General features: G+C 44.0%; 2 protein-coding genes across 2 annotated transcripts in view; both read right to left on the minus strand.

The window, feature by feature from the left end:
• LOC120909339 (pulmonary surfactant-associated protein D-like) overlaps nucleotides 1-10802 on the minus strand; it is an 11244-nt gene extending 442 nt beyond the window's left edge. Inside the window, exons 1-4 of the mRNA XM_040321095.1 lie at nucleotides 10768-10802; nucleotides 9002-9131; nucleotides 5470-5553; nucleotides 1-132 (exon numbers count right to left, since the gene is read on the minus strand). The exon at nucleotides 1-132 is cut by the window's left edge and continues 442 nt beyond it. Of these exons, the coding sequence (XP_040177029.1) occupies nucleotides 1-132; nucleotides 5470-5553; nucleotides 9002-9113 (328 nt within the window). The 5' untranslated portion in view covers nucleotides 9114-9131; nucleotides 10768-10802. The remainder of the gene's footprint in view (nucleotides 133-5469; nucleotides 5554-9001; nucleotides 9132-10767) is intronic.
• Nucleotides 10803-32444: 21642 nt separating this feature from the next.
• Nucleotides 32445-52639, minus strand: LOC120909340 (pulmonary surfactant-associated protein D-like). The gene is made up of 4 exons (XM_040321096.1): nucleotides 52533-52639; nucleotides 46310-46436; nucleotides 37805-37888; nucleotides 32445-32993 (listed from the first exon to the last, which is right to left on the minus strand). The coding sequence occupies exons 2-4, from the start codon at nucleotides 46416-46418 to the stop codon at nucleotides 32596-32598; spliced, it is 591 nt and encodes a 196-aa protein (XP_040177030.1). The 5' UTR covers nucleotides 46419-46436; nucleotides 52533-52639; the 3' UTR covers nucleotides 32445-32595.
• Between the last annotated feature and the right edge of the window lie 9502 nt (nucleotides 52640-62141).

Genomic DNA, 62141 nt, shown 5'->3' on the forward strand with positions numbered 1-62141 from the left:
CATTCGTTGGAGAGGCCATTTGACCTCCCGCCTTTGTGCACCTTTCTCTAGCATTCTCGAAATTTCCTTGTTCACCATCTGAGAGGTAGATTTTGTCACCACTTTTAGCTCTTCCTTTGAAAAATAAAAATGCTGCAATAGAAAGAGAAGATAAAAAATATATATTTAATCACAAGATAATATATTCTCACTATGATGTATAATTATCTTCACCGGAAGCAAAATTAAACATGGTGGTGGGCTGACACTTAACCACTTAAGACCAGGACCAAAATGCAGCTAAAGGACCAGGCCCCTTTTTGAAATTCGGCACTGCGTCGCTTTAATTGACAATTGCGCGGTCGTGTGACGTGGCTCCCAAACAAAATTGGTGTCCTTTTTTTCCCACAAATAGAGCTTTCTTTTGGTGGTATTTGATCATCTCTGCAGTTTTTATTTTTTGTGCTATAAACAAAAATAGAGCGAAAATTTTGAAAACAATTTAATAGTTTTTACTTGTTGCTATAATAAATATCCCCCAAAAATATATTAAAAAACTATTTTTTTCCTCAGTTTAGGCCGATACGTATTCTTCTACCTATTTTTGGTTAAAAAAATCGCAATAAGCGTTTATCGATTGGTTTGCGCAAAATGTATAGCGTTTACAATATAGGGCAGGGATATGCAATTAGCGGACCTCCAGCTGTTGCAAAACTACAAGTCCCATCATGCTTCTGCCTCTGAGTGTTATGCTTGTGGCTGTCCGAGTCTTGCTATGCCTCATGGGATTTGTAGTTCTGCAGCATCTGGAGGTCCGCTAATTGCATATCCCCGATATTGGGGATAGTTTTATTGCATTTTTATAAAAAAAATAAAAATTTACTACTAATGGCAGCGGTCAGCGATTTTTTTCGTGACTGCGATATTATGGCGGACACATCGGACAATTTTGACACATTTTTGGGACCATTGTCATTTTCACAGCAAAAAATGCATTAAAAATGCATTGTTTACTGTGAAAATGACAATTGCAGTTTGGGAGTTAACCACAAGGGGGCGCTGAAGGGGTTAAGTGTGACCTCATCTGTGTTTCTAACTGTAGGGGGGTGTGGCTGTAGGTGTGACATCATCGATTGTGATTCCCTATATAATGGAGCATACGATCGATGACGGCGCCACAGTGAAGAACGGGGAAGCTGTGTTTACACACAGCTCTCCCCGTTCTTCAGCTCCAGGGACCGATCGCGGGACTCCAGCGGCGATCGGGTCCGGGAGTCACGCGGCTGCTGTCACGGAGCTTCAGACCGGGGTCGCGGGCGCGCACCATAGGCGCGCGCCCACGACCCACGGCTGGGCATTATACAATCACATACAGGTACGTTATTGTGCCCAGCCGTGCCATTCTGCCGATGTATATCGGCATTAGGCGTTCCTTAAGTGGTTAAAGTGGAACTTTACCCATAACAACTTGATAAAAAATAAGGTTCTTTAGTAGGGAACATACATTCCACATTAATATTTATGCTACCAAAATTAGTGCGTGCTATAAATTGCCTCCAGCATTGTTCCTGTTTCTTCTTGCTGGAGCCTTCCATTTTGTTGAAACCCAGAACCCCTGAACCACAGTAAATCTTTAGGCTGTCAGCAAATAGGCCTCTACAAATTCAGCACAGTGTAAAAAATAGAGAACAACAGAGCGGGCCAGATTCACGTAGCTCAGCGGATCTATAGATCCGCTCGATCTACGTGAATTAAGATCCGCTCCCGCAAGTTTAGGAGGCAAGTGGCTAATTCACAAACCACTTACCTCCAAACTTGCGACGGCGGATCCTAAATCCCCCGGCGGAATTCAAATTCCGCGGCTAGGGGAGTGTCATATTTAAATCAGGCGCGTTCCCGCGCCGATTTAAATGCGCATGCGTCGTCTGTAGAATTTCCCGGCGTGCATTGCTCCCACTGACGTCACTAGGACGTCAGTGGTTGCGACGTGAGCGGGACTTGCGACGCGCGTGTTCGTGAATCGGCGTACGCAAACGACGTAGGAAAATTCAAATTCGACGCGGGAACGCCGGCTATACTTAACATTGGCTGCGCCTGATAAAAGAAGGGGTAAGTATACGACGGAAAACCGCTACGGAAATGACGTAAGAACACTGCGACGGGTCCGCGTACGTTCGTGAATTTGCGTATCTCGCTGATTTACATATTATTTATCGTAAATCAGCGGGAACGCCCCCGGCGCCATTTTTAAATTTAAAAAAAGATCCGACAGTGTAACACAGTGTAACACTGTCAGATCTTAGTCCTATCTATGCGTAACTGATTCTATGAATCAGGCGCATAGATAGGACCAGTTTACGTCTGAGATACGATGGTGTATCTGTAGATAATACACCGTCGTATCTCTTTGTGAATCTGGCCCACCATGTGCAAAGTAGGGTGCATGACTGGATTTTAAACACTTATTTTTAATGTTTTATATTACATAGCTATACCTGCAAAAGGGGCCAGCCTGAAGTCATCTAGCTGGACTTAATTTTCTGACTAAAGTTCCACTTTACATCAACCTGTTGCTATACCTTGCTTGTAGCCAAACTATGGCACAAACATAGTCAATTCTATAACCTGATGTATCCAGTGCTGCCTGTACCTATCCACATATAAGCTTATGGATTCCCCTGAAATTCCCATGAGATGTATAATGGTTATATACCACAAAATTAAAGTGGTTCTAAAAGGCAGAAAGTGTTTAACCTTAATGCATTCTATGCATTACGATAAAAAAAATTGTGTGTAGCAACCGCCCTAATACTTACCTGAGCGCTATCTCAATCCAGCGATGTTGCACGAGAGCCTCGGCTGTTTGGGGACTCCCACCTCATTGGCTGAGACAGCGGTGGACACGTCAGTGTCACAAGTCAGTGAGCCAATGGGGAGAAAAAGGGGGCAGCTCCTCTGAATAGACACACAGAGCAGTGGCTCGGCTCGGGTGTTCCCATAGCAAGTTGCTTGCTGTGGGAGCACTCGACAGGGGGGAGGGGCCAAGAGGCCTGTCGGGGGACCAGAGAAGAGGAGGATCTGGGCTGCTCTGTGCCAAACCACTACACAGAGCAGAAGAACAGAACATGTTTGTTATTTTTGAACAAAGAAAACAAGACCTTAATATCACTTTAAAGTAATCGAAACATAAAAAACCCAACATATTAACATATTCTTACTAAGAACTAAGGATGGGCTATCTGTTTGACTCGAACATTGACTATTCGCCTGTTCGCCGAACAGCGAACAATTTGGGGTGTTCGCGGCAAATTCGAAAAGCCATGGAACACCCTTTAAAAGTTTATGAGAGAAATATAAAGTGCTAATTTTCAAGGTTAATATGCAAGTTATTGTCATAAAAAGTGTTTGGGGACCCGGGTCCTGCCCCAGGGGACATGTATCAATGCAAAAAAAGTTTTAAAAATTACAGTTTTTCGGAAGCAGTGATTTTAATAATGCTTAAAGTGAAACAATAAAAGTGAAATATTCCTATATTTCGTACCTGGTGGTGTCTATAGTATGCCTGTGAAGTAGCACATGTTTCCCATGTTTATAAGAGTCTCTGCACAAAATGACATTTCTAAAGGAAAACTAGTCATTTAAAACTACGTGCGGCTGTAATGAATTGTCGGGTCCCGGCAATACAGATAAAAGTAATTGAAAAAAAAATGCATGGGGGTCCCCCAAAATTCCATTACCAGGCCCTTCAGGTCTGGTATGGATATTAAGGGGAACCCTGTTTCAAATAAAAAAATGGCGTGGGGTTCCCCCCAAAAATACATACCAAACCCTTATCCGAGCATGCAACCTGGCAGGCCACAGAAAAAGAGGAGGGCACGAGAGAGCACCCCCCCTCTTAACCACTTAACGACCGCCGCATGTACATATATACGTCCACAGAATGGCACGTACAGGCAGATGGGCGTACATGTACGTCCCTGTCTTTCCGCGGGTCGGGGGTCCGATCGGGACCCCCCCCTGGTACATGCGGCGGTCAGAAATCGTCTGTAAGCCATCCGGGATGAGGGGGCGGCTATTCGTTTCTAGCCACCTCCTCGCGATCGCTCCCCGGATCTGAAGAACAGGGAGAGCCGTATGTAAACATGGCTTCCCCGTGCTTCACTGTGGCGGCTGCATCGATCGTGTCATCCCTTTTATAGGGAGACACAATCGATGATGTCAGACCTACAGCCACACCCCCCTACAGTTGTAAACACACACTAGGTGAAACATAACTCCTTCAGCGCCCCCTGTGGTTAACTCCCAAACTGCAACTGTCATTTTCACAATAAACAATGCAATTTAAATGCATTTTTTGCTGTGAAAATGACAATGGTCCCAAAAATGTGTCAAAATTGTCCGAATTGTCCGCCATAATGTCGCAGTCACGAAAAAAAATCGCTGATCGCTGCCATTAGTAGTCAAAAAAAAAATGCAATAAAACTATCCCCTATTTTGTAAACGCTATAAATTTTGCGCAAACCAACCGATAAACGCTTATTGCGATTTTCTTTACCAAAAATAGGTAGAAGAATACGTATCGGCCTAAACTGAGGAAAAAAAATGTTTTTATATATTTTTGGGGGATATTTATTATGGAAAAAAGTAAAAAATATTGCATTTTTTTCAAAACTGTCGCTCTATTTTTGTTTATAGTGCAAAAAATAAAAACCGCAGAGGTGATCAAATACCACCAAAAGAAAGTTCTATTTGTGGGGAAAAAAAGAACGTCAATTTTGTTTGGGAGCCACGTCGCACGACCGCGCAATTGTCTGTTAAAGCGACGCAGTGCCGAATCGCAAAACCTGGCCTGGGCCTTTAGCTGCATTTTGGTCCGGGGCTTAAGTGGTTAAACCGTACCAGGCCACATGCCCTCAACATGGGGAGGATCTCCCCATGTTGATGGGGACAAGGGCCTCATCCCCTACAACCATATCCGGTGGTTGTGGGGGTCTTCGAGTGGGGGGCTTATCGGAATCTGGAAGTTCCCCATTAACAAAGGGGACCCCCAGATCCTGACCCCCCCATGTGAATTAGTAAGGTACCCCTACCATCTCACAAAAAAAATGTGTCAAAATGTTAAAAACCACAGGAGACGGCTTGGGACAAGTCCTTTAGTAAAAAAAAAAAAGAGATTCAAGCGATGTAATCCAATAAATCCATCCTGGATCTCCAGCGATGTAATCCAATTCTCGTTTTCCAGCGATGGATGATCTGCAGCGACTCCAGCGAGGAACACGCACATGATCCTGCCTCCACCTTACGTAGCTGAGGCCACCCGTCACGTGATCCCTTCCCCCTCTGACGCAAGGGGAAATGCCGGGTTTCCTAGTGACGTGTACGGGTGACCCCGCCCCCCTTTAATGCAACGTTCTTAGTAGAACACTTTGGTACATCAGGCATTAAAGCGCCCATCTAATTTTTTTCCAACAAATATTTGTCTCTTCTTACCTGTTTTCAGTTCTTTTTGTTGTTCATCCAAGGCTTTGACTTTCTCTCGAAGATCTTCACACCCTGTGCAAAGAGGACTTGATACTGTTGGAAGGATTGATAATAAGGTCAATGAGGTCTATTCTGCACCTACTGAAAAAATATATTCATTGTTTTTAATTTAGCTTAAGAATTTGTCATTTGTTTTTGAAAATTCTGAATACCCACTTTGGATGTTAAACCAATCACCTCATTCACTGGAGCTCCCATGCACTATGGCACAGCATTGTGGCTCTATGTCACCGTATAGAGCAGTGGTCTCCAAACTTCTGCCCGAGAGCCAGGTGTGGCCCTTTGCTTGCTTTTATCTGACCCTTGGGGCACCTTTTCATTCACTGACACCAACGATGCGGCACAATTCCTCCCAGTGCACACCAACGATGGGGCACCCTTGAAAGAGACTTTGTGTTGGCGCAGACATTTCTTCTGGATAACTCTCCAAGGAGAACCCCTGAGGCCTCGTACACACGACAGAGTTTCTCGGCAGAATTCAGCGAGAAACTCGGTCAGAGCCGGATTCTGCCGAGAAACTCTGTCGTGTGTACACTTTCGGCCCGATGGAGCCGCCGAGGAACTCGTCGAGAAAATAGAGAACATGTTCTCTATTTTCTCGTTGTTCTATGGGAGAACTCGGCCCGCCGAGCTCCTCGGCGGCTTCAGGGCTGAACTCGCCGAGGAACTCGACGTGTTTGGCACGTCGAGTTCCTCGGCCGTGTGTACGAGGCCTCAGACGGGCGCAAGGAACAGTAAGGTAACAAAAGACCCAAATCTAAACCAGCAGCTCTTTCTGGGGTAGTGCTACACTTTAAATGTGCATCTTCATACAAAAATTTGCGATATTGCGCAGTTTCAAGGATATCCTTGCTCATCATCAGGCTCAAGATTGATTGAGTATATATATATATATATATATATATATATATATATATATATATACTCAATCGTATTTATCGGCGTATAACACGCACCCTAACTTTAAAAGGGAAGTTTCAGGAAAAAACTTTCCAGAGTTTACCCTCTATTTGCAGGGTAAAAAAGTGAGTGTTATACGCCAATAAATACAGTGGGCCAGATTCAGGTAGATCAGCGGATCTTTAGATCCGCGTGATCTATCTGATTTAAGATACGCTGCCGCAAGTTTGAGAGGCAAGTGGGTAATTCAAAAACCACTTACCTCCAAACTTGCGGCGGCGTCTCGCAAATCCCCCGGCGGAATTCAAATTCCGCGGCTAGGGGGAGTGTACTATTTAAATCAGGCGCGTTTCCGCGCCGATTTAAATGAGCATGCGCCGTCCGCGAAATTTCCCGGCGTGCATTGCTCCCACTGACGTCACTAGGACGTCAGTGGTTTCGACGTGAGCGTAACTTGCGACGCGCGGGTTTTTGAATCGGCGTACGCAAACGACGTAAAAAAATTCAAAATCGACGCGGGAACGACGGCTATACTTAACATTGGCTGCGCCTCATAGAAGCAGGGGTAAGTATACGCCGGGAAAACCGCTACGGAAACGTCGTAACAAACTGCGTCGGGTCCGCGTACGTTTGTGAATTCGCGCATCTCGCTGATTTACATATTATTCAGCGTAAATCAGCGGGAACGCCCCCCGCGCCATTTTCAAATAGAAAATAAGATCCGACGGTGTAACACAGTTACATAGCCATATCTATGCGTAACTGATTCTATGAATCAGGCGCATAGATACGACCAGTGTAAGTCAGAGATACGATGGTGTATCAGGAGATATACCATCGTATCTCTTTGTGAATCTGGCCCCTTATATATAAATAAATATATGGCATTTTTTCTCAGAGAAAAGGTGAAGGAACTCCACCTTTCCAAGTCACCCCTTTTCCTCACCCTTATCCGCCTCTCTGCACCGGTCCTTGGTTCCACCCCCTACCGACCTCCCATTACTGCCTTTTTTAGAGAATACAGAAACAAGTATCATTTTTTGGTGATAAGTAATTTGTATAGAATGATAACAGGAAAAGCAGTAAAATAGGTCCCTTGCAGCCATTAACAATAGAGCCCCTATCCAGAAACAATAGATCCCCTCAACAACAATGTACCACCCAAAACAAAAATCCCCCTGCAGCACCAACAGATCTCCCACAGCCAGCATTAATAGACTCTCTAGCAACATCAGGCCTTTCCGCAAAAGTAGATCTCTCCCAGCATTAACTGACCCCCGAGCAATAAAGACCCACCCCACACAACAATAGACCACTCTGCAAAAAGAGATCCCCTCCAGCTGGAATAGATCCTCCTGCAGCCAGCATCAATAGACCCTGCAGCACACCCTAGCGCCCCTTGCCATTACATATAGGGGGTTATTTACGAAAAGGCAAATCCATTTTGCACTACAAGTGCCAACTACAAGTGCAAAGTGCACTTGGAATTGCACTTAAAGTGCACTTGGAAGTGAAGTCGCTATAGATCCGAGGGGGACATGCATTTTAGCTTGCACATGATTGGATGATAAAATCAGCGGAGCTTCCCCTCATTTCAGATCTACCCCTCAGATTTACAGCAACTGCACTTCCAAGTGCACTTTCAGTGCAATTTCAAGTGCACTTTGGACTTATAGGCCCAGATTCTCATACAATTACATTGCTCCTGGGCAGCGTAACGTATGTGATTTACGTTACACCGCCGCAGGTTTACAGCGTTAGTGCCGGATTCTCAGAACACTTACCTGTAAACTTGCGGCGGTGTATCGTAAAAGCGCTCGGCGCAAGCCCGCCCAATTCAAATGGGGCGGGCACCATTTAAATTAGGCGCGTTCCCGCGCCGAGCGTACTGCGCATGCTCCGTCGGGTAAATTACCCGACGTGCATTACGCTAAATGATGTCGCACCGACGTCATTTGCTTAGACGTTAACGTAAATGGCGTCCAGCGCCATTCACGGACGTCTTACGCAAACGACGTAGATTTTTAAAATTTCGACGCGGGAACGACGGCCATACTTAACATTGGCTGCGCCTCATAGACCCAGGGTCAACTTTACGCGTCGGAAAGGCTACGGAAACGACGTAAATTCTCTGCGTCGAGCGCGCGTACGTTCGGGAATCATCGTAATTTGCTAATTTACATAAGCGACGGGGAAAACGACGTCGGCGACACCTAGCGGCGGGAAAAAAAAATGCATTTAAGATCTGACAGCGTAAGAGCCTTACGCCTGTTAGATCTAATGGGTATCTATGTCGCATAGATACCCGGGGCCAGATTAGGACTTACGATGGCGCAAATGGTGTTGCGCCGTCGTAACGCCTTTGAGAATCTGGGCCATAGTTTACACTTGTAGTGCAAAGTGGATTTGCCTTTAGTAAATAACCCCCATAGTCAGTGTTGTTGGTATATATTTATAAACACATTAAACATATTATTAATTTTACAAAAAATATAAGAACAAAAAAAATAAACCTTATTAACGTAGAAAAAAAATGACCCCAAACTATTCCAGAGTCCTTTTATGATATGTTCATTTATACCTGCTCTTGGTTTCACTCCATCTTCTCCAAATTTAGTGAGTTGTACCACTGAGTGTGACGTCACGAAAGTCACATAGAGGAAAATTACACAGAAAACCTGCTGAGCTTTCATTATCTGAACACAGCTGATCTACAGAGAAGGAAACAAAATGACTATTGTATTAATGTTATGCTGGTTCCCCCCCCCCCCCCAAATACCATTATTAAACCCTTCCCGCCAAGCCTATTGTCAAATGACAGCTGAGTGGGACATTCCTGAACGTGCCGCACCTGTCACCAGCTGTGTCACACCCAACTACTGATTAGTGTACCAGCCCACTGGTTGTACCATGTGATTACTGTGACCAATCACAGCAGATCACATGACAATTGTAAACAGTGGATGGCTTCCTTGCATGCCATCCATTGTGTACAAAGAATATAACAGAATATGTAAAAGGGAAATCAAGGATGCAAAAATTCAAAATGAACGACAGATTGTAGGACAAACCCCAAAAAAATCTTCAAATATATTAATAGTAAAAAGGTCAGGTCTGAGCATGTAGGCCCCTTACAAATTAATCTAGAGTGGGTGACTGGGGACAAAGAGAAGGCTAATTTATTAAATTCTTTCTTCAGCTCTGTGTATACAATGGAGCATGGGGGAGTTCATGTCCATAATGGAGGTGGTAGTGACACAGCCCCAAATGATCCACAATGGCTCAAAAGTGATATGGTCCAGAAATATTTAGACAGAATAAAGGTGGATAAAGCACCTGGACCTGATGGCATCCACCCACGGATCCTAAAAGAATTTATCTCTGTAATTTCAAAGCCACTGTATCTAATTTTTAGGGACTCATTAATGACGGGAATAGTACCACTGGATTGGTGCAGGGCCAACGTGGTACCTATATTTAAAAAGGGAACAAAGGGCCAGATTCACATAGAACTGCGGCGGCGTAACGTATCGTAGATACGTTACACCGCCGCAAGTTTTCATCGCAAGTGCCTGATTCACAAAGCACTTGAGATGAAAACTACGCTGGCAGCCTCCGGCGCAAGGCGGGCCAATTCAAATGGGCGTGTGCCATTTAAATTAGGCGCGCTCCCGCGCCGGACCTACTGCGCATGCTCAGTTTCGCAATTCGCGTTGTGCTTTGCGCGCCGTGACGGAAATTTTTTCGAACGGCGACGCGCGTAGCGTACTTCCGTATTCCCGGACGTGTTACGCAAACGACGTTAAATTTTAAATTTCGACGCGGGAACGACAGCCATACTTTAAACAGCAATACGATTGCTGAGTAAAGTTAGGGCAGGTCAAACGACGACTAACTATGCAACGGGGAAACTAGACTAGCAGCGACGTAGCGAACGCGAAAATCCGTCGGGAATCGCCGTAACTCCTAATTTGCATACCCGACGCTGGTTTACGACGCGAACTCCCCCCAGCGGCGGCCGCGGTATTGCATCCTAAGATCCGACAGTGTAAAACAATTACACCTGTCGGATCTTATGGATATCTATGCGTAACTGGTTCTATGAATCAGTCGCATAGATAGAAACAGAGATACGACGGCGTATCAGGAGATACGCCGTCGTATCTCTTTGGTGAATCTGGCCCAAAGTCTGTACCAAGTAACTATAGATTTGTTTGTTTAACTTCTATAGTTGGGAAGATACTGGAGAGATTAATAAAAGACCACATAGACGAGTTCTTGCTGGAAAAAAACTATTTAAGCAACAGACAACATGGATTCATGAAAGACAGAAGTTGTCAGACAAACCTGATTTCCTTTTATGAAGAGGTAAGTAAAACCCTGGACAGAGGGGTGGCTGTGGACGTGATATACTTGGATTTTGCAAAAGCGTTCAATACAGTTCCGCACACACGGCTCATGTGTAAGGTAAAGTAAGGAAATATCAGTTTGTAAATGGATAGAAAACTGGCTAAAAGACAGAGGGCCAGATTCAGGTACATTTACGTTGCTCCGCAGCAGTGTAACGTATCTGATTTACGTTACACCGCCGCAGGTTTACAGCGTAAGTGCCTGATTCACAAAGCTCTTACCTGTAAACTTGCGGCGGTGTAACGTAAATCCGCTCGGCGCAAGCCCGCCTAATTCAAATGGGACGGGCACCATTTAAATTAGGCGCGTTCCCGCGCCGAACGTACTACGCATGCTCCGTCGGGAAAATTACCCGACGTGCATTGAGCTAAATGACGTCGCACGGACGTCATTGGTTTGACGTTAATGTAAATGCCGTCCAGCGCCATTCACGGACGACTTACGCAAAAGACGTGATTTTTTAAATTTTGACGCGGGAACGACGGCCATACTTAACATTGCTTAGACCACCTAGGAGGCAGCCCTAACTTTACGACGCGTATCGCTACGGAAACAACGTAAATTTAGATCAACTGGCATCGCGGATGTTCGTGAATCGCCGTAACTAGTCATTTGCATATTCTACGCTGACCGCAATGGCGTCGCCACCTAGCGGCCGGCCTAGAATTGCATCCTAAGATCCGACGGTGTAAGTCAATTACACCTGTCGGATCTTAGGGCTATCTATGCGTAACTGATTCTATGAATCAGCCGCATAGTTAGGACGGGCGGATCACAGAGATACGACGGCGTATCAGGAGATACGCCGTCGTATCTCTTTTGTGAATCTGGCCCAGAATTCAGAGAGTAGTGGTTAATGATTTTTACTCTGAATTGTCTAAGGTTAACATAAATTAAGCAAGTTATTTATTTTACAATTTTATAAAAAGAATTACACTGTTTTAAAAAAGAAAAAAATTGATCACTTTTATTCCTATTACAAGGAATGTAAACAACCCCAGTAATAGAAAACAAGCATGACAGAACCTCTTAAATATGATGCTGCGTACACACGATCATTTTTCAGCATGAAAAAAATGTTGTTTTTCAAAAACGTCATTTAAAATGATCATGTGTGGGCTACACATCATTTTTCAGGTTCTGAAAAACGACAAAAAAAATATTTTTTAACATCGTTTTAAACAATGACATTTTTCGGGTTGTAAAAAATGATCGTGTGTGGGCTAAAACGACGTAAAAAACCTGTGCATGCTCAGAAGCAAGTTATGAGACGGCAGCGCATTCATCACGCTGTAACAGACAGAAAAGCGTGAATCGTCTTTTACTAACACGGAATCAGCTAAAGCAGCCCAAAGGCGAATGGAACTTCCCCTTTATAGTGCCGTTGTATGTGTTGTACGTCACCGCGTTTTGCTAGATTTTTTTTTTTTTAAACGATGGTGTGTAGGCAACGTTGTTTTAATGATGAAGTTGGGAAAACATTGGGGTAGATTCACGAACGATTTACGCCGGCGTATCAATAGATACGCCGCGTAAATTCAAAGCTACGCCGGCGTATCTATTTTCTGTATTCAGAAAGCTAGATACGCCGACATTAGCCTAAGATACGACTGGCATAAGTCTCTTACACCGTCCTATCTTAGGGTGCATTCTCACGCTGGCAGCTAGGTGGCGCTTCCGTAGTTGTCAGCGTAGAGTATGCAAATTACATACTTACGCAGGTAGTTTTTTACGTCGTTTGCGTAAGTCGTTTTCGTCGTAACGTTGCTCCTGCTATTAGGAGGCGCAGCCAATGTTAAGTATGGACGCGTTCCCGCGTCGCGATTTGAAAATTTTACGTCGTTTACGTCCGTGAATGGCGCTGGACGCCATTTACGTTCACGTCGAAACCAATGATGTCCTTGCGATGTCATTTACCGCAATGCACGTCGGGAAATTTTAGGGACGGCGCATGCGCAGTAAGTTCGGCGCGGGAACGCGCCTAATTTAAATGATCCACGCCCCCTACCGGATCATTTGAATTACGCGTGCTTACGCCGGTCCCTTTTATGCTACGCCCCTGCGAATTACGGAGCAAGTGCTTTCTGAATACAGCACTTGCTCCTGTAAGTTGCGGAGGCGTAGCGTAAATACACTACGCTGCGCCGCCGTAACTTTAGGCAGAGATACCTGAATCTACCCCATTGTTTTTTGGACATGCTGAAAAACAACGTTTTTTTCATGCTGAAAAATGATCGTGTGTACGCGGCATGAGATCTGGGGTCAAAAAGACCTCAGATCTCATATTTACACAAAAATGCAATTATAAAAAAAAATTTAAATGACTTTTTTTAAAGAAAAATTGTTTGTTTGCAAAATTTTATAATGGAAAAAAGAAAATTGCATTTTTTTTTTTTCAAGATTTCCATTCATTTAGCAAAAAAAAAAAAAACGCAGTAGTGATTAAATTACACCAAAAGAAAGCTCTATTTGTTTGAAAAAAATAAAAAAAATTCATATGGGTACAATGTTATAACTGTCATTTGTGACAGGGCTGAAAGCTGACCTGGGCAGGAAGGGGGTGAAAGTGCCTGGTATTGAAGTGATTAAATGAAATTGCCTTTGCTGGTCTCAAAAAATACTACTTGTCAGCGTCATGAGATTTTTTTATAGCCAGTTGGGGAGTTTTCTACTTCCCGTCCTGGAGACACACCAGAAAATCTTCCCAATGTGATTGAAAATCCCCTCTCCATTCACACTAATGCTTTTTTTTTATGCATTTTGCAGAAATGCAGGGAAATTTTTTTAACATGGTTTCCTATGGAACATGTTCACATCAATGCTTTTTTGTGCCTCTGCGTTTTTGGAAAGGGTCAGGGACTTGTTTTCATGCAAAAAGCAGCGTTTTGCATGCAATAGAATTCAATGGACCTGCATCCAAAACGCAAGTGCCGCGATTTGCGTTTTGCGTTTTTTTTTTTACCTGTTTATAGCTGGTTGTTTAAGGAAATGTAAAAAAAAAAAAAAAAAATTACTGGTTTAACCTCCCTGGCGGTATGATTCTGTCTGGAATTACGTACCAAAAGCGGTACAATTATTTTGCAGGGAAATTGGGCGTTTTATACTGTAGGCATCCCGGGTATGATTTTTGTAGGCATCCCGGGTATGATTTTTTTTTTAAAACAAAATTATAAATTATAATATAATAAATAATTATAACAAATAATAATATAATTATAATAAAAATTATTCAATAATGTAATCAACTCAAAATCACTGAATTTTGCTCAGTTGCAGAATTGTCGCTGTCATTATTTTTTTTTTTATGACGAATTTCCCCACAAATCGCTATCGCACATTTCTGCAAGTGATTGTAATTTATTATCGCTGTTTTCTAGCTGCTCTAAAACCATTTTTGACATAAAGGGACACTTTTGGACAATCTACAGTTTTTAGGCAGAAAGAACATTTTTTATTATATAAAAGTACATGTAGGGCACTGGGCAGACCACTAGGGACAAGGGGGGGTGTATTTTTTACATACAGTACTGTAATCTATAAGATTACAGTATACTGTATGTAAAGTGTTTGTTTACTTTTTTGAATTTGGCGCCGTTCTCCGCTTCCGTGTGTCGTAACGTCGCAGGGAACGGAGATCGGCGGCACACGGGGAGACTGTGAATCGAGCGAGGTCCCGCTCGCTCACACAGCGGGGTGGCATCACTGGATCCAGGGACAAGGTAAGTAACTTGCCTGTGGATCCAGCGAAAGGTAAGCCGCGCCGCTGCACACTCTGCACGTCCAGCCCGAGCGTGACTCGGGGTTACCGATCCTAGCATAAAAAATCAACCCGAGTCACGCTCGGGTTTACCGCCAAGGGGGTTAAAAAAAAAAACTCAAAACGCAAATCGTGGTAAAATCGCGGTCCAAACGCACGTCAAAAAGCGCAGCAAGCACTGCAAAAAGCATTGCAAAAACGCTCAAAAGCAACATGCATAGGTGTGAATCGAGCCTTAGCTGTTAGCAATACAGGTGTCTCCTTCCCCCTTTGGATCTCATACCCAGTGGGGATACAGCAAAACAGCGACCCTTCCTGACTCTATCCAAAGTGAAAAATAACAAATTATTTGCTATAGAAATTTGAAAAATCTTCCCACCATCCAAAAACTAGTAAATTAAATAAAAACAAGACCTGACGTAATTTTGGCAGCTGGACCTACTATCACATAGAAATACATTTATTGATAAATATAAGAAAGGTGCTCATTCAAATAGTACTCACCGGGATAAACACGAGACCTAACCGAGGTAGACACAAGAGACCTGACCAAGTGGTGGTGAACTTCTGTATATATATACTGATTTGTTATCTGACTATGTACACATTTTTACCTGCAAGCTTAGTAAATCAAGAACAACAAACACAGACGTTGACCCTAAGGCCCCGTACACACGGTCGCTTTGGTCCGATGAGAATGAACCGAAGTTCATTTTTATCGGACCAAACCGACCGTGTGTATAGGCTATCGGTCTGTTTTCCTTCTGTCCAAAATTTTAAAACATGCTTCAAAACCGAACCGATGGACTGCTGCCCCATCGGACCAAACCGATGGTTAGTACACAAAAGCATCGTTTCAAAACCCACGCATGCTCAGAATCAAGTCGACGCATGCTTGGAAGCATTGAACTTCGTTTTTTTTCAGCATGTCGTGTGTTTTACGTCACCGCGTTCTGACCCCATCGTTTTTTGAACTGATGGTGTGTACACACATCAGACCATCAGGCCACTTCAGCGGTGGACCGATGAAAACGGTCCGTCGGACCATTCTCATCGGATGAACCGGTCGTGTGTACAGGGCCTTAGAGTCTGGTAAGTAAAAGTTTTATGTTTCCAGAGACATGATTTGGTTTACCACAAAACGGTATTGATTAAACTTCTGTGTACCCAAGAAATGGACTTCTGGACGTTTGGCACTGTCAAAATTTACTTAACAGTATTGCACAAATAATCACATTTTTTTTTAAAGCGGACCTTGTACTTCAGACGAGGTCTGCTTACTCAATGAGCACCCCTCCCCCTCTTCATTACCTCTCATTAGTGTCCACCAGTTCATAGGAGAAATCCCTTCAGTTCTCCCACATAGAAGAGTTTGGCTCCCATGGTTGACACGCAGGCAGGGCCACAGACGCCTGGGTGCAGAAATATTTCTGGCGCCCCCACACGGCATTGGTCATCTTACTAACTTCTCCCCTTTACAAATGTTTCTATGGGTACGACTCAAACACAGAGATGCTCCCCTAAGAAGTCTTCATTAGTGTGTCCCCCAGCAGGTGTCCCCCATCAGGGCCCCCAGAGCAGGTGTTCCCCATCAGAGCCCCCCCACATCAGGTGTCACCATAGATCAGTACTTGTCCAATAGATCCATGTAGCTCGGGGGCGCCGGGAGCAGAAGCACATTACAGGGGGCGGGGCATACGTGGCATCTTAGGTTACTTGGAGGGTGGCGCTCGGAGAGCATTTCTGGGAGTGCACGGGATGATTGGCAGCAGCTCCAGCCAACCCAGAAGCCTCTCATCACAGCGCCTATGGGAAAAGAGCCAACACACGCAGAGGGGGCGGGGCAGACAGGAGACTGCTCCATGCACACCGGACAGAATTAATTAGTGAAGCCTAGTACTGGAACGTGTTCCAGTTCTAGGCTCCACTGCGGTACCCAGCCCGGATTCCGGGGACAGCGGGAGGTATACACTCTTGTCAGTTGCCAGCGGAGAGAGCAAGCTCTGCCTCTGGACACAGACAAGGAGAAGGGAGCACTTTGGAGCTTCAGCGCCCCCACCTCTGCAGCGCCTGGGTGCAGAGCACCCTGTGCACCCTGTCCAGGATCGGCCCTGGACGCAGGTTCTTTCGTTCTATTACTAGGGTAGGACCGACGAAATTCGGGGTAATTTGTCGCAGTTTGTGGGCTTAGAACTATATGACCATATAGTGTGACCAAACCCTGTATATATTTCTATGTATATGTTCAGGTGTTTTTAGCTAGCCTTGCAGGATAAATGTCATTCTTGAATGTGTGCGCTATAATCTGTTTTGTGCTTACTCAATGAGGCTTCCCCCACTTCCCCATCCTTAAATTCTACATAAAATAAAAATAATCCGTATATTATCCATCTCCCCGACAGGTTTTCTTTTTGCACTTTCTTCCAGTGTTTTAGGAAGGGGAGGGGGGGGCACCTTGAATAAGTGGGCCTTGTCACTGAGTTACAAGGACCCCTTGACTACGCAGTCTTATGGTTAACTAAAAAGGATCAAAAAATTGGTCAAAGAGACACCAACACAGAATGGGCAGTCCTACAAATATGTTGGATCAAATGTTGGAAGTGAAAAGAATGGACTTTATAGGCACCAATTATATGAAAATAGAAAATATTTTTATTAACAAATTAATATATAGTTTAAAAAAAAGAAATCAAATAAGCTAAAAAAACTGCAGTATGACTACAGTGGCAACAAGATTTTCCAATAAAGGTCAGAAGATGTCAGCACGTGTCACAGAGGGCGTGTATAACCGTATTAAGTGGTAAGAGGATTGTTTAGATCGACATGTTTCGCGAAGACCGTTTTTTCAGGAGCTAGTAAAATCTTGTGTCCAAATGCACGGTGTCCTTAGAAATTTATTTAAAGATGGTTTGTAGTACGTGGCTGTGGCTTCCAAAAAGAGCCTTGTCTAGTGCTATAACAGGATATAATGCCACAAATCAACTGTAACTAGGAACGTCTGGGTACGGAGATCCGCAGATGGAAATGCTGCCATCCTAAGCACGTGAATTTAGACACAAGTTTTTACTAGCTCCTGAAGAAGCGGTCTTCGCGAAACATGTCGAGCTAAACAATCCTCTTACCACTTAATATGGTCATACACGCCCACTGTGACGTGTGCCGACATTTTCTGACCTTTATTGGAAAATCTTGTTGCCACTGTAGTCATATTGCAGTTTTTAGGCTTATTTGATTTTATTTTTCAAACTATGTATTAATTTGTTAATAAAAATATTTAATTTTTTAAAATAATTGGTGCCTATAAAGTCCATTCTTTTCACTTCCAACATTATGGTTAACTAAATATAAATAGCTAGAGTGTGAGAGCCAGTTCACACTGGGGCGACCTGGGATCCGACTTGAAGTCTCCCCAAGTCGTCCCAAGTCGCGCGGTTGAGAAAATGAATGGAAGTGAATGAGAGCCGTCATAATTTACACTACTAAAGTCGCTCCGACTTCAAAAAAGGTTCCTGTACTACTTCAATCCGACTTGTAGGCAACTTGTACCCATTGATTTCAATGTAAGTTGCCTCAGAAGTCTGATCACTGTCTTAACTGAAGCAACTTTCCAGGAAAATAACATTTCTCAGGCAAACCCCTCCCTCCCACAGAGCTGATTGTTGTTTGATTGGCCACTGGAAAGTCTCCTGTCCTGAAGGCGACTTGAAGTTGCCTTGTACTGTCCAGGAGGCAACTTTAGTTTGCCTTGTAAGTTGCCTGATGATTCATACTCAAGTCGTGTCCAAGTTGCCTCCCAAAGTCGTGCTGGAAGTCGTGTTGCCCCTGTGTGAACCGACTCTGAAGAGGTTAAACCCCTGTAAAGTTTTATATTGCTCCCTTTGAGGAGATTTCCCCTCTGGAATTGGAATTGAGAAGAAATGTCTCCAAAGGAAATGAAAAAAAACATCTTAGATGCAGTGGCGGCCCGTGGTAAGTTTTTATGGGGGCGGCAAACAGTACCAAGCCCCCCAGCCTCCCCCATTGGTCAGTCGGGCAGGTTTGCTGCACTTACCCCATCTATGCAGAGCTTCACCGGTGGCTTCCCATGCTTGGCGGCGACAGCTTACCCTTCCACTGCTCTCCATGGGCATGGCTTCCGTTACCTTCCTCCTCCTCGGGAGCCTATGGCTCCAATAAGGTGCTTAAAAAAAACACCCCCATTGTGGTGATTCAGGCACCCGGCATCCTGAAAGGGTCCGGACGCATGAGTAGGGGGTGCATAAATAAATGATTTTAGTGCATTTTTAGAAAAAATATTGTTGTGATAAACATTTGCGCAAATATCGTGATGCCTAAAAATCAGTAGCACCTTCATTCTATTCTACTGGCCATGTGCTTTCAGAAAATGTAAGTGAAAAATGGAAACCTCCAGATTTTTGGAGAAATTTTGGGTACGTTCAATTTTCACCATTTTGCAAAAAGGCGCAATTTAAAATTTACAAATATTTGTTATTTATTAACTCCATGCAGGTTAAACTTTTATATTTAGTAGGGATTTAGCAGGAATTTTGTAAAATTAGCTTTGTTTTTATCTGCTAATAATGGTTTTAGTGTATTTTTTGCGAATATATTTGTTTGATGAACATTTGCACAAATACCGTGGGGTCCGCTATGGTGTGGTAGCGACAAAGGCAGTGGTTGAGGCAGAGGACAGGAGGGGCAAAAAAAAGTAAAGGGGAGAAGTTAGTAAGATGACCATGCCCGTGTGGGGGCGCCAGAAATAGTTCATAGGAGAAATCCCTTCAGTTCTCCCACATAGAGGAGTTTGGCTCCCATGGTTGACACGCAGGCAGGGCCACAGATGCCTGGGTGCAGAAATATTTCTGGCGCCTCCACACAGGTATGGTCATCTTACTAACTTCTCCCATTTACTTTTTTTTTGCCCCTCCGGTCCTGGCGAACCTGGACTCTTAAACTAGAGCACTGGACAAGGTCAACCAGTGCCCAGGGCGAAGATGTCAAATTGCACCCCCTTCTCCTAGACACAAGAATAACCCCCAGCACATGTGTCAGTTGATGTAATAACTTACAGCATTAATATCAGTGGACACAATAACAACCCCCAGCACAGGAGTCGGTGCACACAATAACGCCCAGCATTGGTGTCAGTGCACACAATAATAAACCCTAGCATTTACGGTGGCATTACAATTTTTACCCCACACACACACACACACACACACACACATGACTACCATTGTGGGAGGAGGGGATTCGCTTTAACTGACATTACCACAAATGCAGAAGGGGGAGGGAGGTTAGAATTTCACTGCCATGAGGATCAATGCAAAGTGGGGAGGATGAGGGGTTAACATTCACTGTCACTAGCATTACGGAGATTTGTCTAATTTTATTATGATCTGGGCAAAATCAGAGATCCTGAACATAAACGTAAGCAAAAGGGAAGAACAGGAATTAAAAAAAGAGTTTACATTTACATGAGACATCAGATTCGAAATATCTAGGAATAAAACTGACTAAAACTTTGGAAAAACTGTATCAAATAAACTACATACCATTATGGAATGAGATCAAATCCGGCGAGTAATCTTGATAAAAAATGATATTACCCAAAATATTATATAAATTCCAAATATTACCAGTTTCACTCCTGTTGACATATTTTAGGGCATTAAAATAACAATAACAAAATATATCTGGCAGAATAGGAAACAGAGGATACAATTCTCGGTTTTAAATTAAAACAAACTACAAGGGGGATTAGCGGTTCCGGACTATGGGCCAGATTCACGTAGAAGTGCGGCGGCGTAACGTATCGTAGATACGTTACACCGCCGCAAGTTTTCATCGCAAGTGCATGATTCACAAAGCACTTGCAATGAAAACCTACGCTGGAGGCCTCCGGCGTAAGCCCGCGTAATTCAAATGGGCGTGTGCCATTTAAATTAGGCACGCTCCCGCGCCAGACCTACTGCGCATGCTCCGTTTCGAAATTCCCGCCGTGCTTTGCGCGAAGTGATGTCATTTTTTCGAACGGCGACGTGCGTAGCGTACTTTCGTATTCCCGGACGTCTTACGCAAGAAGGAAAAAATTTCAAATTTCGACGTGGGAACGACGGCCATACTTTATACAGCACATACGTGTGCTGTGTAAAGTTAGGGCACCAAAAATGACGACTAACTTTGCGACGGGAAACTAGACTAGCAGCGACGTAGCGAACGCGAAAAACCGTTGTGGATCGCCGTAACTCCTAATTTGCATACCCGACGCTGGTTTACGACGCAAACTCTCCCCAGCGGCGGCCGCGGTATTGCATCCTAAGATCCGACAGTGTAAAACAATTACACCTGTCGGATCTTAGGGCTATCTATGCGTAACTGATTCTATGAATCAGTCGCATAGATACTCTGAGAGATACGATGGCGTATCTGAGATACTCCGTCGTATCTCCTTTGTGAATCTGGCCCTATATTACAATGCAATATTAATATCACGAGTGATTGAGTGGACAAAAGAAACAAATGAAAAAAAGATGGGTGAAAATAGAAGAAACACTGAGTGATACTGCACTGGGTAAAATAGTATGGATTCCTCCCCAATATAGAGAATTAGATACACAAACACAGGTTTTGACTAGGGTTGAGCTGAACACCCCCCGGTTTGATCCGCACCAGAACTTGCAAACAGGCAAACAAATTTAACACTGTTAAAGTCTATGGGACACAAACATGAAAAATCAAAAGTGCTTTTTTTAAAGGCTTATATGCAAGTTATTGCCATAAAAAGTGTACGAGGGCCCAGGTCCTGCACCAGGGGACATGTATCAATGCAAAAGTTTTAATAATGCTTAAAGTTAAAATATTGTTAAAAATTAAAATATAAATAAAGTTAAAATATAAAAATGAAATATTCCTTTAAATATTGTGCCTGGGGGGGTGCCCTTAGTATGTCTGTAAAGTAGCGCATATTTCCCATGTTTAGAACAACACCACAGCAAAATGAAATTTCTAAAGGAAAACATGTCATTTAAAATCGATTGCAGCTGTATCGAATTGTCGGATCCCAAAGGGCCCAGTCCATTATTAGGCCCTTTGGACCTGGTATGACTATTAAGGGAAAAATAAAAAAAAATTGCGTGGGGGTCCACCCAAAATCCATACAAGGCCCTTCAGGTCTGAGATATTAACCACTGACAGACCGCCTGCTGCAGAAAAGCGTCGCCATTTTGAAGATGAATACCGTTGTTAGGGTAGCAGCTAGCTGCCATTACTCTGGTACCCTCTTCAAGACTGGGCGGTCCGCTTTCAGATAAATGTGGTCTCTGCGGCGGATTCACAATGAGATCACTTTTATCGGTGGCAAGAAAGGAGCCCGATCCTGTCCCTGCCTGTGTATGGAGACGAGTGAGGGGAAGATCAAAACGTCACTCCATCCAGGATCTAAGATGTCTGAATCGGTTTCTGAACATCCACCATTTCTGAATGGAAACTATTCGATCCGTGGTCACCACCCTACAAGGCGGAGAATTCTTGGCATCTACAGACATCAAAGACGCATTTTTACATGTGCCTATAAAACCTGCTCACCAAAAGTTCCTAAGGTTTGCGGTAGAACTTCGCCACTTCCAGTTTGTGGCTCTGCCCTTTGGTTTGGCAACCGCGCCCTGAATATTTACAAAGGTTCTGGACCCTCTGTTGGCAAAGCTGATGGAACGGGGCATATCGGTGACGGCCTACCTGGACGATCTACTTGTGATAGATCAGTCAGTGTCGGGATTAGATCACTCAGTGCTCAATACTGTAAAACACTTAGGCCCTGTACACACGATCAGTCTAAACCGATGAGAACGGACTGAAGTTCAGTTTTATTGGTCCAAACCGACCGTGTGTGGGCCCCATCAGTCAGTTATCCTTCGGTCCAGAAATTTGGAACTTTCTTTAAAATTGAACCTATTGGACTGGTAACCGATAGGTCAAAACCGACGGTTTGTATGCAAAAGCATCGGTTCAAAACCCCCGCATGCTCAGAATCAAGTCGACGCATGCTTGGAAGCATTGAACTTCGATTTTTTCAGCACGTCGTTGTGTTTTACGTCACCGCATTGGACTCGATCGTTTTTTAACTGATGGTGTGTAGGCACATCAGACCATCAGTCGGTTAACCGATGAAACTGAACTTCAGTCCGTTCTCATCGGTTTAGACTGATCGTGTGTACAGGGCCTTAGAGCATTTAGGATGGATCATAAACCGACAGAAATCCTCCCTCCAAACCCAAAGAAGATTAGAGTAGGCATGATCATAGACACAGCCCATATCAGGGTTTTCCTGCCAGAGCTAAAGATCAAGGGCCGGATTCAGATAGATTTGTGTATCTATCTGCCGGCGTAACGTATCTCTGATACGTTACGTCGCTGTAACTTTGGGCGCAAGTTCTGTATTTAGAAAGAATTTGCGCCCTTAGTTACGGCGGCATAACGTATGTGTGGCGGCGTTAGCCCGCCTAATTCAAATGGGGATGTTGGGGGCGTGTTTTATTAAAATTTTACTTGACCCCGCGTTTTTGACGTTTTTTTGGAACGGCGCATGCGCCGTCCGTAAAATATCCCAGTGTGCATTGCTCTAAAGTACGCCACAAGGACATATTGGATTCGACGTGTACGTAAATGACGTACAGCCCTATTCGCGAACGACTTACGCAAACGATGTAAAATTTCAAAACTCGGCGCGGGAACGACAGCTATACTTAACATTAGCTATGCCTCATATAGCAGGGATAACTATACGCCGAAAAAAGCCTAACGTAAACAACGTAAAAAAATTGTCCCGGCCAAACGTACGTTTCTGAATCGCTGTATCTACCTAATTAGCATATTCCTTGCGTAAACATACGGAAGCGCCACCTAGCGGCCAGCCTGAAAATGCAGCCTAAGATACGATGGTGTAAGACACTTACTAACCTGTCGGATCTTAGGGAAATCTATGTGTAACTGATTCTCTGAATCTGGCGCATAGATACGACCTCCCGCACTCAGAGATACGACGGCGTATCAGGAGATACGCCGTTGTATCTTGTATCTGAATCTGGCCCCAAGTCTTTAAGAGAATTGATCCACAATGTCAGGGCGGAAAAGGGACCATCAATTTGCCTCTGTATGAGGCTATTAGGGAAGATGGTGGCCTCCTTCAAGGCTGTTCCCTACGCCCAGTTTCATTCAAGACTACTACAAAGCAATATTCTAGCGGCTTGGAACAGGAAAAGTCAAGCTCTGGATTTACCCATGCGCCTATCTCCACAGGTACGCCAAAGCTTCAGTGGGTGGTTAAAGAGCAAGAACTTGCGGAAAGGAAGGTCCTTTCTCCCAGTCACCTGGAAGGTAGTGTCTACGGATGCCAGCCTGTTAGTACATGGGCCAAATCTGAAGAGAGCCTGCCCATCAACATACTGGAAATTCGGGCAGTATACTTAGCCCTCAGAGCCTGGACATACAGGTTACAGGGTCACCCTGTTCAGATTCAATCCGACAATGCTACTGCAGTAGCTTATATCAATCACCAAGGAGGCACCTGGAGTCAGGATGCCCAGAAGTAGGTGAATCGGATTTTGACATGAGCAGAAAAACATGTTCCTTGTCTTTTTGCAATCTTCATTCCAGGGGTAGAGAACTGGCCTATCTAAGTCACCAGCAACTGTCTCCAGGAGAGTGGTTTCTCCACCCGATGTCTTTCAAGCAATATGCCAGAGATGGGGGACCCCCTGCATGTAGACCTGCTAGCTTTCAGGCTCAACAGGAAGTTGAACAATCTGTTGGCCTACAGAACGGATGCTCTGATAATTCCTTGGGATCAGTTTTCACTGGTCTATGCATTCGCTCCGATCCTTCTCTTACAAAGATTGCTGTGCAAGATCAAGAAGGAGGGAATACCAGTACTCCTGAATTGGCCCAGGAGACCCTGGTACGCCCAGATCATAAAGATAATTTTTATTTCTTGGGAGGCTGCATCAGCACAGGGCCAATCAGCACTGTACAGACATGTCCAGACATGTCCATGTCCTGTGTACTGTAAGAGTCGGTTCACACTAGGGCGACACGACTTCAAGCGCGACTTTCAGAGGCGACTCCGACACGACTTGAGCATGAACCACAGGGCGATCTGGGGCGATTTACAACACGACTTGAAGTCGTCTCCAGGACAGGAGACTTTCCAGTGGCCAATCAAACAACAATCAGCTCTAGGGGAGGGAGGGAGAGGTTTGCCTGAGAAATGTATGTTATCTTCCTGGAAAGTCGCTTCAGTTAAGACAGTGATCAGACTTGGAGGCGACTTCCATTGAAATCAATGGGAACAAATCGCCTACAAGTCGGATTGAAGTAGTACAGGAACTTCTTCTGAAGTCAGAGCGACTTGAGTAGTGTGTATTAACACCGCTCCCATTCACTTACATTGTTTTTCTCTACAGCGCGACTTGGGACGAGTCGCTCCAGTGTGAACCGGCTCTGAGAGACCAGATATAGTGAATGCAGGTTTAGCAACACTTTAAATATTGCCACCATACCACGGCCAGATGCAATTTTAAAGCGTGACATGTTAGGTATCTATTTACTCTGCGTAACATCATCTTTTACATTATACAAACAAATTGGGCTAACGTTAGTGTTTTCTGGAAGTGCCATTTGAAATAAGGGGTCTCCCAGGTATCCCCATCCCCACATGAATGAGTAAGGTGTATATAACATTCCTACTCATACACAAAAAAAAGTCAGTTGTAAATAAACACATACAAGTTTTAACAAATCACTTATTAAAAAAAAAATTAAAACTTAATTATAGCTATGAAATATGGACTATGAACTGTGGACTATGAGCTATGGGTTGCGAGCTATGGGCTCTAGGTTATGAGTGAGTGAGTGAGTGAGTGAGTGAGTGAGTGAGTGAGTGAGTGACTTGTATAGCGCTACAAATGCGAACTAAATTGCCTCAAGGCGCTGTATCCATTGTCGTCGTCCAGAAACGCTTCAGAATAGATGGGTCTTAAGTTTTTTTCTGAAGGCCCGATGGTTTTCTTGCATGCGGATGTCTGTAGGTAGAGCGTTCCATAGCCCTGGTCCTTGGACTGCGAATCTTCGTTCTCCTTTAGATTTGTAGCGGAACTTGGGGATGCGGAGGAGATTCTGCTTAGTTGATCGTATGGCCCGATTTGGGGTGTAGTGTTTTATTTTCTCGCATAAGTATTGAGGCACTTTTCCTTGCCTGCATTTGTGGGTGAGGCAGAGGGTCTTGAATGTCACTCGATCCTTTACGGCTAGCCAGTGGGTGATTGGTTCCCACGTTTTTTTCCCGTTACCAGTCTGACTGCAGTGCAGTGCAGTCAGTGCATTGGCTGAGCTATGGACTATGAGCTATGGGCCATAGGCTATGGGATTTGTAGAGTGCATAGAGCAGTGCAGAAACAGTAGTGAGGAGGAAAAAGGAGAGGTTCTGGAACTCATGTAAGATGTTACATGAAAAATAAGCTACAGAGCCATTAAGCAGTGGATGATTATGGGTTAGTTTTTAAAAATACGGATATTGTTTAGCATCATGTTTAACAACCATTGACAGTGGTAGGCTAACATTTAACATAAACTGTTCTAGTGGGTTCCAGTGGGTTGCTCTCCTCCATCCCTCTACCATTTAGGAACCACCTTCTATTTTTGTCAATGAATATTAAGCAGGTTATTACTGTTAAGCCCCATACACACTATCAGTTTTCCTGCAGGTTTTCTCTTCAGGTTTACCAAAACCATCTAATATGAGGTCAAACCTCAAGAGTTTCAATTTGTATGCAATCAGGCAGGCCCTTTCACTACATGGTTTTGGTAAACCTGAAGAGAAAACCTTCAGGAAAACTGATAGTGTGTATGGGGCTTTAGAGGAGAGCCATGGTGGTGATGTCACATTCTCCATCTCAGCCAATCAGATCCTGCTAGTAATTCATGGACAAAAGGCAGTTCCTGAGTGGAGGAGGGTCAGGAGAGATTGACACTCTTTATATCCGGAAAATGATCCTACCCATGTGGAAGCCGACCCCTTTAAATATATGTAGTGAATACTACTTCAGTGGACTTCAGCATCCCCAGTGGCCATATACTTAGGGCTTATAGAGAAACCACTTTATCCAAGCTGACCCACAGAAAGCTATTAAAGAAAAATAATTTCTGGAGTTCTCTTTTAAGCTTTGTATCTAGAAGCACTGCAGAATCAAGATAAATATAAATGAGGCAACAATGTCCTCAAACTTCCCTGAAACCCAAATCAAAGTTCAATCTAAGTAATAAAAGCAGTGAGAGTACATTGTATGATGTAATTTCGGAAAACAGAACATAAATGTGAATAATCCAAATCATTTTGAAATGTCAATAAAAATGAGAAATGAGCCATCAATTCTTTATGTAAGGATCAACCATTGATAATGCGCCTGTGATACCAGTAACCGAATTGTATTACTGGATGCTACATAAAGTTACGTACCAAGGACTGAATTCAGATCAGACCCATAGTTATAAGAAAGCAATAAAAACGTATGTAAATAAGCAATAAAGATAACAGTCTTTTGACCAAACAAGAATTCATCTTTATTACACTGAATATCCAAGGACACCAATGTTTTATTACTCACCTAAGATACATAAAATGCAAAAGCAGCCTCTAGGACATTTGTTCTCAATCTCCATCTTCAAATACCCCCAACTTGTAGGTATGTTGTCATATTTTGGGAATTTACCTTTATGACAGCTAGATAAAATAGCTATCATAAATACCAAGCCATTGTCATTGGTTGAAAGCACCTGTGCAAGGTGAAGGAAACCCTAAAAACATAAGCTCTTGGGGGTACTTGAAGACTGAGGTTGGGAACCACTCAAGAATTTGACCTTATATACACTGAATACCTGAGGATACGAATGTTTTATTATTTACCCTCTATTTCATAAAATTGTACATAAAAATGACAACAACAATCCTGAACCCAATACTATCAATCAGAAAAAAAAAACACATCACTGAAGACATACCTAAAGGACAAACCAATATATTCCAGCAATCCTATATTGGATAGGTGATATCTAGCTAACAAATATATCATATTTTATCAATCTCAGGGGATTGAATAATGTTTGGTCACTCCGTTGGGTTACCCCATGTGCCTACCTCTAATGCCCCATACACACGATCGGAATTTCCGATTGAAAAAGTCAGACGGAGTTTTTCCATCGGAAATTCCGACCGTGTGTATGCCCCATTGGAGTAATTCCATCGGAAATTCTGATGAATTCTGTGTGGGCCCCATCAGTCTGTTATCCTTCGGTCCAGAAATTTAGAACTTGCTTTAAAATTGAACTGATGGACTGGTAACCGATGGTTAGTACGCAAAAGCATCGGTACCAAACCCGGGCATGCTCAGAATCAAGTCGACGCATGCTTGGAAGCATTGAACTTCATTTTTGTCAGCACGTCGTTGTGTTTTACGTCACTTACGTCGGTTTTTGAACTGATGGTGTGTAAACAGTGTTAACTTTGTTTTTTATCTTATCTGTGTACGATGCTTGGGGTAAAGGGTTGGTATTAGCTATCGATCTGCTGGAAGGGTTTGGAGGGCAAGAGGCTCCGTTTAGCAGAGGCACCCAGGTTGGGTGCCAGGCGGTTCTTCACAAGGATGATAAGCTTGTGAGCAGTTCTCATTCTATGGTGAAGGTATATAGATGATATTTTATTCCTTTGGAAGGATTCTCAAACATTGATTGAGATGCATTTTAACGTAGAATTAACTTTATAATTTTAATAATTTTCTTTGTTTTTACTCCTACATAGAGTTATGAAGAAATAAAAGTTTTGGGCCTTTATAAAGGATTGCCAAATTATGATAGAAAACCAGTGAATGATAATAGTTCTACTTTAGTGCAATGCATCACAACCAAATTCAACGCTTGTGCTAAATGGCCACAAATTCTCACAGACCACATTCCCACAAAAAGCCTTTCCGGAAGATTTGGGTCTTTTCACAAAGGAGGGGGACAACACCATATTAGTGGGATTTCCAACAAGCTGATTTAGGGGGTGATGGTCAGGTGTACACTAATCTTTGGCCATATAGTGTACCACTGGCTGAGAATCTATGGTTCAAACCAGCTATAGTGCGCCTTTTCTAGGTACAGGGGAGGAACAGGACAGTTGATCTGGAAAAGTTGTGATGACGATGGGTGACTAGGTTGACGATGGGTGACTAGGTTTGTGTGTTGATAAAATATTATGGAAATTTTGGGAAGGGGGTAGGGAGATTGTCTCCCTTGGCATGTGGCCACCAGAAGAAGAAGTGAGGGAAAATTCCAATGTGGACAAGGATTAAGAATGTACATTTTCAACCTTTCCCTACTCTACTCAAAGTTTTGAATAAAATTGTTGAAAATGTGCATTATGTATACTATCAAACTATGTGTGTCTGTGTGTAAACAATTGTATATCTACATAACAACTGTAAAATATATTGGTGTCCGTTTATGAAGCAGTGAACAGTGGTGATCCCAAGGATCACCACTGGTCACAGCCCATAAACAGTTTATGAAACAGAGATAATCGGGGGAGAAGATGTTTGAACTTGTTCTCCCACCGATTATCTCCACACACAGAGAATCCTCATAGACTGATACAGTAACGGCCAGTTTATGAAGCTGCAATCTCAGCACTTCACTGGCTATCTGAGTCAGAATTCACGTGCCCCGATTCACCATCTCAGAGGTGGTGAATCAGGGAGTGAAGAGGGAATCCCGGGGGATCTGAGGAGGAAGGAGGAAGATTTTTTACTTCTTTCTACCTCGTTCAGACCCCCCAACACTGTGATCATGTGTATAATGTGTGTGTGTATATACATGTATATATAATGTGCGTGTGTATATATACATGTATATATAATGGGCCAGATCCACAAAGAAGTTACGTCGGCGTATCTATTGATACGCCGCGTAACTTCTAGGATGCTCCGGCGTATCTTTGTTTTGTGTCCACAAAACAAGATACGCCTGAATGGGGGCTAGATCCGACTGACGTACGTCTTAGTACGCCGTCGGATCTAAGGTGCATATTTACGCTGGCCGCTAGGTGGCGCTTCCGTTGATTTCCGCGTAGAGTATGCAAATTAGCTAGAAACGCCAATCCTCAAACGTACGTCCGCCCGGCGCATTTTTTTACGTCGTTTCCAGTAAGGCTTTTTTCGGCGTAACGTTACCCCTGGGTCTATGAGGCGTACGCAATGTTAAGTATGGACGTCGGGCCAGCGTAGAATTTTCCGTCGTTTACGCCGGTTGCGTAAAACGTTCACGACTAGGGTTTTGCGTAAATTACGTTCACGCCGAAAGCATTGACCATTTGCGACGTGATTTCGAGCATGCGCACTGGGATACCCCCACGGACGGCGCATGCGCCGTTAAAAAAATTACGTCATTTACGTGGGGTCAAGTAGAATTAACATAAAACACGCCCACATCTTATCCATTTGAATTGCGCGCCCTTACGCCGACACATTTACGCTACGCCACCGTAACTTTAGACGCAAGTGCTTTGAGAATATAGCACTTGTCTCTGAAAGTAGCAGCGGGGTAGTGTAACTACGATACGCTACGCCTGCCTAAAATTACGCCGATCTACGTGGATCTGGCCCAATGTGTGTGTTTATACATATATATATTATGTAGGGGGACTCGTTATTTTAATAACATTAACCACGCCGTCTGTCAGTGTACTGAGCGGTCATAATTTATCACTGCTCAATGAACTGACATCTTGGTGCTTCTGTGAATTTCTGGTACTGTAATCTCGTAAAGTCTCAAGAGATTCCAGTATCAGGGGCCGTTCTCCACTGTTTGAAGCGTTGGTAGATCACTCCACTCCTCCAAGGGTGAAGCGATCTACTCTGCTTTATAAACTGGCACCCAAGGAGAAAACTCTCCTCTGTGAATGCCGGAGAACAAAGCAGTGAATAGATTTTACTGCTTCATAAAAAGACACCATTATTTGTACCACTTTTTTGTTCCTCTTGAAATAAAATAAAAAAGTTGTTGCTGAAGTTACGTTTTAATGTGCAATAAAACAAAATAAAGAATTCATGTTCTTTTAATCTGAACTCCCCTTAGAATAGTGAACTATACTACCACTTATCACTTGTCAATATTTCCCTTTGTGCTTTCTTATAATATGCAGGGCTGTCTTAATGCATGGGCACCCCTGGGCACGGCATGGGGGCCCCATGAAAATCTGGCATTACATCATACTTGCAAACTGTCCCGGATCTGATGGGACAGTCACACTTTTTATTAAACTGTCCCGGGATGGCCCGTGTTCTGTGCAGCTTCCTGGAACCTGTACTGTGCCCTTCTAATCCCAGTACTGTGCCCTTCTGATCCTAGTATTGTGCCCTTCTGCCTCCCCCCCCCTGTACTGTGCTCTTCTGATCCCAGTATTGTGCCCTTCTGCCTCCCCCTGTACTGTGCTCTTCTGATCCCAGTATTATGCCCTTCTGCCTCCCCCCTGTACTGTGCTCTTCTGATCCCAGTATTGTGCCCTTCTGCCTCCCCCCTGTACTGTGCTCTTTTGATCCCAGTATTGTGCCCTTCTGCCTTCCCCCCTGTACTGTGCCCTCCTGATCCCAGTATTGTGCCCTTCTGCCTCCCCCTGTACTGTGCTCTTCTTCTGAGCTCAGTATTGTGCACTTCTGCCTTCCCCCCTGTACTGTGCCCTTCTGATCCCAGTATTGTGCCCTTCTGCCTCCCCCCCCTGTACTGTGCTCTTCTGATCCCAGTATTGTGCCCTTCTGCCTCCCCCCCCTGTACTGTGCCCCCCTGATCCCAGTATTGTACCCTTTTGCCTTCCCCCTGTACTGTGCCCTTCTGATCACAGTATTGTGCACTTCTGCCTTCCCCCTGTACTGTGCCCTTCTGATCCCAGTATTATGCACTTCTGCCTTCCCCCTGTACTGTGCCCTTCTGATCCCAGTATTGTGCACTTCTGCCTTCCCCCTGTACTGTGCCCTTCTGATTCCAGTATTATGCACTTCTGACTTCCCCCTGTACTGTGCCCCTTGTGTTGATTAGTCTGTCACTTATGGCATGTTTAATTGTCTAAAATCTATTTTATTGAATGTACTAATAAATATATGTTTAATTCTATCAACTATTTATACTTTTTCTTAGCAGTAGGTGCGTAAATTGGGGCAGGCTGGTAAGGGCCCCACTGCATTACTTTGCCCAGGGGCCCATGATGCTATTAAAGCGGAGGTTCACCCGCACATGACACTATTTCCCCCTAGATGGATGCTCGTTTTGTCTAGGGGAATCGGCTAGTTGTTTTAAAATATGATCCGTACTTACCGTTTACGAGATGCATCTTCTCCGCCGCTTCCGGGTATGGGCTGCGGGACTGGGCGTTCCTATTTTGATTGACAGTCTTCCGAGAGGCTTCCGACGGTCGCATCCATCGCGTCACGATTTTCCGAAAGAAGCCGAACGACGTTCGGCTTCTTTCGGCTACTAGTGACGCGATGGATGCGACCGTCGGAAGACTGTCAATCAAGAAGGAACGCCCTCTCCCGAAGACCCATACCCGGAAGCGACGGAGAAGATGCATCTCGAAAACGGTAAGTACGGATCATATTTTAAAACAACTAGCCGATTCCCCTAGACAAAACGAGCATCCATCTAAGGGGAAAAGATAAAAAAAATATATAATTGGGTGAACTCCCGCTTTAAGACGGCCCTGATAATATGGAAATACATAATGATATATATACGGTATGTGCATTTTTTTTTTTATGTGACAGATTTCTTTTTATACTACAAAATCAGAAGGCAGGTTTTATTGATGCCTAATAAACTGCTGAAATGTGATGGTTGCATTTGTTTTCTTTGTCTTCTTTAGGACCTCAAAAGTAAAAAAAAAAAAAACTCCCTTACAAACGATAGTGACGAAGGAAGTAATTATTTTAAAATCTAGTGATGGAAAACTCGCAGATGATAAGACGTGTAGCTGCACAAACAATATCATTCCATTCTCCTGTATTTTGCATCGATACACAATTCTCCGGTCTGCCTTCAAAATTATTGGGTTCATTTTTTTTCCAGTTGGTGAAGGAGATCACCTCACCGCCTGGATATCTGTAAGTCCCAAGTCCCTCAAGTTCATTTATTCCCAGATAAGAATCGACACCGTACTGATTGGTGATGAACAGTATGGCTTCGTTTTCTTCAGCATTCGTTGGAGAGGCCATTTGACCTCCCGCCTTTGTGCACCTTTCTCTAGCATTCTCGAAATTTCCTTGGTCACCATCTGAGAGGTAGATTCTGTCACCACTTGTAGCTCTTCCTTTGAAAAATAAAAATGCTGAAATAGAAAGAGAAGATGAAAAATTATATTTCATTACAAGATAATATATTGTACTATAACTATGATGTACAAGTATCTTCACCGCAAGCAAGATATAACATGGTGGTTGTGGTGGGCTAGCATTTAAAGTGGAACTTTACCCATAACAACTGCCTCCAGCATTGTTCCTGTTTATTTTTGTTAAAGTCTTCTCTTTTGCTGAATCCTAGAGCCCCTGAATAGCAGTAAATCTTTAAGCTGTCAGCAGATCAGCCTCTAAAAATTTAGCATAGTGCCTAAAAATAGAGAGCAACTGAGCATGTGCAAAGCAGGGTGAAGCAGTGCAATACTGGGTTTTTAACAGTATAGTCACTTATACATAGCTATACCTGCCAGCCTGAAGTCATCTAGCTGGACTTAATTTTCTGACTAAAGTGCCACTTTAGGTCAACCTGTTGCTTTACCTTGCTTGTAGTCAAACCATGACCCAACACCAGGGCTCAAGTCCTGCGGGAACGCGTGGGAACGGAGTTCCTGCACTTTTTTCACAGCAGGAACTCAGTTCCCTTTGCAGGACTAGAGCAGCCGAGAGAAGCCGAGCCGCCCGAGCCAATCCTTCACTAAGCGGCGATGCCCAGCTCGAGTCAATGTCAGGGGCAGGCGAACCTTAGTAATCCTTTATGTTACTGGCCGCTTCCTGTATATGGAATCATCGGGTAGTGTGCGGGTATTCCGTCACTTCCTCGATGCCGCAATGTCTCCTGGGAGCTTTTGTCATTGTTCCCAGGAGACATTGCGGAGGTCTGCCGCGAGTTATCGCAGGATTTAGAAAGAACTTGCTTCTCTATTAATCCATTAACGTAAAGGATTACTAAGGTACAGTGGATCGGAAAAAAACATGCGGTTTAGTAATTATGCATATGAGCGTATAATTTTTTTTTTTTGGTGGGGGAGTGGATCTTGGGTGGGAGTTCCCACACTTTTTTCCCCAGGACTTGACCCCTGCCCAACACTTTACTAATAAATTCTATAATCTGATGTATCCAATGTTGCCTGTACCTATACACATATAAGCTTATGGATTCCCCTGAAATTCCCATGAGATGTATAATAGTTAAAAACAGCAAAATTAAAGTGGTTCTAAAGGCAGAAGGTGTTTTATCTATAAAAAGCCTTATGTGTTCAGCAGCCCCCTAATACTTACCTGAGCCCTATCTTGATCCAGTGTTGTTGCATGAGAGCCTCGGCTGTCTAGGGACTCTACCTCATTGGCTGAGACAGCAGCGGGTGCCATTGGCTCAGGCTGCTGTCAATCAAAGTCAATGAGCCAATGAGGAGAGAAAGGGGCAGGGCCGAGCCACAGCTCCATATCTGAATAGACACACAGAGCAGTGGCTTGGCTCGGGTGTTCCCATAGCAAACTGCTTGCTGTAGGAGCACTCGGCAGAAGGGAGGGGCCGGAAGGGCTGGTGGGGGGACCAGAGAAGAGGGGGATCTGGGCTGCTCTGTGCAAAACCACTACACAGAGCAGGTAAGTATAACATGTTTGTTATTTTTAAACAAAAAAAAAGACTTTAATATCGCTTTAACCACTTGCCGACCAGCTAACACCGTCATATGTTGGCAAAGTGGCATATTCCTGTGAATCGCCATATGGGTACATCATCTCCTTTAAGAGCCGCCAAAGGTGCGCACCCGGCACGGGGGGGACCCGATGCGCGTGGCTGGTGGGCGCGATGGCCGCCGGCCACCGACGATTGCAGGAACGAGAGCTAGAATGGGAATTTGTATGTAAACACACAAATCCCTGTTCTCTCAGGGGAGAAGAGACATATTGTTTGTTCTTACTAAGTAGAAACAGCGATATGTCTCCTCCCCCAGTCAGTCCTATCCCCATACAGTAAGAAACACTCACTAGGAACACAGTTTATCCCTTGATCTCCATTTTTATAGCACTGATCGCTGTATAAATGTCAATGGTCCCAAAAATGTGTCAAAAGTGTGTGATGTTTGCGGCGCGGGGATATGTCCGCCGACGAGGGGCCCTCTGTGCATTAGCACAGACGATCGTTGAGGAGGGGATATGTTCGCTCCGCAAGAACATTAGTGGTTATAGGCGGATGTGCGCTCTTGTCTCTGCTGTTTCTGATCAGCATGGTCAGGATTCGTAGCACACGCCTGCAGATAGCCTCCATTCCACCTACAATAATAGTATAATCTGAATATGCGTTATTCTATGGAATAGCACAAAATAAGGATTCCTATTGGTGGTAATATGAGAGCTTGTGAGCGTTTTCAGAGTCAGGGAAGGCGTCCATATTTTAAAAGCAATACGGCTTTGTTTGCTAGGAGCATACATGCTTTCCCTGCCCGGACACGCCCATGAGGCCGCGTACACACCATCGGTCCAAACCGATGAAAACGGACCGAAGTTTAGTTTCATCGGTCCAAACCGTCCGTGTGTACACCCCATCGGTCTTTTGTCCTTCGGACAAAAATTAGAGAACTTGCTTTAAAATCGAACCGATGGACCGCTGACCGATAGGTCCAAACTAGGGTTGTCCCGATACCACTTTTTTAGGACCGAGTACAAGTACCGATACTTTTTTTCAAGTAGTCGCCGATACCGAATACCGATACTTTTTTTAATGTCATGTGACCGTTTTCAAACCACAATACAGACCAAAGATATTTTCTTTAGAATTATGAAGAACTGGTACATCATGGTGTGGGGCTGTTTTTTAGCATACGGTACTGGAAAACTACATATCATTGAAGGAGTGATAACTGTCAGTGCAGCTCATCGGTGCCAGTGCCCAAAAGTGCAGCTAGCCAGTGCCACCTATCAGTGCAGATCAGTGCCCATTAGTGCATCAGTGCAGGGAGGCAGCTTATTAGTGCATCTCATCAGTGCCACCCAATCAATGCCAGTGCCACCTATCAGTGCCATCCATTTATGAGTGCCATTCAATCAATGCCAGTGCCACCTATCAGTGCCATCCAATGGTGCCATCCAATTTGTGTTTGATGTCACAAAAAAAAAAAAAAAAGTATTCTATTTTGGTATCGGGAGTATTTGCGCGAGTACGAGTACTAGCGCAAATACTCGGTATCGGTCCCGATACCGATACTGGTATCGGTATCTGGACAACCCTAGTCCAAACCGATGGTTAGTACACAAAAGCATCGGTTCAAAACCCGCGCATGCTCAGAATCAAGTCGACACATGCTTGGAAGCATTGAACTTCGTTTTTTTCAGCACGTCGTGTGTTTTATGTCACCACGTTCTGACCCGATCGGACTTTGAACTGATGGTGTGTACGCACATCAGACCATCAGGCCGCTTCAGCGGTGAACCGATGAAAACAGTCCGTGGGACCATTCTCATCGGATGGATCGACCGTGTGTACGCGGCCTAAGACTTTAGCCATCATTGTATTGTGTTATATTCATGTATTGTATTGGACATCCTGTTAGAGGGATGCCCTTATATGGACATTTCCTGTGTGAAGGGGACATCCTGTGATGACCACTCCCATGGGGGAAGTGATTAGTTGCTGCAGCCATCACTTCCTGTTTGTGAGATCTTTTGTGACAATAAAAGGAGCCATGAGGCTCTGGGCAATTAGGGCCAGATCCTCAAAAGGGATACGCCGGCGTATCTACCGATACACCATCGTATCCCTGTTTCTATCTTTGGAACTGATCCACAGAATCAGTTTCCAAGAGATAGACAGAAGATCCGACATGTGTAAGGGACTTACACTGCCGGATCTTAGGATGCAGTACCGCATCCGCCGCTGGGGGCATTTCGCGTCGAAATGCCGCTTCGGGTATGCAAATTAGCACTTACGGAGATCCACGAAGCTTTTACGCTTCGTTTTTTCTCCGTAAGTATTAAGTTGCATGTGTAAAATTAGGGCTGCTTTTACAAAGTGTAAACTGTTTACACCTTGTAAAAGCAGACCCTTCTGTCCAGCGACGCTGGTTTTTTTTTTGTTTTAAATTTATTTTTTTCGCCTTATCTTTTTTTTTTCCCGACGCAACTTTATTGACCCGTCGCGATCCACAAAGCTCGGTGTAACGTAATTTCGTGCTATGCACGTCGGGAAAATGACGTCACGAGCATGCGCAGTACGGCCGGCGCGGGAGCGCGCCTAATTTAAATGGGAATCGCCCCCATTTGAAGAGGAATGCCTTGCGCCGGCGGAATTTAAGTTACACACCCGAAAATTTCTAGGTAAGTGCTTTGTGTTTTGGGCACTTAGGTAGAAATTTTATGGCAGTGTAACTTAAATGGGAAATTTTACGTTACGCCGGCTCTTTGTGGATCTGGCCCTGAGGCCCCGTACACACGACCAGTTTCCTCGGCAGAATTCAGCTTCCGACCGAGTTTCTGGCTGAATTCTGCCGAGAAACCCGGCCGTGTGTACACTTTCGGCCGAGGAAGCCGACGAGGACCTCGGCGAGGAAATAGAGAACATGTTCTCTATTTCCTCGTTGTTCTATGGGAGAACTCGGCCCGCCGAGGTCCTCGGCGGCTCCAGGACTGAACTGGCCGAGGAACTCGATGTGTTTGGCACGTCGAGTTCCTCGGCCGTGTGTACGGGGCCTTAGTGTTTTGCTGGGATGCTGAGATGAGAACATGACAGTCTGGTGATGTTTGGTTACTGAATGAATGGGAATTGAATGCAAGGTGAGTGAATTTTAGCTTAAGATGCATTATATCATTGAGACGAAATCTGTGATTATTAGCACAGGCAACATGGCTGTGTGCTCTGCATACAACCTATTTTTCCACGTCACAACAAATCTTTGTCTCTTCTTACCTGTTTGCAGTTCTTTTTGTTGTTCATCCAAGGCTTGGACTTTCTCTCGGAGATCTTCACACACGGAGCAAAGAGTACTTGATACTGTTGAAAGATTCATAATACGGTCAATGAAGTCTAGTACGATTTTCTTATAGCGCAGCGCTGCTCCATAATAGTAATTCTACTCAAATTATCATATGTGCAAATTCCTAAATTCTTGTAACCCGTCGAATATAAATATGTGATCAAACAATTTACTAATATAGTTCATATTGCGCAAAAATCTTGATTGTTATAAAATCCAGTCCTTATGTACAGTGACAACACCGTTGTGCTTTTTCGTTCTCCAACTGACCTTTAATTGTGCACACCCTCACCAGCTGCAATACCTGCTCACCTTAAAATTTAGTATAATGAACTTAGAAATGGTCTTTTACACCGCTACGGTTTCTCTCCTCCACGCCAGGACAGCTGCTCTCTTAACTCGGCAACATCACGGTGATTTCAGATGGGTAAAGATAATAATCTCTCCTACACGATCCTTTCTTCACTTGAGGAACTCCGCTCAGCTATTCATCTCTGTAACGGTCAGGGGTTAACACCGTTTACGATATTCCATTCCACCAACCCAAGACAGCTTATCCGACACTCTACAATCCAGCAGATACGATCCATATGGATTTTCCCAGAATAACGAGACACAAGCTCTGTTCTCTGGTTCCAAACGAATGAATACTTTAATGGTAAACTCAGCTCTTCTTATACAGTTAGCAACCAAATATGGACAATGACTCAACTCCACCCACAACATGACACAAAGAACTTCAATACACATTTAGATGTAACTGACTTTAGATGTAAGTCAGACTTTCTGGCACTGAATCTACATGAGTCAATTACTATAGCTGACATGGCAGACATCATGACTTTTAGAGTGTGTTAACTCACAACACATATTAGCATCAATAGAACTTTCACACAATACAGGGTTAGTTAGCATAGCACCATGAAATATCTTAGGAGCCAGGCTTAATTAACACAATAGACAATAGAATGCAATCACAGCAAGCTTTCATCACTACAGCCAGGTAGCTGGAGGTGATTAACATCAATTAACATCTCAACAGTCTATGATCCACATTGAAGGAGACACTCTATTGACCTGTTGTGTTCAGAAGGAACAACTTGTAATATTTCAAGATATCCTGCAATACATGAATTATCATTACTGTCCCATCTCATGTAATCCATGATATTAGTTCCCAGTCATCCTATGCCCCTAGTGGACATAGGATGACCCTAGACCCAAGAGTCATTGATGAAGCTGACACAGAAGTACCCCACATCCTTCAAGAGCCTCTGGTTCCCACGGGCCATACCATTACAATCTCTATGCACGGCTTTCTTTGTAACATGCACTCATAAACAAGACTACATAGTGCTTTCTGTATGTATATTTATTAAAATAACCCCAATATGGGAAAACTTACAAGATATCCTTTAAAAAATTTGCATATACGCAGGATTCTTACGTCCGCTCGCTCATCACTACCCATCTCTCTCTAGGTGGCTGCGTGATGTCACGGGCTCAGCTCCTCCCCTCTATTTTATCATATTATTAATTAGAACATAGCACTTTATTTAGGAGGTAGGTGGCGCTGATTGTTACACATATCAAAGTCTATTCTATACCTACTGAAAAAATGAATTCATTGATTTTAATTTAACTTAAGTGTAATTTGTTTTTGAAAATTCTGGGTACCCACTTTGAATGTTCAACCAGTTACCTCATTCACTGGAGCTCCCATGCACTATGGCACAGCATTGTGGCTCTATGTCACAGTATAGAGCAGTGGCCTCTAAACCTTGGCCCAGGAGCCAGATGTGGCCCTTTGCTTTCTTTTATCTGGCCCTTGGGGCACCTTTTCATTCACTGACACTAACAATGGAGCACAATTCCTCCCATTGACACCAACGATGGGGCACAATTCCTCCCAGTGACGCCAATGATGGGGAACAATTCCTCCCAGTGACGCGAATGATGGGGCACAATTCCTCCAGGTGACGCCAGTGATGGGGTACAATTCCTACCAAAGACACAACAAAGGGGCACAACTCTTTCCAATGACAGAAACGATGGGGCACAATTCCTACCAATGATATCACAATTGGGCCCAACGACACCAATGATGGATCCATTGTTTATTCCAACTGATGACGGGACATTTTCTACTCCTGATGGCCACAGTCTGACCCCCCTTAAGTCTGAAGGACAGTACACTGGCCCTTTGTTTAGAAACGAAAAAAGGAAGGGGGTGGCCTGTTAGAGGACAGGCCAAAATTAACGATCAGGCTGGAATTATTCGAAATGCAATGAATTTATTCCTATATCAAAGTTAAATATGTATCAAAAATGTATTATTTAAAAAAAAGTAATCACTGCAACGATTCTGTGACCACAGGAACCCGGAAAGTGACTAGCTTACTGGATATCAGCAGTCGCTATTGGAGCACTATATTGAAGGCTGGATTGTTTTCTTTCCCCTCTGTGGCAACTACGCAGTGAGGATGTGTGAGGCCGCATACACACGGTCGGTCCAAACCGATGAAAACGGCCTGAAGTCCAGTTTCATCGGTCCAAACCGACCGTGTGTACGGCCCATCGGTCCGTTGTCCTTCGGTCAAAAATGTTAGAACTTGCTTTAAAATCGAACCGATGGACCGCTGCCCGATAGGTCCAAACCGATGGTTAGTACACAAGAGCATCGGTTAAAAACCTGCGCATGCTCAGAATCAAGTCGACGCATGCTTGGAAGCATTGAACTTCGTTTTTTTCAGCACGTCGTGTGTTTTACGTCACCGCGTTCTGACCCGATCGGTTTTTGAACTGATGGTGTGTACGCACATCAGACCATCAGGCCACTTCAGCGGTGAACCAATGAAAACGGTCCGTCGGACCATTCTCATCGGTTTGGACCCACCGTGTGTACGCGGCCTGAATGGCCATAGTAAGCAGCAACGTGCACATGAATACCACCTATCACTGACACCGATACTGAAGAGATCGTGGTAATGTATGATCAGACATACCTACCTACTTGTCTAAATTTACTGTTCATCAATTGAATTGCCACAAGTCATACCCTTGCGGTATACATTGTCATTAGCTGTGTGCTGGCTGTAATACCACATCATCTGCTTGCCGTAATTTATGAAGCGTTTCATCGGTCCAAACCGATCGTGTGTAGGCCCTATCGGTCAGTTATCCTTCGGTCAAAAAAATGAACTTGCTTTAAAATTGAACCGATGGACGCCTAACCGATAGGTCAAAACCGATAGTTAGTATGCAAAAGCATCGGTCAAAAAGCCGCGCATGCTCAGAATCAAGTTGACGCATGCTTGGAAGCATTGAACTTCGTTTTTTTTTCAGCACGTCGTGTGTTTTACGTCACCGCGTTCTGACACGATCGTTTTTTTAACCGATGGTGTGTAGGCACATCAGACCATCAGTCAGCTTCATCGGTTAACCGATGAAAACGGTCATTCGGACCGCTCTCATTGGATGGGCTGATCGTGTGTACGCGGCCTCAGAAGTTTGAGTTAATAAATACTCAACAAATACTGTGCCTCAAGTGCTGTTGGCAGCCCTCTTAGATGGTATAATCAGTGTCCTCTCTTTGCACATTAGGATCAAAGACATTAGGCATCACTACAAGCAACATTGTCTACTGAGTGATTACATGATTGACATGATCTATCCTCCTGAAAGTGCAATTCATTGGTTCCCCTCCTTCCCCCTTCTCCTCCCCCCTCCCACGCTTGGATTTGCCCATTGGGAACATTTCTTTCCCCATTAACCAAACTCTATATTCCAATTGGAATTGTGTGCTTGCATGGGCTAATTCAGCACGTCCGGACGAGTACAGTGTTTTATGTTCTGTTATTTGTGGGTCCTGTTTGTCCAATACCCATGGCAATTAAATTCTTCTCTTTTTGCCCGGTGCCATTTTTTGGTTGTTATTACTTCACTTTTTCGAAATAATAAATTTTTGATACATATTTAACTTTGATATAGGAATAAATTCATTGCATTTCGAATAATTCCAGACTGATCGTTAATTTTGTTGCCAATAGTGACCCCCTTTGGCCTGTCCCCTTCCCCTTTTCCTGATTATATGCTGCATGGTCACGGCAACAACACCTCATGAGCTGAACGATCTGTCACAGATTAATCTATATAATTGACCGTGCAATTATGTGTGGCTTATCAGTGGCTACATGCTTGCTCCCCCCCCCCCCCTTCCTCCTATCAATTATTTAGTCTTTGCATAGAAAGTTTGAAGACCCCTTGTATAGAGCAACAAATGAAGTGCTACAATTCCATAATCTCATAAGAATGGACAGGATGAGATCAAGACATCTGTGCTCTGGACTCACGTAGTACTGAAATTCAGCACCAGGATATCTTGGGATTAAAAATTGATACTTTTATTTAATCCATAAAACCATAAAAAGGAATGAATTCCTTAAAATGTACGTGTTTCAGTCTCCTACACAGGCCTTAGCCCCCATTCACACCTAGGCGTTTTGTCGCCTGTAGTGTGGCGCCGCAGCAACCCCGAGACGCTGGAGGGATGAAAACATATTGCTCCCTATGGAGATGGTTCACATCTCCACGCCGAACGCCGTACGCCTGCCGCCTGAAAAAAAGTCCCGGACCTTTTTTTCAGGTGGCTTTCGGGGTTCGGCATAGGAGATGTGAACCATCTCCATAGAGGGGGTGAGGCTGCATTCACAATCGCGGCGTTTTGACGCCGCAAATCGCGGTACAAAACGCTGCAATTTGTCGCCGCAATTCGCGGGACAAAACGCCGCGATTTTGTACGCCTAGGTGTGAATGCAGCCTTAGTCATTACGACCGAACTTTACAGTTCGGGTTCGCTCAACCCTATTAGTGAGGTGTATCCTTATTTATGGCTGGTGTGAGGGGCCAGTAGGGTGCTTCCTGAGAACATCACAGCACCCAGCCTCAATACTCCTTAAAATATCTCTCAGCCTTTTGCATCTAGCATGATTTAGGACTTCTGGAACAGTGCCAGGAATAGGACGTTTGCTTATGGTCAGGTATTCTAATGTCAGTGGCCAAAAGTTGAAGGGATTTCTTTGCTAGTGGCAGAAACGTCAAATTCACAGTTGGGGGAAATCAGATTACACAGATTGCAAATTGAGTCACGCAGAGGGACCCCCCCCACACTTTACAATGTACTCACTTCTCCCGACTTTGTAGTTTCTTTTTAAAACAAACCATCTGGCTTTTGCGGCTGTACACAAGCTACTTCTACGCACACAGCCAGTGCTGGGATTTTCTTTTACAGAACTCTTCGCAAAGTATCATGCATGCTAATCCCTTTATCCAATATAAATGTTTTTCAGAGGATTTTTTTTAAAAGGTTTTATTCTAAAATTTCATAGAAATAATTTTGCAAAATAATATTACACATCATTAAACTAAATAAAATAAAAAGAACTCAACAGTACCCAGATTCACAAATTCCATTCAGGGACAACCAGGGACTACCCTGTTTCCCCAAAAATAAAACCTACCCTGAAAATAAGACCTAGCATTATTTTCCAGGAGGGCTGCAATATAAGCCCTACCCTGAAAATAAGCCCTAGTTAAAAATGCTTGTAAAATCCTATAATCCACTCTATTATAGTAGTATATAATGTACAAGGTGTGTGTTTCTGTAATATAATTGCGAGGGAAGAGAGCTTCGGTGGGTAACAGAAGCACAGAGCGGCTCTATAACAAAGGTATTTGGCACAATTATATTACAGAAACACACACATTGTACAATATATAATACTGTAATAGAGTGTATTATAGGATTTTATAAGCATTTTAACTCAGTTTACACTGGGGATTCCTGACAGGCAGGGAGAGAGAGGGGGAGAAAAGACATCACATTACATAGTAAGACCTACCCCGAAAATAAGCCCTACTGTGTCTTTTGTTGGCATAATTAATATAAGACCCGGGCTTATTTTCGGAGAAACACGGTAGAGAGCCTGGCACGCTTCTCCACATCTGGTGGTCATGCCCACTGACCCAATCCTATTGGTCGGAGGTTCTGCGTATTATCTCCCAGGTAACCATCTACACACTAGATTACATCCCAATGCAATTTCTCTATGCCGTGTACACACAACCATTTTTCATGATGAGAAAAATGCCACTTTTTAAATTGGTCGTGAAAAACGGTCGTGTGTAGGCTCCAGAGCATTTTTCTCGACGAGAAAAATGTGTGTTAAAAATTTAGAACCTGCTCTATTTTTTCTCGTCATTTTTCATTTTGTTAGAAAAAAGGGTCGTGTGTACGCTTTAACGAGGGGGAAAAAACGTGCATGCTCATAAGCAAGTTATGAGACGGGGAAATTAGCATAAGTAGCCCAAAGGGTGGCGCCATTCGAAAGGAACTTCCCCTTTATAGTGCCGTCGTACGTGGTGTACGTCACCGCGCTTTGCTCGAGCATTTTTTGTTCACGATTATGTGTATGCAAGGCAGGCTTGAGAGAAATCATGGCAATAAAAACGTTGTTTTTTTCCATGACATGAATAACGGTCATGTGTACGCGGCATTAGACCATTCCACTCTACCCACTAAGCTGTATCGAACTTCACTAGCAGTGCATATTGTTAACGCTGATAAGCTTTGCATACCAGTGCACTGGGGCACGTCTCAAACTCCATCCGTGTCTGGCTGGCTCACCCGTCTGCGTAAAATTGAGGAAAAGGAAGAGTTAATTCATATTGCACGTGATAACCCTTATAAATTCTTGACTACATGGGCCTGTTGGCTTTATTTCCAAAACAACTGACCATCACTACCATCTGATCCCTTGAACATGCATACCTCCATGACCTCTTTCCTTATCCCTGAGTTCTTTCTCCCTGTGAGACCTTATACCTGCTTTGCTCCCTCTTTTCTGGGTGAGGTTAGATATGGCAGGAACCACACACCAAAGAGATTCATTAGCCACTTGCTGACCGTCCCATAGCACATTTACTGCTAAAGGGGGTCTTCGCTTCTCAGAATCACATGTATATATATATATATATATATATATATATATATACGTGATCCTGCACTTCTGGGGTTTTGGGCAAGAGTGTGCGTCGCCGGTGGCACGCTCTCTCTCTGATTTTACACAGCGGGAGCTGATCAGCCGGTCCTGTGGACCCAATGTCCGCTGGCACCCGCTGATCATTCAGAACACAGGCAGAAAAATGGTCTGTGTAAACAAGGCAGATTGTTTGTAGACACTAAGGGCCAGATTCATGTACAATGGTGCAGATTTGCACCGGCGTGGTGCATTATTTTTAGACTACACCGGTCCAGCGCGGAGAGGCAGTTAGGTGATTCAAGAAACTTTTTTTGTCTACGATGCCCCAGCGGGGCGGATTTTAGACGGCGTAAGGCAGGGTAAGGCCAACTGGGAGTCATCCTATGCTAATGAAGTGCCGACCGTGGCGCAGGGGTCACGCCGGGGTGCATCTTAGACCGCACATGCTCAGTGACATCCAGGGGTAAATGCCCCAATCTGCACATGCTCAGAACTGCGCCCCGGCTTGATCCCTGAGCTACGCCGACCCACTACCAAAGCCCAGTCCATGAATCAGCCCAGACTTCCGCCCTGCAGGTGCAAATGTACTGAAGCTTTTTTTTTTCTAAGCTAGGTCGTTTGCATTGTGGTGGGGCAGTTATGGCTGATGAGGAATCCTCAGGTGGGCGGATGACCAATTTCAGCCCAGAGGAGAGGGCTGTAATTATTGAGGGCCTCTCCCAACATGGGGACCGCCTCTATGTGTTGTCCAGCAAGTGTTGTTGCTCAGTTCGTTTGTAACGCTGCTGCTTTAGCTGCTCTCCAGCTGACCTCTGCAAGTTTGGTGCAAAGTTACCCCTGCTTTTATGAGGTGTAACTTTGCACCGGAAATTTCAGCTCCGCTCACCGGGAGTAGCCTGCGCCGGTCAAGCTTAAGTTGATGAATCGGCCCAAAAACCTCATTTGCATATTTAAAACACAAAAACCATGGCCGCGCCAGATCCGACCAGCGTAAATCTGCGCCAACGCCGCGCCGGCGTGGAAAGGTTACACCGAGGCGATGAAGTCTATTTGGAGGCGTAATCTGGTTCTCTGGGTAAGGCGCAGCGATCCGCCGGCGCAAATCTGCACTTACGCCGTGCATCTACCAAAAAAACGGTGTAAGTGCTTCATGAATCTGGCCCTATAACATTTGCACATACCAATCAATATACGCTTATTTCGATTTTTTTTTTTTTACCAAAAACATGTAGCAGAATACATATATGCCTAAAAAATTTATAAAACACATAAACATATTAAACATATTATTATTATTTTTACAAAAAATATAAGAACAATTATAAATAAATCTTATTGATATATAAAAAAATTAGCCCAAACTATTCCAGAGTCCTTTTATGATATGTTCATTTATACCTGCTTCTGGTTTCACTCCATCTTTTCCAGCATCAGGGAGTATTTTTGAGTTGGACGTCACTAAAGCCACATAGAGGAAAAGTACACAGAAAACCTGCAGAGCTTTCATATCCCAAACACAGCTGATCTACAGAGGAGGAAACAAAATTACTATTGTATTATTAGCGCAACTTATCCCTTCTTATTTCTGTATTTTTGTGTGTATATCACAAATTTGTTGCAGCTCACCTTTTTATTTAGATGTATTAATTTATTCTTTTCAGCGCGGTAATCATTTCTTTATTCACTATTGTATTACTGTTATGCTGATGCCCCCATTCCATTATTATTCTGTTCCCGCCCAGCCTATTGTCAAGTGACACCGGATGGTTTCCTTTCATGTCATCCATTGTGTAAAATTGTGTTGTTGGCTGTGATTGGTCACAGTGATCACATGGTACAGACAGGGCCAATCGCAGCCCATCTGTACCATGTGATTATCTGCGGCCAATCACAGCTAAACGCAACAATACATACTAAATTAATCCGTTTTATTCAGTAAAAATGGTTACTTATACCAGTAAAATTCACTGGTATAAGCAATCATAATGCGTAACATAAAATACTGATCACTTCCCCAGAGTAGTACAGTGTTACTATGGTAACACTGCATTTCTCTGATCACAGTTAAAAAAAATCGTAAAAATAATAAAAATAAATTTATAAAAAAGAAGAAAAAATAGAAATAAATATATATTTTTTCTAGATCAACTTTACCTATAATAGTCAGTATACCCAGTTATATTATGTACAGTGCCTTGAAAAGGTATTCATACCCCTTGAAATTTTCCACATTTTTGTCATGGTACAACCAAAAACATAAATGTATTTTATTGATATTTTATGTGATAGACCAACACAAAGTGGCACATAATTGTGAAGTGGAAGCAAAATGATAAATGGTTTTCTGAAAAGTGTGGCGTGCATTTGTATTCAGTTAATACTTTTTTAGAACCTCCTTTCGCTGCAATTACAGCTGCAAGCCTTTTTGGAGATGTCTCTACCAGGTTTGCACATCTAGAGAGGAACATTTTTGCCCATTCTTCTGTGCAAAATAGCTCAAGCTCTGTCAGATTGGATGGAAAGCGTCTGTGAACAGCAATTTCCAAGTCTTGCCGCATATAGCTGGATTCAGAAAGCCCGCCTAAACTTTGCGGCGGTATAGTGTATCGTGTTTACACTACGCCGCCGTAAGTTAGCGAGGCAAGTACATGATTCACAAAGTACTTGCCTGCTAAGTTACGGCGGTGTAGCGTAAATGCGGCGGGCGTAAGCGCGCCTAATTCAAAATAGGCTGAGGGGGCGTGTTTTATGTTAATTTGGGTTGACCTGACGTGATTGACGTTTTTTTGGAACGGCGCATGCGCCGTCTGTGTACATATCCCAGTGTGCATTGCGGCTAAGTACGCCGCGCGGTCCTATTGGTTTTGACGTGGACGTAAATGACAAAAATCCCTATTCACGGACGACTTACGCAAAAAAAAAAAAAATTTCGACGCGGGAACGACGGCCATAATTAACATTACTATTCCAGCTATTTGATGAAATAACTTTAGGCCTGATAATGCGTTACGTAAACGGCGTATCTGTACTGCGTCGGCCGGGCGTACGTTTGTGAATAGGCGTATCTAGTGATTTACATATTCTACACCGACCACAATGGAAGCGCCACCTAGCGGTCAGCCTAAAAATTACACTTTAGGATACGACGGTGTAAGACACTTACGCCGCTCGTATCTGAGCCTAATTTAAGCGTATCTGGTTTCCAGAATACGCTTAAATTAGCGCCGGCGCACATTCAGACTTAGGCTGGCGTAAAAGTCTTTCTGAATCCAGCTAATAGTGTTTTGCTTTTAGGCCAAAAAGTGCATGTTTGTTGTGTCCCTCACATGGCTTTTTGAAAACTGCAAAGAGGACTTTTTATGGCTTTCTTTCAACAATTTCTTTCTTCTTGCCACTCATCCATAAATGTCACAACCAATAGTTGTCCTGTGGACAGATTCTCCCACTTGGGCTGTGGATCTCTGAAGCTCCTCCAAAGTTACCATGGGCCTTTTGGCTGCTTCTCTGATTAATGCTCTCCTTGCCCGGCCTGTCAGTTTAGGTGGACGGCCATGTCTTGGTAGGTTTGCCGTTGTGCCATACTCTTTCCATTTTCGGAGGATAGATTGAACAGTGCTCGTTGAAATGCTCAAAGCTTGGGATATTTTCTTTATATCTTAACCCTGCTTTATACTTCAGAACTTTATCCCTGACCTGTCTGGTGTGTTCCTTGGCCTTCATGATGTTGTTTGTTCACTAAGGTTCTCTAACAAACCTCTGAGGGCTTCACAGAACAGTTGTATTTATACTGAGGTGGACTTTATTTACTAGTTCAGTGACTTCTGAAGGCAATTGGTTCCACTAGATTTTAGTTAGGGGTATGAGAGTAAGTGGGGCTGAATACAAATGCCATACCTCCCAACTTTTTGAGATGGGAATGAAGGACACCTATCATTTAAAGTATGCAGGCATAGGACACACCCCTTGGTACGCCCCTTAAAGGAGAATTGTGCAAAAAAACAAGATTGGTTAAACCCACAAGTGCTTTTTTTTTTACCACTACTATTCCTTTATATTGGCTTTTGGTATTTAGAAATGCAGCAATTTAGAAATCAGATGAAAGGTTTAGCACTGGAAAACACTTTTTGATAGATAGAAAGTGCATTTTATATACAACTATGTGGATCAGACCAAAATGAGGGACAATTGAGGAGAATGAGGGACAGAGGGACATTGCTCCAAATCAGGGACAGTCCCTCAAAATCAGGGACAGTTGGGAGCTATGCAAATGCACGTAGAAAAAAAATGTAGAAAGCCATTTATAATTTTCCTTCCTCTTCACATTTATGTGCCACTTTGTGTTGGTCTATCATATAAAATCTCAATAAAATACATTTACATTTTTGGTTGCATCAAAACAAAATGTGGGAAATTTCCAAAGGTATGAATACTTTTTCAAGGCACTGTACATTAAGGAAAGAATCCTGGCCTTTATTTAAACAATCTACTGAGCTGGCCAGAACCACCTCTTGAGGGAGTCTATTCTATATTTTCACAGCTCTTAGGCCCCGTACACACGATAGAATCCATCCGCTGAAAAATCCCAGCAAATGGGTTTCAGCGGATAGATCCTATGGTGTGTACACTCCAGCGGATCTGTTTCCGCGGATATTTCTCCCCTGGGATGGATACCAGCAGATCGAATATTTGCTGACATGCCAAACAAATCCATCTGCTGGAATCCATCCCAACGGATGGATCCGCTGGTCTGTATAGACTCACCGGATCCATCCGTCCGAAGGGATCCCCCGCATGCGTCGTAATGATTCGACGCATGCGTGGAATTCCTTATATGACAGCGTCGCGCACGTCGCCGCGTCATAATCGCGGCGACGGCGCGACACGTCATCGCCAGAGGATTTCGGCGCGGATTTCAATGCGATGGTGAGTACACTCCATCGCATTAAAATCTGCTGAAATCCTCGAGAGGATTTATCCGCGGAAACGGTCCGCTGGACCGTATCCGCGGATAAATCCTCCCGTGTGTATGGGGCCTTACTGTGAAGAAACCTTTCTGTATTTGGAGATTAAATATCTTTTCCTCCAGACATAAAGTGTGTCTCCTTGTCCTTTGTGATGACCTTAAAGTGATTGTAAAGGCTTGTTTAAAAACAAAATAGCAAACATGTTATACTTACCTCCTCTGTGCAGTTGGTTTTGCACAGAACAGCCTGGATCCTCCTCTTTTCTGGTCACCCTTTGCTGCTCTTGGCCCCTCCCTCCTATAAAGTGCCCAATAGCCAGCAGCTTCCTATAGGGGCACTGGAGTTGAGTCACATCTAGACACTGCGCCCGACCAGGTCCCGCCCCCTCTCTCCCCTGATTGGCTGACTGACTTTGATTGACAGCCGTGGGAGCCAATGGCGCCACTGCTGTGTCTCAGCCAATCGGGAGGAGTGTCCCGGACAGCTAAGACACTTGTGTACATCGCTGGAGAGAGATGGGGCTCAGGTAAGTATTAGGGGGTGCTGGGGTGGCTGCTATGCACAAAAGGTTTGTATCCTAATGCATAGAATGCATTAGGATGAAAAAAACTGCCTTTACACCTCCTTTAAAATGAATACTACACCACGTTCGCTATATGGACCACTTATGTATTTGTACATGTTGATCATATCTCCCCTTAATCTCCTCTTCTCAAGAGTGAATAAATGATGTTCCTCTAATCTTTCCTCATAGCTGAGCTCCTCCATGCCTCTTATCAGTTTGGTTACTCTTCTCTGCACTTTTTCTCTCTGGAGTCCATATCTCTCAACAGTATACAAGAAATTATTTTGCTCACTGTGCAGCTTGGCATTGCATGCTATTATTAAGATCTACCAAAAAAAAAACCTGATCCTTCTCCACTATTGATTCCCCCAGCTGTTCTCCTCCTAATATGTTTAACACATGCAAATTCAGTGTCCCTGTTCATCCCCACAACAGTTATATGATGACACTGTACTGCACTGGCGACAGTATGTAAAAAAAACAAAACAAAATTGTAATTTCTTAATTTACCAAAATGTTGTACATCTTCAAATAACTCTCCATGCCTCTTACTAAACACCTTGGACTGTCAACTTTCCAAAAAGGGGTAATTTGGGGGGTACTTGTACATTCCTGGTGTTTTCAGGCCTCAAGAATTGAGAATTGCCATCAGTACATCAAGAGTTATCAGTTTTCTGATATATACAGTATATACCATAGTCTGTGGACTCTAAAACACTTTCGTGCAGACTAAATAATATACACTGACTTGAGTTTTTTTCACCAAAGAAATGTAGCAGTATACAGTTTGGTCTAAATTTATAAAGAAAGATTGTTTATTTGCAAAATTTTATAACAGAAAAAAGAAAATTGCATTTTCTTTTCAAGATTTTCATTATTTTTTCTTACATTTACCAAAAAAAAAATGCAGTGGTGATTAAATACCACCAAAAGAAAGCTCTATTTGTGTGAAAAAAATAAAAAATGTCATATGGGCACAATGTTGTATGATCACGCAACTGTCATTCAAAGTGTGACAGAGCTGAAAGCTGACAATTGGCCTGGGCAGGAAAGAGGTGAAAGTGCCTGGTATTAAAGTGATTACCGTATTTATCTGCCTATAGCGCGCACCGGCGTATAGCGCGCACCCCTAATCTAGAAGGGAAATTCCTGAAAAAAAAAAACTTACAGTTTTGGTGTCTTGCCCTGCGTCCATCGGAGGCCTTGTTCGGTCCGGCTTCCGTTTGCGGCTTCCTCACGGCGTCCGTCCAGGTGTTTGTCTGCGGCTTCCTCGCGGCGTCCGTCCAGGTGTCCGTCTGCGGCTTCCTCGCGGGGTTCGTCCAGGTGTCCGTCTGCGGGGTCCGTCCAGTCCTCCATCCGCACGTTGCCCGGGGTTGCGGCAGTGTTAGTTTTTGAATTAGGCGCCGAGAGGAGCCGGATTTCCTGTTTGTTCGGCTCCTCTCGGCTTCTCTCGGCTTCTCTCGCATGGCTGCGGGCGTAGCCGAGTGGGCAGTACACTCGGATCGGCTCTAGGCTGCTGCGCTCGGGGCCTAATTAAAAAAAAAAAAACACTGCTGCAACGGTATCGGCGTATATCGCGCACCCACGATTTTCCCCTGATTTTAAGGGGAAAAAGTGAGCAGTATACGCCGATATATACGGTAAGTGAACTTGCCTTTGGTAAAAAAAATACTACTTGTCAGCATTATGAGATTTTACTAGCCAGTTGGGAAGTTTTCTACTTCCCGTCCAGGAGACACACCAGGAAATCTTCCCAATGTGATTGAAAATCCCCTCTTAGCTGTTAGCAATGCAGGTGTCTCCTTCCCCCTTTGGATCTCATATCATTTTATGTTTTGGTGATGATGGCCTCCATGGCAAATAGGTTGAATCTCCCCAGTGGGGATCCAGCAATACAGCCACCTTCCTGACTCTATCCAAAATGAAAAATAAATTATTTGCTATAGAAATTTGAAAAATATTCCCACCATCCAAAAACTGGTGAATTAAATTAAAAAAAGACCTGACGTAATTTTGGCAGCTGGACCTACTATCACATAGAAATACATTTATTGATAAATATAAGATAGGTGCTCATTCAAATAGTACTCACCGGGATAAACACAAGACCTAACCGAGGTAGACACAAGAGACCTAACCGAGGTAGACACAAGAGACCTGACCGAGGTAGACACAAGAGACTTGGAGCAGATGATGCAAAAGACCCACGGTGGTGATCTATATATACTGATATGTTATCTGACTATGTACATATTTTTACCTGCTATGTAAATCAAAAACAACAAACACAAAACCATGACCCCAAGAATCTGGTAAGTAAAAGTTTATTGTTTTGAAAGACATGATTTGGTTTACCACAAAACGGTATCCAGCAGATCTACGTTGATTAAACTTCTGTGTACCCAAAAAATTGACTTTTGGAAATTTGGCACAGTCAAAATTTACTCAACAGTATTGCACAAATAAACACATTTTAGTCAAAGTGGACCTTGTACTTCAGACGAGGTCTGGTTACTCAATGAAGCACCCCTTCCCCACTTTTTAATCCTTAAATTCTTAAATAAAAAGAACCCGTATATTATCCAGCTCCCCGACAGGTTTTCTTTTTGCACTTTCTTCCAGTGTTTTAGGGAAGGGGAGGGGGGGCACCTTAAATAAGTGGGCCTTGTCACTGAGTTGCAAGGACCCCTTAACTACACAATCTTATGGTTAACTATAGCTAGAGTGTAAAGGGGTAAAACCCCTGTAAAGTCTTATACTGTATTGCTCCCTTTGAGGAGATTTCCCTTCAGGAAGTGAAATTGAGAGGAAATGTCTCAAAAGAAAACGAAAAACCCATCTTAGATGCAGTGGCGGCCGGTGTTTTTTTATTTTTATGGGAGGCAACAAACAGTACCAAGCCCCCCAGCCCCCCCCACATCAGTCAGGCAGGCGGGTTTGGTGCACTTACCCCATCTATGCAGTGCTTCACCAGCAGCTTCCCTTGCTCAGTGACGGCAACAGCTTTCCCTTCCACTATTCTTCATGGGAATTGGCGGCTTCCGTTTCCTCCCTCCTCCTCGGCAGCCAATCGGGAGTCTTCTCTTTTTGGGCCAATCAGAAAATGGGTCTGCTTCTGATTGGTTGAGGAACAGTGTTACAACAGCGAATATTAATTCGCTGTTGTAACACCTGGGTGGGCTAATGACGCAATTCTCTGCGCTTGGAGCCCACCCTATTTATAAGAGCCTATCGATTAGAGCCTATGTCTCTAATCGAGTGCTTAAAAAAACACCCCCCCTGCTGTAATTCAGTCGCCCGGTGTCCTGAAAGGGGCCGGACGCATGACTAGGGGGTGGTTGCGGTGGCAGTGGATAGATTCATGCTATGCAAGAGAACCCTAATGGATGAGCCACCACTGCTTAGATGTCACCATGCTATACGTCCCCATTATAAGATTACCAAACACGTCCCTCTTGGGAATCCCCATGATGTCATTGATCAAATATAGTCATGTCCATATTTGGTCAATGATGTCACCTGGGAGACCCCGTCTCTTTGTTTTTACTTAGCTGTCATATGCTGGAGCTAGCATTTACAGACAAGTAATCATCAGAATCAGATTAAGTCAACAGTAAGTATTTTTTTTTCCTTTCGACAGGTCAGGGGGCATTTTTCTTTTACATTGACAGACATAAGATTCTTCTGCTGGTTCATTTATATGTGTCACAGATTTGTGGTTGCAAGAGAACCATTGCCTGGAGAACTCTGTGGTTTACTGTGTTTTCGAGTTATCCAGAAGAAGCTGGTCAATAGTTTACTTTTATGCTCATCCGGACTTCCATTTAGCCTGGGCAGTCCATCAGTGCTTCACTGGGTCCTAACCACATTCGCAAGGAACTGTATAGTGGCTAGGGCCAGTTAGAATACCCACTAACTTTACTAGGAGTTGTTTCGAAGACCTACTGTCTTGCCACTTCGCTCTTTTGAAACTATGTTATTTTTTTGGTGGGGCAAGGGGTGGCGTAGTTACTAAGAGGGAGCTTGCTTGGGAACCTTGGGAATTTCAGAGTTACATCTCACTGGGGTTTGGTAACTATGGCTATGGAACTGTTGCTCGGTTACTATACGAATGGCACCTGGGAGTCTTTAACCAGTTGTCTCTCTGGCCCCATCCATGGAACATGATTCTTTTTGGGTCATATCATCTGGGGGTCAGGGGCTATCAAATGGTATCCCGGGACTGCCACCACTCCCTTGAGGTCACCCCAAAAGAACTATCATTATACCATATGGCTTCCTATGTATAATGTATTCCTATGTGTGTGCTGGACTGTCTGAGGTGGGCATTGTCTGTGATAATGTGATTAGCTCTTATCTGATGGTTTTCTGTACAAATTCAGTATGTTTCTCTAATAAAGCAGTTCTTTTTGTTTACTATAAAACTGGTGTTGTCTATTTTTTTGGGGTAGCTACAGCTATGGTCACTTGTCTCGTGTTCCAGAGTCCAACAATATGCAAAGCAAATGACAGATCATTCATATGCAAATCCTGTAGCATATTGCATGTGAGTGAGCTATGGGAACACAATGCCGGAGCAGAACCATTGTTTACTCCAAAAACTGGTGTTGTAAAGTTCTTTGGAGTAGCTACAGCTTTAGTCACTTGCCTTGTGTTCCAGAGCTTGGGAAGCAGCTTCTTGGCAGAGATACCCAGTCGGGGGGTCCAGATTCTGTTACAATATGCAAAAGCACACGGTGGGTCATTCATATGCAAATCCTGTGGCATATTGCATATCCCTGGAAGAGAAAAGTGGAACATGTATTGGGATAAATAAGGCCATGCTGACCGAGTGACGTAAATAAATGAGCTGACACTGAAAAGAGGCGTGCTGAAGCATGTCAGCGTTTGCGACCAAAGGCCCCGTACACACGACCAAACATGTATGCTGAAACTGGTCCGCGGACCAGTTTCAGCATACATGTTCAGTCGTGTGTAGGCGCGAGCGGGCCAAATTCCAGCAAACATTTGCCCGCCGGGCCTTTTCCCAGCAGACAAATATTCCTGGACGTGTTTTAAAACCGTCCGCTGGAATCCTGCCCGCTCGGACATGTACGGTCGTCAGTACAGACCTACCGTACATGTCCGAGCGCCCGCCGTCCGACGCATGCGTGGAAGCCTTTAAATGGCAGGCCCGCCTACGTCGCCGTGTCATCGTCGCGGCGACGACGCGGACATGCCCCGCGTATTGTTTACGCGCGGACTTCTGTACGATGGTTAGTACAGCCATCGTACAGAAGCCCTCTGGCAGACATGTACGGTGAAAACGGTCCGACGGACCGGTTTCATCGTACATGTTTGCCCGTGTGTACCGGGCCTAAGACGTTGCATGAGCTGTAAGTGTGAACGGGCAAATGAGTGGTATAAGTGGCAAGTGAGAGCTTGTGGCAGGATCCTAAAGGGGGAGGCCATACTGCAGAAGCTCATGGTGTAGAAAACAGGTAATGGGTGGTATGAGTGGTGACTGAGAGCTTGTGGCAAAGAACCTTGTAAAGGAGGCCTTGTAGCAGAAGCTTGTGGTGAATGTGAACCAGTAATGAGTGGTATGAGTGGCAACTGAGAGCTTGTGGCAGGGACCTTTTGGAGGAAGCTGGTTTGTCGAAGCTCGTGGTGTTTGTAAATAGGTAATGAGTGGTATGAGTGGCAACTGAGAGCTTGTGGCAAAGAACCTTAAGAAGGAGGTCGTGTAGCAGAAGCTTGTGGTGCCTGTAAATGGGTAATGAGTGGTATCAGCAGCAACTTAGAGGGAGACTTCACAAAACTGGACAGACATTCAAAGATCTATTATTTGGGGTGTAACAAATCGATGCAAATGCACCCGGTAAATAAAGTGCAGGAACGCTGTAAGCCACTATGGAACCATGTTCCCATTTCCAACACTCATATAAACATTTTGCAAACCTCTATGAAAAATAAATCAATACAATTTCTTCCCTTACAAAAAAAATTGAAAAACTGCAAATTTATCCCCATAATGTGGACAATTTATCCCCTATACAGAAACAGGCGTTACAAAAACTCTGTTCACAAGATGAAATTGTATTAAACCTTCGGACAAGGCGGCAAAATTGTCCTTATGGACAAGGTCCAATATATTGCTATGTGTATCAAGGTTATAGACAATGAGGATTGGTATGAAAGGATCCCTCAAGAATATGTCAGCAAAGCACAGGATGAGTTTTTTATTTACTCCTTTTGGACTCTTTTCATCAAGGAGTCATTACTAAAGATCTGTATGAGGCTCTTTTCGTTAAGCATCCTGTCATACAAACTTTCTATTCCTTACCTAAGACGCACAAGGATCTAGCGTGTCCTCCCGGAAGGCCTATAATATCTGGGAACGGGGCTTATAGAGAACAAGCCAGTCAACTCGTTGACAAATATGTCCGCCCTCATGTTATGGCACTTCCCTCTTACGTTCAGGACACACCAGATCTTTTGCGATGTCTAGACAACATCCAAGTACCTCCTGATACCAACCTGGTGGCCATTGACATTGAGGCTCTATACAGTAGCATTCCACACTCCTCAGGTCTTTCTGTGATACAAGACTTCCTAACAGGGGTTTAGTCCCGGGGAAAAAAGTGTGGGAACTTCCACCCAAGATCCACTCCTCCACCAAAAAAAAAAAAAATGATACGCTCATATGCATAATTACTAAACCACGTTTTTTTTTTTTTTTTATCCACTGTACCTTAGTAAACCTTTGTTACTGGCCGCTTCCTGTATATGGATTCATTGGGTAGTGTGCTCCTGGGAACCATGACAAAAGCTCCCAGGAGATATTGCGGCATCAAAGGAAGTGACAGAATACCCGCACACTACCCGATGAATCCATATACAGGGAGCAGCCAGTAACATAATGGATTACTAAGGTTCGCCTGCCCCTGACAGTGACTCGAGCTCGGCATCGCCACTTAGTGAAGGATTGGCTCGGGCGGCTCTGCTGCTCTAGTCCTGCAAAGGGAACTGCGTTGCCGCAGGACTTGAGCCCTGCTTCCTAAATGAAAGGACAGAGGACTCATGGTCCTATAGTAAATGTATCCTCACTATATCGGATCATATTCTGACATGTTCTTCTTTACGCTGAAGATAGTTCCAAAATATTGGCAGTGTGTTTGGGGTCATTGTCCTGCTGCTGAATAAATTTGGGTCCCAATCACACGCCTCTCTGACGGTATGGCATATTGGAAAAGTTGCTGCCTGTATTTTTCAGCATTGAGGACACTATTGACTCTAATAGCTGGATTCAGATAGCTTTACGCCGGCGTATCAGTAGATACGCCGACGTAACTCTGAATCTACGCCGTCCTAAATTTAAGCGTATTTTGGAAACCAGATACGCTTAAATTAGGCTAAGATACGAGCGGCGTAAGTCTCCTACGCCGTCGTATGTAGGGTGCAATATTTAGGCTGGCCGCTAGGTGGCGCTTCCGTTGAGTTCGGCGTAGAATATGCAAATGACTAGATACGCCGATTCAGAAACGCACGTGCGCCCGGTGCATTTTTTTAACGTCGTTTACGTACGGCTTTTTCCGGCGTAAAGTTAGTCGAACAAATAGCTGGCCTAGTCAATGTTAAGTATGGCCGTCATTCCTGCGTCGAAATTTGAAATTTTTACGTTGTTTGCGTAAGTCGTCCGTGAATGGGGCTGGATGTAATTTACGTTCACGTCGAAACCAATACGTCCTTGTGGCGTACTTTGGAGCAATGCATACTGGGATATGAACACGGACGGGGCATGCGCCATTCGTAAAAAACGTCAATCACGTTGGGTCACCAATCATTTACATAAAACACGGCGGCGTAGCGTAAATACGATACGCTACGCCGCCTCAAAGATGTGCCCGGCTACCTGAATCTAGCTATAATTTGCTAATTTCATGTGTTTGCGTGTTAAATAAAAGTTTGGTAAGAGACGATTTGCACTTTTCAGTCTGTTACAGCTTTAAAAATGTGTTATCTCCATTACAAATGCTACTTTTACTCCCGTCTCATACTTTAATCTGAGCAAGCGTGGGTTTCTTAGCATACACACGCTCGAGTTTCTCATCAGAAACCAGCCCGACGAGGAACTCGACGAGCCAATTTGAGACTCCCGTTGCGGAAATAGAGAATTTGCTCTCTTTTTTGCTCGTCGAGTTCCTCGACAGTTTCCTCGATGAAAAATGTACACACGACCAGTTTCCTCGGCAGAAAAGCACTCCCACCAAGTTTCTTGATGGATTCTGCCGAGGAAACTGGTCGTGTGTACGAGGCCTGACTGATAGGTTAATTTGATAAGTAAAAGATCAATAGCTCTCATGTGTACAGTATATACTAAGAGGTTATATAATTTCACGCATTTACCTGAATGCCTAATAAAAACCAAATACAGCTAAAACAAACTCAGACTCCAAATCTGTTGCACAGAATGTTTCTGTTTACCAAAAGTTCAAAGTTTCCAGAGACGCAGTAATGGTCTTTCATAACAGTTTCCAGTAAATCTACATTACAACATCCTTGTGTACCTAACTCTTTTTTTAAAGTCGATGAATGAGAAACGGACTTCAGTAAAAATGGTGTTGTCAAAATTGTATTTAATTTGAATACATTTTAATTAAAGCGGTAGTTCACCCTGTTTGACAACTTGTGACCACTAGCACTGTTTTTAAAGAACATAGACCCGGCGAATTTTTTTTTTTTTTTTTTTATGCGCTCCTTACCTGTTTCCTGGTCGATCGTCCCACCTGTCAATCATGTCCTCCCGCGGGGAATGGGCGTGTCAGTCCATTCTCCCCCGTCCTGCCACTCACATTTCTGTAACTCCTCTGTCGACGCGCTCAGCTGTAATCGCGCGACATCTCCTCGTAATCGCGGAAATCTCCTAATACAACGGGGCGTGAACTTCAGACGCCAGCCGTTGTTATAGCAACCATGCAGTGTTGACGCCGACGCTCGCCGTCAACACTGCACATCCCGGAAGAAGACCCCGTCGGCTTCAGTATGCCCACAGGCAAGATGGAAACGTCCATCGCAGCAAAATCAAACTGATCTTTTTCCGAAAAAGAGCGCATCGGACGGCTGGACGTGTGGGACACCCTGTTAGGGAAGGAGGAAAGGTAAGTGCTGCACATTACTTAAAAAAAAAAAAAACCACATCCCGCCGAACTACCGCTTTAAATTTCATTAATTTTAAATTGGTTAACAGTACTGCAAAAATAATCCCATTTTGATAAACAAGACACTGGGGCTGATTTACTAAAAGCAATGCGCTGCGCCGGTTCATGGCTTAATTGGCACGCCGGATGAATCCTTAATTAGGCGCATTAACCAGCGCAGCAGCCGGCGCAATGCAATTAATATGTAAAGCCGCCGAACTCCCTTTAGAAGTCTATGGGAGAAATCAAAAGTGTTCCTTTTTAAGGTTAATATGCTCATTTTTGTCCTGCCCCAGGTTACTTGTATCAATGCATTTTTTATTTTTTAAAACAGCCGTTTTTTTCGGGAGCAGTGAATTTAATAATGCTTAAAGTGCAACAATAAAAGTGAAATATTCCTTTTAATTTCGTACCTAGGGGGGGTGTATAATATGCATGTAAATGAGCGCGTGTTTCCTGTGGTTAGAACTGTCTCTGCACAAAATGACATTCTGACCAAAAAAAAAAATCATTTAAAATCACTCGTGGCTATAATGAATTGTCGGCTCCCGGCAATTCATTCATAAAAAAAAAAACCTTCAGGTCTGGTATGGATATTAAGGAGAACCCCGCCGTCAAATAAAAAAAAATTACGTGGGGTTCCCCCCAAATATCCATACCAGGCCCTTCAGGTTTAACAAAGGGGACCCCCCCATACCGCCCCCCCCCATGTGAAATGGTAATGGGGTACATTGTACCTCTACCATTTCACCAAAAAAAGTGTCAAAAATGTAAAAAAAGACAATAGCCAGTTTTTGACAATTCCTTTATTAATGTCTTCTTTCCGCGCGTCTTCTTCTTCCATCTTCTTCTTTTCTGCTTTCATTCGGGTTTCTTCCTCCATCTTCTTCTTCTTCCTCTGCTTCTTTCTTGGATCTTCTCGTCCGCATCTTGCACCGGCTTCTTCCTCCTTCTTCTTCTCCTTCCTACGGTCTTCTCGTCCGCATCTTTCACCGGCTTCTTCTTCCCCAGACAATCCGCTTCCAATTGAAGTTCCCGCTGCGTGACGCTCCTGTGACCCCGCCTCCCTCTGACGCACATATACCACACAGGACTTTCTTATGGCTTTCCCCGTGGCGTCAGAGGGGGGCGGGGTCATCGGATGACGCCGCGTCCTCAGTGATAAAAGTACTGCCTGAAGAACGGGAGCGTTACACGGCAGGAACTTCAATCGGAAGCGGATCGTCCAGGGAAGTAGAAGCCGTGCAAGATGTGGACGAGAAGACCGAAGGAAGGAGAAGAAGATGGAGGAAGAAGCCGGTGCAAGATGCGGACGAGAAGACCCAAGAAGAAGCAGAGGAAGAAGAAGATGGAGGAAGAAACCCGAATGAAAGCAGAAAAGAAGAAGATGGAAGAAGAAGCGCGGAAATAAGACATTAATAAAGGATCTGTCAAAAACCGGCTATTGTCTTTTTTTACATTTTTGACACTTTTTTTTGGTGAAATGGTAAGGGTACAATGTACCCCATTACCATTTCACACAGGGGGGCCGGGATCTGGGGGTCCCCTTTGTTAAAGGGGTCTTCCAGATTCCGATAAGCCCCCCGCCCGCAGACCCCGACAACCAACGGCCAGCGTTGTCGGGAAGAGGCCCTTGTCCCCATCGACATGGGCACAAGAGTGCTTTGGGGTGGGGGCGCAGTGCCCCCCTGCCCCAAAGCACACACTCCCCCATGTTGAGGGCATGCCGCCTGGTACGGCTCAGGAGGGGGGGGCGCTCGCTTGTCCCCACCCCCATTCCTGTTCGGCCAGGCGGTGTGCTCGGATAAGGGTTTGGTATGGATCTTGGGGGAACCCCCATGCCATTTTTTCGGTGTAGGTTTTCCCCCTTACAATCCATACCAAACCTAAGGGCCTGGTATGCTCCTGAAGGGGAACCCACGGCGTTTTTTTTTTTTTTTGGCGTTCCCCTTCATGGTCAACGCAAGTCCATCTGACTTTTTACATCGGTTATTCCGATCGTGTGTATGGGGCATAAGCTATTCTAAGCTATGCTCTAAGCTATTCTGAAATACATCCTTTTAAAATATACTTATCATTGCTCCTTTGCGCAGATAATATAAGGACATTTCTGAAACCGTGTGTAAAAGACCAATTTCAGAACGTCTTCATGGAAGAAGTTTTTACAACACTTTCTTGAAATCAACATTGCACAATCTGGGCACTCCATAATCCTTTGAGTTGCCCAATGATATCTGTTTGTCTTGGCACAATGACAGGTCAGTAAAGTTCATTAAACACTGTCGTAAATGTGTACTTAAATAAATAAGCCATTCTTCATGCCAAGACAAAAGTTTATTGTGCGGCAATACAAACATATACAAAAGAAGTATACTCACTCACTGGCCACTTTATTAGGTACACCTTGCTCGTACCGGGTTGGACCCCCTTTTACCTTCAGAACTGCCTTAATTCTCCATGGCATAGATTGAACAAGGTGTTGGAAACATTCCTCAGAAATTTTGGTCCAAATTGACGTGAAG

This window comes from Rana temporaria, chromosome 8, assembly GCF_905171775.1.
Source record: "Rana temporaria chromosome 8, aRanTem1.1, whole genome shotgun sequence".
NCBI classification, from domain to species: domain Eukaryota; kingdom Metazoa; phylum Chordata; class Amphibia; order Anura; family Ranidae; genus Rana; species Rana temporaria.

What these genes read in the sequence shown, in the direction of transcription:
- LOC120909340 (XM_040321096.1), bottom strand. Translation starts at nt 46,418, where the DNA reads ATGAAAGCTCTGCAGGTTTTCTGTGTACTTTTCCTCTATGTGGCTTTA. An exon ending in TGGAGTGAAACCAGAAGCAG is followed by an intron (nt 37,889 to 46,309) that starts GTATAAATGAAC and finishes ATCTTTCAACAG; the next exon opens with TATCAAGTACTCTTTGCTCC. An exon ending in ACAAAAAGAACTGCAAACAG is followed by an intron (nt 32,994 to 37,804) that starts GTAAGAAGAGAC and finishes TTTCTATTTCAG; the next exon opens with CATTTTTATTTTTCAAAGGA.